The following is a 72,089-nucleotide window of genomic DNA, read 5'->3' as shown; positions in this document are numbered from 1 at the left end:
AAAGTATCTACCGTTGCTTCATGATTTTGAGCAGATCCATACTTATAGTTGGGGTTTAGCATGTCTCGCACATCTTTACAGAGCACTATGTCGTGCATCAAGATATGATACAAAGGAGATGGATGGCCCTCTTAATCTATTGTTTGTTTGGACATGAGAGTGAATGCCGTGTATTGCGCCCGTACCGAGACATATCATTCCACCTGCTGAGATACCAGTTGCTATGAGGTAAATATTTATGGTTCTTGTCGGAGATTATATTCACTATGCATGTTTCAATTACAATTACTTATGTAAATTTTTTCACTGTGTCATGTTTTAGGTGGAGTCATTCAGAACGAAGCACAACATGGTTAGAGAAGACCGTTGTGACATTTAGGCATGATATAGACTACATGCAGGAGGTAAATATTTATGGTTCTAACTGATGAGAGGATAATTTATACGCTTTTTGGCATTGTTTTTAGGTAGTTTTTAGTAGGATCTAGCTACTTTTAGGGATGTTTTCATTAGTTTTTATGCTAAATTCACATTTCTGGACTTTACTATGAGTTTGTGTGTTTCTCTGTGATTTCAGGTAATTTCTGGCTGAAATTGAGGGACCTGAGCAAAACTCTGATAAAAGGCTGACAAAGGACTGCTGATGTTGTTGGATTATGACCTCCCTGCACTCAAAATAGATTTTCTGGAGCTAAAGAACTTCAAATGGCACGCTCTCAAAGGCGTTGGAAAGTAGACATCCAGAGCTTTCCAGAAATATATAATAGTCCATACTTTATTCGTGATTAGACGACGTAAACTGGCGCTCAACGCCAGTTCCATGCTGCATTCTGGAGTCAAACGCCAGAAACACGTCACGAACCAGAGTTGAACGCCAAAAACACGTTACAACTTGGCGTTCAACTCCAAAAGAAGCCTCTGTACGTGTAAAGCTCAAGCTCAGCCCAAGCACACACCAAGTGGGCCCCGGAAGTGGATTTCTGCATCAATTACTTACTTTTGTAAACCCTAGTAGCTAGTCTAGTATAAATAGGACTTTTTACTATTGTATTCAGTATCTTTTGATTGTATTTTTTTATCTTTTGATCACGTTTGGGGGCTGGCCATTCGGCCATGCCTGGACCTTCATCACTTATGTATTTTTAACGGTGGAGTTTCTACACACCATAGATTAAGGGTATGGAGCTCTGCTGTACCTCAAGTTTCAATGCAATTACTACTATTTTCTATTCAATTCCGCTTGTTCTTATTCTAAGATATTCGTTGCACTTCAACACAATGAATGTGATGATCCGTGAAACTCATCATCATTCTCACCTATGAATGCGTGACTGACAGCCACTTCCGTTCTACCTTAGATCGGGCGCATATCTCTTGGATTCCTTAATCAGAATCTTCGTGGTATAAGCTAGAATTGATGGCGGCATTCATGAGAATCCGGAAAGTCTAAACCTTGTCTGTGGTATTCTGAGTAGGATTCCGGGATTGAATGACTGTGACGAGCTTCAAACTCGCGATTGTTGGGCATGATTACAAACGCAAAAGAATCAAGGGATTCTATTCCAACATGATCGAGAACCGACAGATGATTAGTCGTGCCGTGATAGAGCATTTGTACCTTTTTCACTGAGAGGATGGATGTAGCCATTGACAACGGTGATGCCCTACATACAGCTTGCCATAGAAAGGAGTGACAAAGATTGGATAAAAGCAGTAGGAAAGCAGAGATTCAGAAGGAGCGCAGCATCTTCATACGCCTATCTGAAGTTCCCATCGATGATCTACATAAGTATTTCTATCTTTATTTTCTGTTTATTTATTATTATTATTCAAAAACTTATAACCATTTATTATCCGCCTGACTGAGATTTACAAGATGACCATAGCTTGCTTCATACCAACAATCTCTGTTGGATCGACCCTTACTCACGTAAGGTTTATTACTTGGACGACCCAGTACACTTGCCGGTTAGTTGAGCAAAGTTGTGAAATTATGTTTAGACCATGGTATTGAGCACCAAGTTTTTGGGGCCATTACCTAGGAATCAATTTCGAACAACAATTTAAGTATGAATCACAATTTCGTCCACTAAGTTTTTGGCACCGTTGCCGGGGATTGTTCGAGTATGGACAACTGACGGTTCATCTTGTCGCTCAAATTAGGTAATTTTCTTTTTTTTATTTTCTTTTCAAAAATATTTTTCAAAATTCTTCCTCTATTTTCCAAAAATCCTTCAGAGTTTTTAAGAATGAATTCTAGAGTTTCAAAATGGCATGTTGAAGCTTGGCTGGCCATCAAGCTTTAGACTAACCTGGTATGATTCCTGGGATTTTGATTGAGGACTTTGAATTCATTACTTCCTTTTTCCTATATGTTTTTCGAAAAAATAAAATAAAATCCAAAAAAATAATAAAATTATAAAATTCAAAAATATTTTTGTGTTTCTTGTTTGAATCTTGTGTCATGTTTTAAGTTTGGTGTCAATTGCATATTCATCTTGTTCTTGCAATTTTCGAAAAAATTCATACATTCATAGTGTTCTTCATGATCATCAAGTTGTTCTTAGTAAGTCTACTTGTTTGATCTTGATAATTTCTTGTTTTGTGTTCTTTGTTGTTTTTCATATGCATCTTTGCATTCATAGTGTCTAAGCATTGCAAATTTCTAATTTTGGTGTCTTGCATGTTTTCTTTGCATCAAAAATTTTTCAAAAATATGTTCTTGATGTTTATCATGATCTTCAAAGTGTTCTTGGTGTTCATCTTGACATTCATAGTGTTCTTGCATGCATCATATGTTTTGATCCAAAATTTTCATGTTTTGGGTCATGTTTGTGTTTTTCTCTCTCTTCATTAAAAATTCAAAAAAAAATTATCTTTTCCTTATTTTACTCCTAATTTTCGAAAATTTGAGTTGACTTAGTCAAAAAAAATTTAAAACTTAGCTATTTCTTATAAGTCAAGTCAAATTTTCAATTTTAAAAATCCTATCTTTTCAAAACTTTTTCAAAAATAAAATCTTTTTCATTGTTATCTTATGATTTTCGAAAATTTAAAAATATTTTTCAAAAATATTTTTCTTAATTTTATCTTTATTTTCGAAAATTATGCTAAACAATTAATGTGATTGATTCAAAAATTTGAAGTTTGTTACTTTTTTGTTAAAAAAGGTTCAATCTTTAAATTCTAAAATCATATCTTTTAGTTTCTTGTTAGTCAAGTAATTAATTTTAATTTTAAAAATTAAATCTATCTTATCTTATCTTTTATATCATATCTTTTTTAAAATTTTATTTTTTTCAAATATTTGATTTTAAAATATCTTTTCTAACTTCTTATCTTCTTATCTTTTCAAATTTGATTTTCAAATCTTTTTCAACTAACTATTTGACTTTTTGTTTGTTTCTTATCTTTTTCAAAACCACCTAACAATTTTTCTCTCTCTAATTTTCAAAAATACTTCCCTCTTTTTTCAAAAAAAAATTCTTTTTTTATTTAATTAATTATTTTAAATTTTAATTTTAATTTCATTTCTTATCTTTATTTTCGAAAATCATTTATCCCTATCCTTACCTTTGTGTTTGGATTCTCTTTTCTTTATTCCCTTCTTCTTCTACCAATAATAAGGAACCTCTTTACTGTGACATAGAGGATTCCTCTTCTTTTTCTATTCTCTTCTCTTTCATATGAGCAGGAACAAGGAAAAAGGCATTCTTGTTGAACCTGATCCAGAACCTGAAAGGACTCTGAAGAGGAAACTAAGAGAAGCTAAATTACAACAATCCAGAGACAACCTTGATGAAATTTTCGAACAAGAAAAGGAGACGGCAGCCGAACCTAACAACAATAATGCAAGAAGGATGCTTGGTGATTATACCACACCTACGTCCAAGTTTGATGGAAGAAGCCTATCAATTCCTACCATAGGAGCAAACTTTTTGAGCTGAAACCTCAATTAGTTGCTCTAATGCAACAGAACTGCAAGTTTCATGGACTTCCATCAGAAGATCCCTACCAGTTCTTGACTGAGTTCTTGCAGATCTGTGAGACTGTTAAGACTAATGGAGTAGATCCTGAAGTCTACAGACTCATGCTTTTCCCTTTTACTGTAAGAGACAGAGCTATAGCATGGTTGAACTCTCAACCTAAAGATAGCCTGGACTCCTGGGATAAGCTGGTCACGGCCTTCTTGGCTAAATTCTTTCCTCCTCAAAAGTTGAGCAAGCTTAGAGTGGATGTTCAGACCTTCAAACAAAAAGATGGTGAATCCCTCTATGAAGCTTGGGAAAGATACAAATAGATGACCAAAAGATGTCCTTCTGACATGTTTTCAGAATGGACCACATTAGGTGTCCTTCTGACATGCTTTCAGAGTGGACCATTTTGGATATATTCTACTATGGTCTATCTGAGTTCTCTAAGATGCCATTGGACCATTCTGCAGGTGGATCCATTCACCTAAAGAAAATTCCTGTAGAGGCTCAAGAACTTATTGACATGGTTGCAAATAACCAGTTCATGTACACTTCTGAGAGGAATTTCGTGAATAATGGGATGCCTCAAAGGAAGGGAGTTCTTGAAATTGATGCTCTGAATTCCATATTGGCTCAGAACAAAATGTTGACTCAACAAGTCAATATGATTTCTCAAAGTCTGAATGGATGGCAAAATGCATCCAACAGTACTAAAGAGGCATCTTCTGAAGAAGAAGCTTATGATCCTGAGAACCCTGCAATAGCAGAGGTAAATTCTATGGGTGAACCTTATGGAAACACCTATAATTCATCATGGAGAAATCATCCAAATTTTTCATGGAAGGATCAACAAAAGCCTTAACAAGGCTTTAATAATGGTGGAAGAAATAGGCTCAGCAATATCAAGCCTTATCCATCATCTTCTCAGCAACAGACAGAGAATTATGAACAGAATACCTCTAACTTAGCAAATTTAGTCTCTGATCTGTCTAAGGCCACTTTAAGTTTCATGAATGAAACAAGGTCCTCCATCAGAAATCTGGAGGCACAAGTGGGCTACCTGAGTAAGAAAATCACTGAAACCCCTCCTAGTACTCTCCCAAGCAATATTGAAGAAAATCCTAAAAAAAGTGCAAGGCCATTGATATAATCAATATGGCCGAACCTAGAGAGGAAGGAGAGGATGTGAATCCCAATGAGAAAGACCTCATGGGACGTCTCTCAAGCAAGAAGGAGTTCCCTATTGAGGACCCACGAGAATCTGAGGCCCATATAGAGACCATAGAGATTCCATTAAACATCCTTCTGCCATTCATGAGCTCTAAAGACTATTCTTCCTCTGAAGAGGATGAAGATGTAACTGGAGAGCAAGTTGCTCAATATCTAGGAGCTATCATGAAACTGAATGCCAAGTTATTTGGTAATGAGACTTGGGAAGCTGAACATCCCTTGCTCATTAGTGAACTAGATACCTGGGTTCAGCAAACTTTGCCTCAAAAGAGACAAGATCCTGGCAAATTCTTAATACCCTGTACCATAGGCACTATGACGTTCGAGAAAGCTATGTGTGACCTAGGGTCAGGCATAAATCTTATGCCACTCTCTGTAATGGAGAAGCTGGGGATCATTGAGGTACAGCCTGCCTTATTCTCATTACAAATGGCAGACAAGTCAGTAAGACAAGCTTATGGATTGGTAGAGGACGTATTGGTAAAAGTTGAAGGCCTTTACATCCCTGCTGATTTCATAATCTTAGACACTAGGAAGGAGGAGGATGAATGCATCATCCTTGGAAGACCTTTCCTAGCCACAGCAGCAACTGTGATAAATGTTAACAGAGGAGAATTAGTCCTTCAATTGAATGGGGACTACCTTGTGTTTAAGGCTCATGGATCTTCTCCTTTAACAATGGAGAGGAAGCATGAAAAGCTTCTCTCAGTACAGAGTCAAACAAAGCCCCCACAATCAAACTCTAAGTTTGGTGTTGAGAGGCCACAGCCAAACTCTAAGTTTGGTGTTGAATCCCCACATCCAAACTCTAAGTTTGGTGTTGGGAGTCTACAACATTGATCTGATCACCTGATCTCCTTCGTACAAATGTTTTGGTTGTCACAAGTAACAAACCCCTTTGGAATTGATAACCGAAGTATTTAAACCTCGGGTCGTCTTCTCAAGGAATTGCAGGGAGGTGTGTTCTTATTATTGGTTATGAGTTTTGTAAATTGGGGGTTTTGAGAATGAGGAACAAGTATGATAAATGACAAATAAAATAAATAAATGACTGTAAAATAAACTCTTGGCAAAGTATGAGAAATTGGAAGTCCTATCCTAGTTATCCTTATCAATGATGATGAAAATTGAATCTTAATTCCACTTAGTTAACCTCTGCTGGTGCGAAGGAAGGTCAAGTGGCTAATTAGTTTGATCTTCAAATCCTAGTTAATTCCTAGAAAAAGATTGGGATTATAGATGTTCAAGCTAATTAGCAAAGATAGCGATTATTGATCACATTGAGTTTGATAACTCAAGAGTTACTGATTTCTTAACCAAAGCCAGGAATGTAGAAAGCTAAATTAAAATAATAAATATCTGGAATACCTCAAATAACATTCATTCAAAGCAGTCAAATCTAACATGAAAAATATTCATAAGCCAATTGGGCAACATAAATCAAACATAAATAAAAGCATTAAAGTATCTCAAAATAGAAGAGAAATATAAAGTAAAAAGAATATTGAACCTGTGGCTGAAGAAGAAATAAACCCTAATTTCTAAAAATCCTAATCCTAATACCTAAGAGAGAGGAGAGAACCTCTCTCTCTAAAAACTACATCTAAAACCTAAAATTGTGAGTAATGATTGAATGATTCATTCTGCTCCACTTCCAGCCTCTAATTTGTGTTTTCTGGGCCAATAACTGGGTTAAAAACAGCCCAGAAGTCACTCCCAGTGCTTTCTGGTCCATACAGGTCGCGGCAAAGTGACGCGGAGGCGTCATCCACGCGTTTGCGTGGAATGAGATTCGCAGATGCGATGTGTCCGCGTGGAGTGCGCGTTTGCGTCGCCTATCTATACGGCCACTATGACAAATTATATATCAAATCGAAACCCCATACGTTAGCTTTTCAACGCAAGTAAAACCGCATCATTTGGACCTCTGTAGCTTAAGTTATGACCGTTTGAGTGCGAAGAGGTCAGGCTGGACAGCTTAGCAATTTCTTCAACTTCTTGTATTCCTTCCACTTTTGCATGCTTCCTTTCCATCCTCTAAGCCATTCTTGCCCTGTAATTCCTGAAATCACTTAACACACATATCAAGGCATCGAATGATAATAAGAGAGGATTTAAATAAAAGAAAATAAAAGCCAAAAAAGAATGTTTTCAGTCATAGCACAAAATCAGGAAGGAGAATGTAAAACCATGCAAATCATATGAATAAGTGGGTAAAGAGTTGATAAAAACCACTCAATTGAGCACAAGATAAATCATGAAATAGTGGTTTATCAACCTCCCCACACTTAAATATTAGCATGTCCTCATGCTAAGCTCAAGAGAAGCTATAAAGGAGTGAAGAGGAATGATAGAGAGTATACAATGCAACCTATCTATGCGGATGCAACTACATGTAAAATGTTTCTACCTACTTGGTTAAAAGTAAATAAGTTCTTCAAGACAAATATGAACCAAATTCCACTAATTCAAATTATACAAAAAAAAAAGTAAGTAAACTTGTAAGAAGATAGCTCATGAAAGCAGGGAACATAGAATTAAGCATTGAATCCTCAGTTGTAGTGTATATCGCTCTAATCTCTCAAGTGTCTAGGGTCAATCACTCTATTCTTCCCTAATCATGCTTTCAAGGTTGTAATGGGGCCAAGGCAAGGGTGAGGATATATGTATGGCTAAGTAAGCTATAAATTGAATCTTTGAGTAACCTGAGCTATCACCTAACATACATACATGCTATATAATTTCTAAAATCATGCCTAGCTACCCATAATTCCCACTTTTGTATCACATACTCATGTGTCAACTTTTCTTTTGATTTGTATCACATATGCATTGATCTTTTATTAACTTAACATTTGGGTAATTTTGTCCCCTTTTTTATTTATTTATATTATATATTTTTTTTCTTTTCTTTTTTTCTTTTCTTTTTTTTCTTTTTTTATAGAGACATAAAAACTAAAATAACATATCAATGCATATGGAATTTTTTTAATTTTCTGTTTTACATGAGTAGATACCCAAATTTCCCAATATTCAGAATTAGAAACATGATACATTCTCTTATTAACCCATGTTCCTACAGTTTTCCCACACTTAGTTGATGCACAACCTCTATCTTAAGCTAACCAAAGATTCAATTAGGATATTTAATTTGTTTTTCTGCTTAAGGATAGTGATGTGGTTATAGAACAGAAGGGGATTAAAAAGCTCAAAGTGGCTAGCAAGGGTGACATAAAAGGGTAGGCTTATTTGGGATAAGTGAGCAAAAACAAGTAATGGCCTCAATCATATGCAAGCATGTAAATACACTAAATATTGGACATATAGAATGGAACAAAAGCATGTAAATACACTAAATATTGGACATATAGATTGGAACAAAATAAAGATTACAATCATAGAGAAGAAAACACACAAGAATAAAAATTTATGGTTAAATAATGTAACCATATAAATAAGCTCAAACCTCACAGGTTGTGTGTTCTTTGGCTCAAAAACAATGTTCCAAATACAACTTCAAACAAGTTTAACACATAGAAAATTTTAATTTTTCTTAATTTAAATTAGTGAAAATTTTCAAAAATAGGGTCTTTAAAAGAAACTTATTATTTTTCAACCAAGTAGTACTTAAATGCAAACAATCAACTACACATGCAATCTATTATGCAATGCAACAATGAACAAACAAAGAAAATAGAATATTGGTGTTGAGAAGAGAATAACTAACCCATGAGATCGGTATCGACCTCCCCACACCTAAAGATTGTACCGTCCTCGGTGCATGCTAAGATGTGCAGGTGGACGGGCTATTCCAACTGATGCTTTTCTTCAAAGATTGAGCAGATGAACTTGTTTGTCTCCCCAGTAAGAAGCTTTTCCTCTTCCTTCGTCGTGGCCATCCTGAAAGAAGAGGGAAAAGAAGAAAAGTAACCAAAAAATAAAGATAGAAAACAAATAAAATATGGGTGTTAATGCCAGATAAAAAGGGTCTCAATTACATGGTAGCTACAACATACAAGCGAGAAAATAGTAGAAGCACATGGCAAATCAAGAGTGCAAAAATTTGCAACAATAGGGAAGAGGGTGTGGGTAAGGAGAGATAATATAAATTCATGTCAATGCAAAAGTAGTACAGGTATAAAAGATTGGCATTGATTTAACGAATATTGCCTAACCAGAATAAAATAAGTCACTAAGCACCCAAAATGATTCAAGAGAAGATGCAACAGTTAAATAAGAAAATCAACACCAAAGGAAAAATAATGAATTTAGAAAAGAAAAGAAAAATATGCACTAAATTAAAATGTAATGAATGAAATATGCAAATAAATTAGGTAAAATAAAATGAAAGATAAGAAGAATGAGAAGGGAAAGAAGGGAAGAAAGAAGTAAGGAAGAAAGGAGGGGGGAAAATTAGGATTGGGGAAGAAAAGATAAGATATTTTGGCAATTTAGGGTCAGCTGTGCGGCGCAAGCGACGCGGACGCGTCGAGGACGCGGTCGCGTGACTTGCGCTGAAATTAAATGACGCGGTCGTGTCGGTCACGTGGACGTGTGGCGCATTTTGTGCTACCGGCACAAGGGCAGCCTCGCACTCGCACAACTCTCTGTTCAAAAATTCATTATCGCCAAATTCCAGGATGACGCAGTCGCGTGGTCAACGCGATCGCGTGAGTGGCCATTATAGGGATGTGATGCGGACGCGTCAGTCATGCGTCCGCGTGGTAAGGCTTGCGCGTTCAGCACCAAACCAGCACCACTCCAGCACAACTTTCGGTCGTGCACCCTTTCTTACATCGAATTTCAGGTGACGCGGACGCGTGGGAGGCATGTTTCCCATGGGACGCGGACGCGTTAGCGACGCGGTCGCGTGGAATGATTTGTGCCAAAGGCACACCTCCAGCCACACTCTCGCGTGACTCTCTGTGCAATTTCTTTTCTTCCGAATGCACAGGCAACGCGGACATGTCGACGACGCTTACGCGTCGCGTGCGTGTTTTTTTTATGAAAAAATGTAGAATGCAATGCTAATGCAGATGTTATGAATAATTCCAGGATCAATGAAATAAAATAAAATAAAATTCAAAAACAAACAAAACTAGATAAAATTATAATTGAAAAAGAAAAGATCATACCATGGTGGGTTGTCTCCCACCTAGCACTTTTATTTAAAGTCCTTAAGTTGGACTTTTGATGAGTTTCCTGCTATGGTGGCTTGTGCTTGTATTCATCCAAAAATTTCCACCAATGTTTGGAATGCCAACAGCCTCCGGGGTCCCAAACTAGGCATGTGAAGCTTCTGAGCAGCTTCAAACAAATTCTCAGGCTCCCGGGGTGATGAATATCAGAATATTTTCCAGGATCCCAAACTTTGCTTTTAAATCTGCCTTTGTCTTGATCTATATTTTTCCATCCGGGCGGTTTAGAAAGTAGATTCTCACCATGGTGACCAAACATTTTCCGAGATCCGTTCGATTGATCATGATGCCAATTCGTGCACTTTGAATTGAAGTGTGAAACCTCAGTGAATCTTGCATACCAGCTCTGAGTGCGAGTCATTTCCCTTTTGCTCTTAAAGCCGCAAAGAGCTCTAAGCTGGCCATCTGTTTCAAGTAAACCATATTCAAGTGGAAAAGTAAAGATAAAAGCTAAGGATTTTACCTACTTGAAGTTTGTATAGGCGATAATGGCCTTGGGATAGGTGTTTCTAGTGGTTCTGCAAGCTCTACTCCCTTATGGTCTTCTGTGAATTCCTCTACTTCTTTGCAAATTTCTTCAACTTCACCCATGTCTTGATCAAAGTCATTGATATCTTCCTCATCGCTTGAGTCATAAATAGGAGGTTGAGAAAAGTCGACCTCTGCATCATCTTCATATTCACTTGGGGAAGATTCTTCTGACTCAAAGAATTCACTTGCAGATGCAAGTTCATTACTGAGAGAACTTGACTTGTGATCATCATCATCAAGAAAACTTACATCTTAGGTTATTTCGTCCAGTTCTTCATAGTATACCTACCTTGGAGGCTGTGCACCATCATCTTTGGCGTCAATTGTATCATCCTTGATGGAGCCTTCCATGTCTCTGTATTCCTGTGGAGGTTCAGCATCTCCTAAATCTTCAACCAACTCTTCTTCTTCTACAATGACAGCTTCCTCTACGTATTCCAGTATGAGTTATGCTCTATGCTGCCCACTGGAGTTTCTAGTGTCTCCTTCCTACCGCATTCTTCATTAGATTTCCCACATGAAGCCATGGGAGTCTGTTGAGTGTTTGAACGTCTGGAAGATAATTGATTTATTGCTTGCTCCAGTTGATGAAGGGTTGCATTAAATTGGTCTACTGATTTTTTGAAGCAAACCTGTGATTCTTGGCTTGATGGATATGGACATGGTGCATAGGGGAGTAGTGGTTCTTGGGAGTAATTGGATTGGCGTTAGGGCAGATAAGGATCATGTGGTAGTGAATGGTGAAAAGAAGCTTGTGAGTGTGGTGGTTCGAAGTTATGTCGAGAGGATAGTCTCTGAGCATAGGGTAGGGCTTGTTGGTAGTTACAAGAAAGTCCACAAAATCTATCAGTTGGGCATGCATTGTAAAATGGTCTTTGTCCATGATATCTAGGAGGATGTTGTTGCCTAAAGGGTTGATCAGATCCTTGTGGCTCCATCCATCTTTGATTGCTTAGACCTTGATGCATAGTCCTGTTATAGCTTCCATTCCTTGCAACAAAATTAGAACCAAACTCAAAGCGAGAGGGGTGAGAATTCATAATAGCTATCAGAAATAAGAGGGAAGAGAGAAAACAAATAAACGAGTAAAAGAAATTTTTTTTGAAAAATATTTACAATAACCAATAATAAGGCACACGTTTGCAATTCCCCGGCAACGGCACCATTTTGACATCGGGATTTTTGCTAGTAAAGAATTTTATAAAGTCGCGTTGTAAGTATAGATTCTGAACCAACAGAAATCCCTTCGTACAAATGTTTTGGTTGTCACAAGTAACAAACCCCTTTGGAATTGATAACCGAAGTATTTAAACCTCGGGTCGTCTTCTCAAGGAATTGCAGGGAGGTATGTTCCTACTATTTGCTATGAAAAAAAATCTTAATTCCACTTAGTTAACCTCTGCTGGTGCGAAGGAAAGTCAAGTGGCTAATTAGTTTGATCTTCAAATCCTAGTTAATTCCTTGAAAAAGATTGGGATTATAGAAGTTCAAGCTAATTAGCAAAGATAGCGATTATCGATCATATTGAGTTTGATAACTCAAGAGTTAGTGATTTCTTAACCAAAGCCAGGAATGTAGAAAGCTAAATTAAAATCATAAATATCTGGAATACCTCAAATAACATTCATTCAAAGCAGTCAAATCTAACATGGAAAATATTCATAAGCCAATTGGGCAACATAAATCAAACATAAATAAAAGCATTAAAGTATCTCAAAATAGAAGAGAAATATAAAGTAAAAAGAATATTGAACCTATGGCTGAAGAAGAAATAAACCCTAATTTCTAAAAATCCTAATCCTAATACATAAGAGAGAGGAGAGAACCTCTCTCTAAAGACTACATCTAAAACCTAAAATTGTGAGTAATGATTGAATGATTCATTCTGCTCCACTTCCAGCCTCTAATCTGTGTTTTTTGGGCCAAGAACTGGGTCAAAAACAGCCCATAAATCACTCCCAGCACTTTTCGGTCCGTACAGGTCGCGGCAAAGTGACGCGGAGGCGTCATCCACGCGTTTGCGTGGAATGAGATTCGCAGATGCGATGCATCCACGTGGAGCGCGCGTTTGCATCATCTATCTATATGGCCACTATGGCAAATTATATATCAAATTGAAGCCTAAGACATTAGCTTTCCAACGCAAGTGGAACCGCATCATTTGGACCTCTGTAGCTCAAGTTATGGCCATTTGAGTGCGAAGAGGTCAGGCTGGACAGCTTAGCAATTTCTTCAACTTCTTGTATTCCTTCCACTTTTGCATGCTTCCTTTCCATCCTCTAAGCCATTCTTGCCCTGTAATCCCTTAAATCACTTAACACACATATCAAGGCATCGAATGATAATAAGAGAGGATTTAAATAAAAGAAAATAAAAGCCAAAAAAGCATGTTTTCAGTCATAGCACAAAATCAGGAAGGAGAATGTAAAACCATGCAAATCATATGAATAAGTGGGTAAAGAGTTGATAAAAACCACTCAATTGAGCACAAGATAAACCATAAAATAGTGGTTTATCAATCACAGAGACGGCATATCAGAGGAACACGCATGTTGCGTGAGTCCATTTCGTTCAAGTATCTGGTCAATTTTGGGCGACCTTTCGACGTTCGCCTCAAGGCAGGATTAGCGACCGATGTGGGTCCCTCATATGCAAGCCATGTCTCGGCCTCACTTAATGGTGTGAACTCGAATCTATATACCTTACGAACCTCTGTCATCTTGTACATGTCATGCACATACAGCTGCCAATCGATTCGCTGGTTAACACAGCAAGCAATAACATGGCGGCATGGTATTCGTTCCACCTGAAAGTGCCCAGAGTCACACGTACGTCGCGCAAGATCAAGGACTAACACCTTTCCGCTAGTCATTTTACACACCTCAAATACTTCATTCCGTCTGTCAAAACGGTGCACAACTATATTTCCAGCCTGTTGCATACTTGCCTCTATCCGCTGTTGTGTGAATATAGAATAAGTAAATCTAGCACGTTTGCGTTCGTGAGTCTCAGCACTCTTTTGCGTAAAAAGTTCATTTAACCGATAATATGTTGCTCGGACTAGTGTTAACATAGGTAGATTACGGGCACCCTTCAACACTGAGTTAATGCACTCGACAAGGTTCGTCGTCATATGGCCCAATCGATGTCCCTCGTCGAATGCCAATACCCAATGTCTAAGTCCAATGGCATCGCACCACCTGGCATATGCCTCGCCTCGCTCTTCCAACCTCTTATAGTTGATGTTATACTCCTCCACCGTTCTTGAATACCCAATGTTGACCACAAGCTTTTGCAAGTGAGGAACTTTGAATGCTTGTAGGAAGTTGCTGCTGATGTGCCTTATACAAAACATCCACCATGCTCTTGGAGGTTGCCAGTCACCTCCAGAACGATTTATTGTTGCCCGAATTGACTAATGCCGGTCCGAGATCATACCCACACCATCTTTTCTGACAACATGCATTCGTAGATTCCTGAAAAAGAAGTGCCACGCATCAGCTGTCTCCCCTTCTACCAAGGCAAAAGTGATAGGCACATGTTCTGGTTCCCATCCTGTGCAACAGCGACCAGAAGTGTACCTTTGTACTTTCCATATAGGTGTGTTCCGTCAACCTGAACTAGGGGCTTGCAATGCCTAAATGCCCTAACTTATGGATTGAAACTCCAAAATACGCGATGAAGTATTTTTACCCCTTGCGCCTCTTCATTCCCATTGTACAGTGGGCGTATTTCTATCTGGACAACTGACCCAGACATCTTCTGAACCATAACCGAGAGCCACCACAGAAAGGCTTGGAAACTCTCCTCCCAATCATTGAAAACTTTCGCTATGGACTTCTGCTTTGCTAACCAAGCCTTTTGGTAACTGATGGTATAGTTGAACCTTGACTGGACTTTGGCTATTATAAATTTCACCTTGATGGACGGGTCAGTCTTGACCAATGGCCTTATAGCCTCAGCAACTGTATCCGAGTCCAACATAGAATGATCCTGTGAAATCACTCCCATTGTGCACGTGTGCCTACCGTTGTATCTGCGTATCTCCTAACAACCTTTTTTTTTCATATCAAGCTGGCTCGGATAAGCCAGTCGCACCCACGCCCATACATCTTGCATTTTGCATAGAACGTCTGTGGCTCAGACTCATACACGTCGTAGGCAACTCCTCTAGTGATAGTGTAACTTCTAATTGCTTCCACGACCGACTTTCTAGAACTGTATTCCATTCCAATTCAGAACTCTCTGTCCTCGGGATCAGCAACGCCTACAGAAAGTGCCCATCCTCGTTTATTAATCAATCCAAAGTATAGATTAAAGAAAACATATTATTCGGTCATCACGTACCTATGTTTGAATATTCCAAAAACTCCGATGCATGCATGGCGTCGAGATCTAACTCACGCATAAAAGGTGGCACGTTCATCAGTTGACTGATCGAGGGTGAACCACTACTGTCTCAACTCCCACATCACCATCCTCGTCTTCGTCGCCGGCTTCATAAGTGGCTTCGAAGTCCTCTTCGTTGTCACTATTTATTCCCTCGTACACTGCAGCTCTATCATCCTCCACCTCTAAATCATTTTGAATCCATTATGCCTCTACGGTTTCAAACTCAACATACAGCTCAATCTGTGGCTGTCGCATCTGAGTCTGCCGGTGAATTTGAAAAATATTATGCATAGTCACTTCGTCAGCGATTGGTATGGTATCAAACTGTATTAGACCACCAAAAACTACAACTGAATTTCGGTACAGAATTCTGCTCACTTTCATTAACGTACCGTTCTCCATGCTTTGACAGAGACCGTTCTGAAGTTCTATAAACGTCATGGTCCATGGAACCACAAACAAAAATGGATTCTGGCACACAAACCTCACTCCCTCATGAGTATTACGTATTATCTCACCGTCACAATACACTACCAAGTTTGCAGTACCCTCCATTACACAGAAATACACTCAAAGAATACTCACACACTTCCTCAGAATGAAAATGGACCCGAGCACTACCTTATATAGAGAGTAGCATTCACCACACCCCCACGTTTTGATTGCCTCAGGCCAATCACGTATTGCCACGTGTTAGGACGCCCCTGCGTGCTGACTCAGCACGCCCTCACATGCTGCTGCCACAACATCACGCCCCACGTGATACCCCCGTGTACCAATCAAGCTCTGCCACATCATCATCACGCCCCCACGTGCTACATCAGCACGCCCCCACGTGATGCCTCTGTGTACCACTCAAGCTTCGCCACGTCATCATCACGCCTCCACGTGCTAGGTCAGCACACCCCCACGTGATGTTCCCGTGTAACACTCAAGCTGTGCCATGTCATCTCGCCCCCTACTTGTAGCACTCAACACGCCCCCTGCGTGTTGACCATGCACCCCAGACGTCCACCATTGGGCAAAACACAATGTTCCCCCATTTCTGGCCAAATCACCACTTTCTTTCCCATATTGAAATTTTTGAACCGTTTGATTTCTAGAAATATTTTCTCTTTACACATTTATGCGACAAAGATTTTCACTTTCTCTCTCTTTATTCAATTTATAAAATTATATATAATTTTTAATAATTTTATTTAATATTTAATTAAACCGGTTGAATTTCGGTTAAATTTCAATCAAACCAATAAACTATTAAACCAGTAATCTTACCAGTTTATTGACCAGTTCGGTTCTCGCAACCTTGCTGATTAATCTGCGAGTCAAGTACCAACCTGGTCCCTGTCCATTTCCCAAAATGACAAGACGACCCTTAACCAAAAATATGTTCCATTACGGTCCCTGTACTCCGTCTGCCAATCCGGTCCTTCTGTCAGTTTCACGGCGAAAATTCGACAGAAATTGCTGACATGTCAGGTTAAAAAATGGACAGAGACCTAGTTGTATCTAAATTTAAATTGGTTAGGGGTTTATTTGTTCGTATTATTCTTTAAACAATATTTTTTAATTATTTTTTTATTCATTATATTAATATTCTTTTTTTAATAAATAAGTACAAACTAATTAATAAATTATTCAAATTTAAAAATATTATTTATTATGAAACCAAATAAATAATTTTTAAATATATAAATTCTAGCTAATTTTCACAATAAAGTGAAAACTAATGAACACATTATTTGATATATAGTAAACTTTTTTTACTAATAACAAATTTAATTTTTTATCTCTTTAAACTAAATTAATAATTCTATTTGATATCTTTGCACTAAAATACACTATGAGTAGGCTACTAATACTAAATGCAATAAAACATAATAGAATTATTAATTTAGTTTAAAGAGATAAAAAATTAAATTTGTTACTAGTAAAAAAAGTTTACAATATATCAAATAATGTGTTCATTAGTTATAATACTAATAGTATATCATAGGATTATTATTATTAATGTATTAACTGAATTTTAATATTTATTATTTATATATTTAAAAATTATATTTGAAAATTATTTATTTAGTTTCATAATAAATGATATTTTTAAATTTGAATAATATAATGAATAAAAATATAATTAAAAATATTGTTTAAAGAATAATAAGGACAAATAAACCCTTAACCAATTTAAATTTAGAGACAATTAGGTCCCTGTCCATTTTCACCGTGAAACTGACAGAAAAATCGGATTGGCAGACGAAATACAGGATCAGGGACCGCAATGGAACGCGTTTTTGGTTAAGGGTCGTCTTGTTATTTTGGGAAATAGACAAGGACAGGTTGGTACTTTACTCTTACACTTTGTTTGGATGAGATGATTTTGGAAAGAAAGAAAATGGGGGAGAAAAAAAGGGATGAAAATTTTGATTTCCTTCGTTTGGATCAATAAGAAAAATGAAGGGAAAATGAAAAAGTACATATGGGACCCATTTAAAAGTTTTCACCTCAAAGTTGGGCAGAAAACTGAGATAGAAGGAAAAATATTAGTAAAAAGACACAATTACCCTTTCAACTACATAAATTAGAATCCCTAATTTCAATCTTTCCCGAAGAAGAGAACACCTATCGTTGTCTTAACCTGTTTGGCCTTCTTCCTCAGCACTGCCACCGTAGTTTCCCATCTGCGTCCACATTGCTACAGTAGTTTCGTTATCCTTGTGACAGGTGAAGCACATCTTCAACCAGGCATCCTCAACAGAAAAGTAAGTTCTTTTTCAGTTCTAGTTTTTTTCAAAACAAAACAAAAAAAAATCATTATAGCTATTATCCAATAAAGTAGGCCTCGCCTTTACAGTGAATTAGATGTATGGGATATGTTGACTGAATTGGGTCTAGTAGGTTCATTTCGGATGCAATGTTATCAGTTTTTATGTGAAAATGAGCAAAAAAAGTGCCAAGTTTTTGGAATCCCACCTGAAATGCGATTGGATTCACTTTTTCATTTCATGACTGTTGCTGGTGTTCCCTTAGGAGATATGGTACTTCCAGAAAATATTCACCATTACAGGTATAATTTTTATATGTGTTTAATCTCTGGTTACTTTGAGGTTATTGGTTTTAACAATTGATTATGTGTTTCTTATTGTCGTAAAGTATGACTATATCTTGATATATTTGAACAAGAGATTATTTTCTGTTTTATTTATATTAACACATGGTTGGAAATCACTTTTTGCTGACGCGTTGAGATTGATTGGTTAATTGAATAGAAAGATATTGATAAAATAGATTATCATAATCAACTCTGATTTTTGTGTTAATTAGTCTTTGTTGTATATGCTCATGTAGAAATCCTAATAGTTGAAAATGTTTGGGACCAATAAGTACACAGGACAACTAGAAATTCATCATGTGTTAATATCTTTAACTCGAAAAAACTATTTTTTTGAGGTAGATGGGTACAGATGACTCAAGTTATGTACAATTGATTTTTTGGACGTAAGCCTATGCTGATTACTCTGACCATGAAGAATTACCCTTTTGGAAAGTGTTGTGTGGTGATAAAATGGTACTATTTTGGAGTCCTGGTCATTGTTACGTTTTTTGCGTTTTGTTATATGTTTATAAAAATTGTATATGATTTTTTTGTCACACGTAGTAAGAAAGAAATGCTAGTCACTTTTGATAATATTTTATTTTGTGAATACAATTTAGTGGAACTTTTTTTTAAATATGATTAAGGAGATTAATGATGTAGAGTATGAGTAGCTTTTATGATTCTTTTAGGAAATTATTTATTTATATGTATTTAAAAAGAATGATATATATTTTTATTTATGACATTAAAAGACAACAGAAAAGGATAAATTCAAAAAAATATTATTGTTCATAAAGATAACACTTTAAAATTCTTAAATGTAATTGGGATCACTTTTTTAGGGCAATTTACTTATTTAAATTGTTTCACTCTCAATATTACGTAAATACATTGTTTCAGAAACTGATATGTAAATACATTGTTTCACATATCTATATAAACCGCTAGAACCAGCCGCGGTTTACAAGCAAAATGGGTTGTTCATAAACCACTGCTGCCAGCAGCGGTTTATGTTGGTTGGTGTGCGTGCGTAAACCGCTGGTGCCTATAGCAGTTTACGTTTAGTGTGTGTTATTGGGCTCTCTATATAAACCATGGAGGGGGCAAATGTGGAGAAGTAGAGTGTTAGTCTCAAATAGATGGGGAGGATAGTTTTGTGGCTCTGGTCCACTGCTTTGGAAAAATTCAAAAGAGCAAAAGGCATGGTGTGAAATTCACAGATAGAGAACCGGTTAGTATTTTTATCCGATCTTCAAGTACATTGGCAGAGATTAAGTTCAGCATACTACAAAAGCTCAGTACTTGTGCGACGAAGTTGATAAAAAAGTTGTTTTACAAGATTCTCATTACTGTTGTGTCAACTGGTGTGAGATATGAGACATTTGTGATAGGGTCGGATGAAGACCTGCAGGTCTTGTTTCACTGCAGGCGTAGTTTTCCGGAGGTGAGGATACCTGAGCTGTTTGTGAAGTTGGAAGATCATGTGGATAGCTCCGGGGCATCGACACTGGATCCTCAGTCGACCACAGTCGGTGGTGCCTCGACATCAATGCCTGTGGTAGCAGCGGTAGTTCTACCTCCCGGGCCCGAACGTGCTGGGGCTGTTCATGCAAGTGTGGTTCATTGTGTGCCTGAGGTTGAGTTTGAGGTCAGACTGGATCGAGTTGAGAATGCGCTGCGTGATAATGATTCTGATAAGGAGCCGGTCGATATTGGTGGGGACAGTGATGATGATATACCAAGAGGTACACGTACAGCCCATGGAGGTTCCGGTTCTGGAACACAAGAGTACCCTCCCCACCTGTCGTCTTTGAACTTGGAAGCCATCGGCCAACACCAGAATGTAGAGGCAACATTCGATTGGCAGGGTATGCATGATTGGACAGGTTTGACTGAATTTCAAATTGGCCAATCGTTCCAGAGTAAGGAGGAAGCTGTGCTGAGCGTAAAAGATTATAGCATTCGGCGTGGAGTTGAGTACAGGGTTATGGAGTCAGACAATCTAAAATACCAAGGGAGATGCAAGGAGTTCGGTAACGGGTGCACGTGGTTGATTCGGATAGTCATGCGGAAAAGGAAGAGCACATGGGAAGTTAGGAGGTACAACGGACCACACACGTGTATGGCCACATCGATATCGAGTGACCACAAGAAGCTTGATTATCATGTGATCTATGTAATAATCTTTCCATTGGTTAGAGCTGATGCATCGGTGTCGATTAAGGTGTTGCAAGAGGCAACAGAGGCAACATATGGTTTCAAGCCTAGTTATCGGAAGGTGTGGTTGGCAAAGCAGAAGGCAGTAGCACAGATCTACGGCGATTGGGAGGAGTCATATGCGGATCTGTCCCGCTGGATCCTTGGGGTCACATTCACCATGAACGGTTCCGTTGCTCTGCTAAAGACCTCCCCGGTTAGAGTGGGTGACCAGGTTGATGAGGATAGAGTCTACTTTCATCGGATGTTTTGGACATTCCCTCCATGCATTGAGGCATTCCGTCACTGTAAGCCACTCATCAGTATCGATGGGACACATCTGTATGGCAAGTATGGAGGAACCTTGTTGTTGGTGATTGCTCAAGATGGAAATTCGAATATTTTTCCTGTTGCGTTTGCACTAGTGGAGGGGGAAAATGCAGAGTCTTGGTCATACTTTCTGTCCAATCTTAGAAGACATGTGACTCCACAGGAAGGTATTCTCGTGATCTCTGATAGACACAACGGCATCAAGACTGCGCTGGAGTCACCAGATAGTGGTTGGTGACCTCCGCATGCTTATAGGGCATTTTGTATTCGGCATGTTGCTGCAAATTTTGCCCTCACCTTCAAGGGGCAGGATGCGAGGAGGTGGCTGGTAAACGCCGCATATGCGAAGACGGAAGCAGAATTTGACTATTGGTTTGATATAATGAGGTCAGAGAACCCGACAATGTGTGATTGGGCAAACAAAATGGAGTATGAGATGTGGACACAGCACAAGGATGGGGGCAGACGATATGGTCACATGATGACCAACATTTCTGAGTGTGTGAACTCTGTTTTGAAGGGCACAAGAAATCTACCAGTGGCGTCCTTGGTTAAGTCCACCTATCTTCGCCTTGCTGAGTTGTTCGTTATCCGGGGGCAGACGGCAGAGGCACAGTTAGGGTCCGGTCACCGGTATTCGCAGGAACTTGTTAGGGCCATTGAGCGGAACCTGAAGGATGCGAGGTGCTTCACAGTGACTGTGTTCGATAGGCATCAACTTGATTATACAGTGGCTGAGACTACTCCAACAGGCAGATTCTCGTTGGGTAGCTACCGGGTTTCCCTAAGGGATCGTAGTTGCGATTGTGGTTACTTCCAGGCTTTGCACTATCCATGTTGCCATGCCATCGCATGCTGTGCACAGTCACGGCTAGATTGGGCAACATATGTTGATGAAGTGTACAGCATGTCTGAGGTGTTTAAGGTGTATTAGATGTCTTTTGCACCTTGTATTCCAGAGGGGCTTTGGCCCCCCTATGACGGTCTGACTGTGATCCCCGACCCGAATATGAGACGGGCAAGAGAAGGACGACCACGATCCACCCGCATCCGCAACAACATGGACGAAGCTGACACCAGTCGACTGAAGCGGTGTGGACTGTGCAGGCAGCCCGGCCACACTCGAAGGGGTTGCCCTCAGCGAGGTTCTACCAGCGGCATCTAGAATTATCATGGTTTATATCTTTCGTAATTGTTTACGTGTCATGTTGTCATTTATCTGTTTAGTGTTTGTTTTTACAAATGAAACCCATTGTATCAGCAATGAATTTTAGTTATGATCAGTTTGTTAGTTAATCTTAACTCAATTAGTTGTTTATCACTTTTGTATATTTATCATGGATTAGTTCGGTTATATAAGCGATCAGTAACGATATAGTAGTAAATGATATGCCAAAATAACAATCAACCATAATAATTAAGCAGAAAATCCATAATGAGTTCATAAATCACATAACCAAAAAACACAAAATACAACACAACAGACTAATCATCTCGATCATCCCGGGCTACATCATGAAAAGGATCAAGCAGATGAGATCCCGTCCCACATCGCGTGGGACGCCTGACTCTAGTCGGTCGGCCAGCCTCCTGAACAGCATCATCAATCGGAGGGCCTAACCCATACGCAGATTGAGGGGTGCCTCCCATGGTAAACCAAGTATCCAAAGGGCTACCTGCAGGCTGGTTAAGATCCACCGCATATTGTCCCTAATAGTCAGGTGTCTGGGACTGCATCTCTGTCATATGTGGCTGGTAAGCTGCGGTATCGAACAGCACATCTGGTACATGCGACTGGTAAGGCGGGGCATCAACCTGCACATGGGACGGGCCAGCATCATCCTTAAACACCGCAGTAAAGTCTGAATAAAATTGTGCACTACCCATCTGATCATCTACATCCATAGTCATCATAGGCGTAACAGACTGAGTGAATGTATCGCTTGCAGTCTCAGTCCCTGTGGTCCCACTAACTCCACCACCGAACTGGGTAGCACCCTCAAGTCCCCGGCGTCTGGCACTAGACCGACGAACATGGTGACCGCCCACATCGGCAGCCTCCCCGCCTGCATCATCCTCGTACAGCATGTCATATATCCATCGCCACTCTCGACCGCTCTGACGAGTACCAACACGACGGTGTCTCTCAACACGGCGGTTATCCGGCATATCAGGTAGCTGTGATCTGCGTGGGACCTGTGACGAACCTCTCTGTAATGCCTCTTGAGGTATCTCGGTGCCTCTGGGATCGGCGAATGCAGCCCCTGGGCTAAGGAACCTATGAGCCTCGCGGTACCACCAATCTAAGTAATCAGCGGATGGACCCGGATCCGCCACTCGCTCAATGGAAATGACTGCATCAAGTCTGTTCCCCCAGTGTAAATGCCAGGCCTGATAGTAATGGGGGAACCACCTATCTCCTCCCCTCCCGTCCTTAGCATGCAGCCAGTCTATGTTCAAAGCATCCTCGGGGATATGCTGCACTCCACCCAGCTGTGGGACAACCCTATCAACCTGATGCCATTCGATAACCGCAAAGTATATCAAAGTAGTGACCGCTCGCCAGATGCGACAATGCTCCTCTGTAAGTATCTCCGGATGGACCACAGCAAGTACATCAACCGCGGAGTAGGGCTCCCATACAATCTGAAAATTCAAAATACATAAGAAATTACCATAACAAGTATATATGTAGTCACGACTCGAGAGCAAACCTCAAAATTAACCATAACAAATATAATACTTACATCACGAGCGGTCAAGCGATCCAATGCAAGCCGATAACTTAGGACCCTCTGTTCCTTGCCATCGTTCGGAGGTAAGTAAGCAGACCACCTAATTGTAAAGCAAATGAGACACAAACTTAAAAAACACAAAAGAAATTTAAACTGGTTTAAAAAAAGCATAACTCATACCTAGATGCCAGTGGAAAAGAGAAAACATCAAACCCGGACGGCCTCAACGAGGGGAAACGCCAGAATATCCAACTCTGTAGCAACTGCAGGGGACCTGCAAGGTTTGTCACATTTCTGTTACCTACCCGACACATACATCGGTACAACCAAGCCAACGCAGCCGAACCCCAGCTATACTGCCCCATGTCATCAAGGTTCGCCAGAAATGGCAAGCACCGTATATGTACCCAGTTCGCACTCTTGTCCCCAAATAACTGAGTAGATAAAAGCATCATGATGTAGGCACGTGCGTAGATGCAGACTGTCTCCTCATTCGCATCTGGTGGTAGCACACTAAACCTCTCATGGAACCATGTAAAATGGACCGTCATCTGCTTGACCTTATTCGGTGGTGGCAGCTCACCGAATAGGTCCTGAAACCACTCCCAGGCTGGTCGCCCACCCTCCATGTATGTCTCAAACTCGCCAAGGCAACCACTCACAGCCTCCCCATCGACAGGCAACCCAAGCTGAAAAGCCACGTCCTGCAATGTCATTGTGCACTCTCCAAAAGGCATGTGGAACGTGTGCGTCTCAGGACGCCACCTCTCAACGAACGCACTAACCAATGGCTCATCCAACCAGAACCATTGACTGTTTAGCCTGGCCAAATGGTACAATCCAGCCCTCTCTAAATACGGGATGATCCTATCATGCATGGGCATATTCTGTTGCCGTTTCACACTGTATATACACCTAGTGGGCTGCACATAACATGAAAGAAATGCAGGATACAATTAAATTCTCCAATCCATACGAAAATTCCCTATATAATAATAACAAATATCTTAAACCGTCAACAAATTTTGAACCGGTAAACAAATTAATCCCTAAATCCTATAACTAAGTCGTCAATAAACCAGCGAGGTTCAAATTATACATACTTATTACAATAACAGAAATGACAACACACTAAACTGATTAAATAACAGCCACAATTATAAAGGTATTACAAATCTTTAACAATAAAATTCAAAACCACAACCCATGCGAAGCCTAATTTAAAACTAGAGGTACTAATCTATAAACTCTGTATATTCTACCTTACATACCATTTTTCTAACTAAAAAAATCCTAAGCCTAAAAAAATATCTAAATTATTAACTAACCTCGTCACCAATGGTACCGGCAACATGCGCAACACAGTTCAGTCGGTACATGCTCTTTCTGTCTGCCATGATATCCCGCCGGAAGTCGCAGCTCAAATACCTCGGACCCGCTCTCAGCTTGCTCTGACCTCTCTCTAGAATTTCCTCTCTCTAGAATTTTCTCTCTCTAACCAACCTTACAAAACCTCAAAATGAATAATCCGCGGCTGGCTCCGCGGTTTATATAGGCAGCCATCATCCACGTAAACCACTATAGGCTACAGCGGTTTACGCACACACACCAATCCACATAAACCGCTGCTGGCAGCAACGGTTTATGACTAATCATTTTCAAACGTAAATCGCGGCAGGTCATCGCGGTTTCTGTTGTGAAATTTTTGCTTGTAAACCGCGGCTGGTTCTAACGGTTTCTGTTCTCCTGTAAATCGCTACTGCCAATAGCGGTTTATATAGATATGTGAAATAATGTATTTCCGTATCAGTTTCTGAAACAATGTATTTGCGTAATATTGAGAGTGAAACAATTTAAATAAGTAAATTGTCCCTTTTTATTTTAGAAATAATTTTAATACGTCAGTATATTGTAATTCATATATAATATAAAGAAGGGTATTAATGTAATTTCACTTGTTTATGATTTTCTCTCTTCTTATTTTTCCTTTCATCCAAACAAAGGAAAAATTTTCTACTACATTCTTTCCATCTATTTTCTCTTCATCCAAATAACATAAAAAAAATAAAACCCAAAATAGTCCCTAACAATTACTTCGAAAGACAACGAGACCCTTAACAAAAAAAACCCAATCCGGTCCTGACAATTACCTCGAAAGGACAACGAGACCCCTGTGTCAAAAAAAATTTAGGTTGTTTTTTTGGCACAGAGATTAATCAATTCCCAAAAAAAAATATTAGAAATCGAATTGGATGTTTTTTTTAAAAGCCTCATTGTCCTTTCTGAGATAATTGTCAAGGACCGGATAAAGTATTCACTAAAAAAAATAACTTTTCTTTTCATTCTCTTTCCTTCTATTTTCTTTCCTCCCATTTTCCATCTTACATCCAAACAAAGTGTTAATCTGCTTATAGGTACCAAAGTATTACTCAGTCCTCCAACCTCCAGCCTGCCTCCCACTTTCAGTCTTGTCCGCTGCCTGCTAGACTGCCGCTCATCCCCTTTGCCATCTCCTCACTACCTCCGGGGGCCTCGCCAGTCACGATTCGCCGGCTTCACCACCTCCCTCATCGGCGACTCCTCACTCAGCCTCGCCTCCTTCGTGGCCAGAACTTTAGCCTCCTCTTCGTCGGCTCCACGCCTCCACGACGTCGTTCAGACCCCAGATCCCCAGCCTCCATCGGCACCGTTTCCGTGGAAGCTGCATCTGCCAGTCTCCGCCGTCTCCTCTGTCTCGGTGAGCTTCTGTTATTTTTAATATTTATTGTTGGATAAAATTCAAAAATATAAATCTGTAAATCTGATGATATGTATATGTACATATTCATTTATATGAAATATGTATGAACTCTGGGGTGTGTTTGGAAATTTTTGAATATTTATTGTTGCATATACATTACGGCTAAAATATGTGTGTTTTGGAAACTTTAGACTTTAGATTTTTTGATAGATTAATTGTTGTTTGGAGTTGATTTTTTTAACATCTTCTATAACATTTTTTTTGTGACACTTTAGATGCTTTAAGATTATTTCAAATGGCAAATAGGTCAAGTGAAGAGACACAAACGAATAGCGTTGCCCATAATGATAATGAGATTCAGATTATTTTTGTGTGACTCTTGTTTTATTCCAATTTATGTTTGTATGGTATTCATGTTTTTATGAATTTTAAGTGTAGCATGCTGTTGAGACACTAGTATAAACTAAATTCATGGAATAATTGGAATCATAGAACTATAGCTACGAGGAGGTAAAACATTTAACTACTTTTTACGATGGGATACGCTAACTAAATCCATAAGCAGTTTATCCGAGTCTGAGAAATTCCAGTGTTTCTGTTACCAAGCATTACATATCAATGACATATACAATACTTCTGGACAAACAATGGTTCAATGCAAAACCAAGTGAACCAAAGATGTGCAAGAAAATAATGGGAGGTTAATTAACAGGGTTGAGAATCGTTTTCTGCATGCTTTGCTTTGAAGCAGTGACATTTTCTCTCTCTTGATGAAGCAAGTGCACACTGCACATGTCAGGAAAATGGTGTTTAACTTTTCTCTTTATTTCATGATTGTTGGGTTGAAAATTGTCTACGCCTTCCTCAATGCCACCCTGAACACCAAACTAGGTTTCCAACTTTCAATTGTTTCATTACCGCACAGTTCTAGTTTCTATTCATCAATTTCAAATAAATTTTAAATTGTCATTTTGTTTATTTATTTCTGTGAATTATGTGATGTAAATTTGAAGTTGACATGCTAAGTTTGATATTTTAGGATTGATTTTATTTTAGTTATGGCAACTGCAACATACCCACCGCCCCCACCATATTATAGGCTCTACAAAGATTACTTGGAGGACCCTAAGTCTGCTCCAGAGCCTCCTCCTCCCATAGAAGGGACCTACGTTTGTTTTGGGGGCACCTACACTGTAAGTGCTTTTGGCCTCTTTTCCCTGTGATTTGATAGCTTAATATGGCCTTTTTGGAATAAGCTATGTAATGATTGGAGCGTAAAATAGGCGTAAGTGGCTTTGACTAGGTTCTTAATAGGGAGGTGATTATACTAGATTATTTAAATTTTAACTATCCGTTAAGGTTAGTTATTCTATCTGTAAAATGTTTTATGAGAAGAACCCTCAAAAAAGTTGCTAGGTTTCATCTTTTGTGAAGGCACATATTTCTTCTTGTTTTGTTTATGAAAAGAAGTCCCAAAGAGCTTTTGTAGGCTTTGAAAGCTGTTACAGTGATCTTATACAGGTCTGAGTTTGAGATATATTATATATCTAGCCACTTAGCCAGTTTGTTACTGAAAATTTTTGTTTTTCTGTTTGGCAGTCTTTTCTTATTACATGGGTATACTGAATTTCATTTTATTTTATTTTTGAAATATTTTCTTAGGGTAATGTCAATGTGTTTTTTGGGGGTGGGGGTGGTGGTGGGGAGGTAGTGATCCATAGGTAACTGGGTATCCACAAATATCTACCATTAGTCAGGTATCCATAAATATCTTTGAAATTTAAATAAATAAATTTTAATACTATAGTCTATACATAAAGTAAACTAACAAATAATATAATATTATGTTTTATAGATAATAAGTATAAATAGAAATCAACATTATTATATATACATATATATGCTATCTACTATTTATAATATATATAATTGATAATATATATAATGAGGGTTGGGAGGAGTTTGGTGCACAAAATTTTTATGCTTTGATCTCCTTGGCATATGAACAACTTATCCTACATTTATTGACCTTATACTTTTTTCTTTTTTTTTTTCTCCCTCGTAGACTAGTGATGTTTTGCCAAGCTTGGAAGAACAAGGGGTGCGCCAACTCTATCCAAAGGGGGCTAATGTTGGTAGGCTACTTTTTACTCTGCTATGTTCATTTTGCTCTGTTTTAGCTTAGGAGCTGATCTTTCGACTGTTATTAGTCTGATTACATTGACTGTGTTTGCATGGGAAAGTACTTGATTGGTCACAAAAGGAACTACGTGGCACATACCAGGAATGATAATAAATTTTTTATTGAACCGGACGATGTTGGTTAACTTTACTAAGAAGCCAACTTATAGGGGTAGTAGGGCAATGCATAATACTATTTAGGCACTGGGAAACTATAACATACTCCCTCACAATCAAGACTATACATTTGTAAAGTTTTTAACTAGTCATCTGCAGACGACCCAATAATTAAGCAGGCCCAACTCCACTGCAAAATTTAGCTCATTGGAGGAGAGTTTCCAAAACACTTGTTAAGGCGATCTAAAGACCAATGTGAGAGTGAGACTTCAACAATGATGTAATTTTGTGATTGCTTCATGAATCATGAAGGCTTGTATTGTTTTGGACTGTGCATTATTGCTTTTGCTGTTTCATGCTTAGTAATTTAGATGTTAAGCTTGTTGATCAATTTCTTTGGGAGCCTGATGTTGGATATATGTTTGTTGTTATCTTACTAAATAGAAATCAGATTTACATCAATTGCTTGGAAATTTACTGTAAGAAAGAGTAATTAATCACCGAGCCACTAACATTAGAGACAGATCAATTACAATTTTGCAGTTTATACATGCACCTGGTTAAACGAGGGTAATGAGTCCTCTAGTTAGCGGTATGCATGTGACCAGGTCTACTGCTTTGATCTTATTTATTAAGTTGATTGAATTTTCATCATACATAACATAATCATCATGCAAATTTTTAAAGCTACTACATGCATCCACATTGTACAATGAGTAATTTTAAAACGAGAAACAGTTCATGCTGCATTTTCTCTTCCATTATAAGTTGCCCCAGCATAATCAATGATAAGATTCCTTAAATCATCTTGTATTCCATCTCATATTAAAAGCTTATGATCTTGTATAGATTACAAGAAGGAGCTGAGATCACTGAATGGGGAATTGCAGCTACACATTTTGGAGCTTGCAGATATTCTTATTGAGAGACCATCACAGTATGCAAGGAGAGTTGAAGAGATTTCGACTGTATTCAAAAACTTACATCACCTTTTAAATTCCTTGCGACCTCATCAGGTATATAATCTTCTAAGTATAAATATATGCGTGTAACTGTCTCGCTGCTGTTCCTTTTCTTTTGTCATTATTTATGTTTGTTTACTCTGTAGGCAAGAGCAACATTAATTCACATTTTGGAACTTCAGATTGAGCGTCGTAAAGAAGCAGTGGAGGACATAAAGAAGTATGTATTACATTTTCTTGATATTCTTTTTAAATCGAATTGAAACCCTGGAACATATTCCTCTGTTCACCATGTTGAAATGACATTCTTCTTTCATGTGAGCTCTCGTTCTTATGCGACATCACATGCCCTTGCATTTAGGCTTTAAAAACTTTGTTGATTTTACCTCATGTGAGCTATCTGTGTTCTCAATAATTTTGACCAGTTTACCCAAGTTAGTTCCTTCATTGCTTGTACTTAATTGTTGCATTAGATGCTTCCTTCTAGTTAGTATCCACTGGTTGATAATCACATCCTCTTTTACCTCTCCTTTAGAATATCTTTGTAAACTATAAATTCAATAATGATACTTAAAACCCTCCTTTTTTTGTGTCAAAATTTAGACACCATCATCCCAGCCATTAAATCATATATTGTGGGGCCATAAATTTAATCTCCATACAAGATTGATGGTTGAGATGTTGTCTAAACTTTGACCCCAAAAAATAGGGTCAATTATCATTACTCCTAGAAATTTCTGGAATCGAATAATATTTCGCAATAAAGTCTAATTACCTGCTTCATTTTTCATTCATGGAAAGCAGCTTTTTGTTAAAAGTATTTTGGATTCCTTTGATGACATAAGTAGCCACCTTGCTAATATCCCATAATTTGTGATAGATCCCTCTAGAGTTTGTGATCAGTTTTACTTGAAGCGTTAAAACTGCTGCATGGATAATAACTTATGTAATAGAAACAATGAGAGATATTAACTGTCATTGCTGTGATGATTTCTGCTAAGGCCCCCTTTATTGTTTTTAGATTCAGAATTCTTGACACGGTTTCCTATGGTATGACACTGCTACTATTAAATTGTAGAAGACAATTCTTGACGTAACCTTGCGTTAAAAAAATGAAATTGCAGTGCCGTTGAAACTTGATCTAAAGTTAAACTGTGAATATTCTAAGATAGTTGCATTAAATTGATTGGGGAAACACAATTCACCAATTCACCTAATGTTTATTGTCTGAATTCTAAAGAAGTCCTTGGTACTTTAGTGTAACATTTAGGTTCTAGAATGTAATACCCTTTTCTTAAAAATGTTTTTTAAGATGGATTATGTAGTATAATTGCTAACACATGCTTCTGCATGCTGTAAATGTTTCTCATTGGTATTATTTTCTTTCTAACCATATGTTTCTTTTCAGGAGAAGAGAAGAGGCACGAAGACTACTTAACGAGTCCCTAGCAACACTTGATGACCAATAGGACCTTTTTCTGCATTGAATCAAGTTAGCAAAGCTGATCCCTATATGAGAAATTAATGTATTTATAACTTTATAGATTTTCTGCTTTATACATGTGGTCTAGAATTGAACGCTATGCTTGTGATGTTAAATCTATTTCTGGTGTTGCCTCGAAAATTTTCGGTTACGTTTGTTTAATGTTTTTATTTTCTATTTTTATTTTCATTATTTTCTGTTTTTAATATTTTGCAAAAATAAAAAATGGGTGAAATAAAACATGATTTTATTGTTTTTACTGCTATTTTTTTCTTCACATCGGTGCTAATTCTACACGCTTCATTTTTCTTAATTGTATATTGACCGGTGACAATTCATTACTAAACTTGTTACTAAAACTACACATCTAATTAGTTGTATATTGACAGTAGTCTAGTATGTTCAAGGTGATTAATAAATCAATATGCTTTCCAAATTCCAACTTCGAAGTCAAGGCTAGAGAATTTTGAAAATTTCTTAAATGGGCACTTTTTATTATGGAATGTAGTTAATTTATACTATGTTTAATTACAGTAATAATGATGCATATTAGTTTGTATTTTTAAGATCAGTGACAGTAAACCATCAATCGGAGTCTTAGAATAATTTAATCACAAAATTCATTGCCAGAATTATTACTAACCTCACTGCTTAGTGATCAAAACTACACTTGTTTGTGTGTATCCAACAATAATCACACGAACCAATCGACAGCTTTCAATAGCTACACGAGAAACACGATTTTTTTTTTTTAATCGTTATTCAGTGAACCTAGCTTTATGCTAATAGCCAACTTATAGAGAGAAGGCTGTCTGAGCACTTAAAAAGACTATTTTTTCTTTTTTCTTTTAAAAAAACATAAAGAACTCAACATAATAAGATGAACATAAGAAAGAAAAAAAAAAGAAGTATGAAAACAACTCATATAAAGGGAGAAAAAGAATTTCAATTGCTTAGTCAATTCTGCATTGCCATCAACAATTATAAGAATCATTACTATTCAATTCCTTGAAGTTTTTTATTGATACAACAACGATCTTCGCAACGTTATGAAAAATTCGTTGATTCCCTTCTAACCAAATACTGCAAACAACAGAAAAGAAACCTCAGCCACTTCTTGCCTTCTTTCTTTTTCGTTGCCACAGCTATCCATATTTCAAAATGTTCTTTTATATGCCTAAAAAGGTTTATTGATGACCAGCATCATAAGGCCATATACACCAGTCCACAACTACTAAGAAAATTCACAAGCAACAAATAAATGGTATACACTTTCAATATCTTACTACACAAACAGACAAATCTTATCATTAGGTTCAATAATACTCACTCTACAGAATCTATCTATTAACTTTACTAAGACAAACCAAATAAATGGTTCAAAAGAGTTAGTAGTAAACATACTTTTTTTTTATCAAACTTTCACACAATAATATTTTCTCTTTCCTTTGTCAATTTAGCCAATTGTAAGACACCGTGGAGCTGATTTAACATTCCAATTTTCATTGGTAAAGATCTCTCCTCCCTAAAAATTTCAAACCCACTCTATTCTATCCTAAAAATCCACATTTTTTAATGATGGATCCTTTATGGTTCGAAATTGAAAAAAGCCTTGAAAAAGATGCTTTCATGCTACCACATTTCGACTAATTATCGTCCCAGTTAGTTCTCCTCCCATCGCCTAGCTCCAAAGATAAACCATGGAGACTCATTAATGAGCATACCGTGAGTGACCCATCTAAAATTTTGATAATATTTATAATTAAGTAAATTTAATTTGATCATAAAAGTTAGCTCAATATCGAAGAAGATTCCTCAAGAATCTAATGAGACTACATTTTTAATCAATGTAAGATTTTAATAGCAAATAGAAGAGAACCTGGACCGTTTCCTTTTTCCCTTCGACCTAGGACTGCTGCTGAGGTCAAGACCCTAGCTGAAGAATGCCTGTTTTACTGGTTACACAGGCTCCTCCTTGTTACCCAAATTACAGCAAAACCTCAACATTTTCACCCAAAAACACCTTATCATATCATACCCATCATCAAAGGTGAAATTCCTGAAGAAATGCTGTGGTTCATGTGGGCGTTCACTGTTCAGTATGACTGCGCCATCATAGTTCCTGGAATTGCTATGTACAGGTTCCTCTGTGACAAAAGCTTCTCAGGAACAAATCTTGAGAAACTTCTCAAGATGTTTGCACCGATTCCTTTTTGGAGAGGAAAACTTTTCAATGCACTAACAGACCATGACGTTTGGAACCTCCCTGATAAGCTGAATCAACTTTCCAAAACTACTGCATAAGGAGAAATTGTAAGGAAGCTTTTTGAAACACTACTATGCATTCACCTCATCCAAGGGGGAAGAAAAAAAGGAAGGAAATATTAAAACATGATTGATGAACCCAAAACTTCAACAAACAGAATATATATAAAAAAATTTAAATATAGAATTTGGTTAAAGACAACCGAAAACAATGCCCAAGTCTTCCTAAGAAGCTCCAAGCAGATGCTGAAATATAACAACACTGATACATGGATATGGTAATTTAAAAATTACAAGACATGATATGGATAACAACACATGAAATTAACAGAAGTAACAAATATTAAGAAATCTTAAACTATAAATTAAGAGACTTTAATGTTTCATAAATCTATTGCCTCAATGTAGAATTGTGGACAATAACATAATGATTATTTAGCTACTTAGTGTGAAGCTTCACCTATACTGATACAAATATTCAAAAATGAATTGAAAAATACAAACAATAGGGATTCAAGAAATATCTAATACAACATGTATTGGCTCCCTGCCAGTACTTTCAATTATTTCTAAGTATATAGTGCTTTCTAGTTTCTATTGCTGATATCAAGGCAACCATTTTTTCAGAACTTCAAGATCGCTTCCTTGCCCCTTTGAAATCGAAGGACGACGAGAAGGTCCAGATAGATCAGATCCCTATCTAACTGAATTGGAAGTTAATACATAACTGAATGTCATTGAACAACTTGTACAAGTCAGCAACAAAAGCTAGACATCATGTTTTTGTAACAAAGAAGATTTACACGTATAATTTTTCATCACATCATTGTAAGGTTTGTTTACAAGAGGATACATATAATCCATGTTTATTCTCTTTACAAGAAATTGAAAATATATAAATTAGTAACATTCTTTAAGAGTCAATTCAAAACCTTTTGGATGGTAGAAGAAGTTGGTAACAAAGAATCAGCCCCTCACAGCACCACCATGCCTTCGATCTCTAAAATGATTCAGAAGAGACAGGGCCTAAACAGAACCAAATCTCAGTCACCACATTTTGTAACAAAACAAAGAAGATAAAGAGGAAACTTAGATATGAAACCATAAACAAAAAACTATACCTTCTCTTTAGCCCTTGCGGTGCCTGATCTTGATAAAGCTACTAATGGTGGAACAGCTCCTTCTTGGAGTACCATGTTTAAATATCTCGGATGGTTTACGCATAAATGTAGAAGAGCTGCTGCTGCATTCTCCTTTCCTCTAGTAGAACCCAACTCAACAACCTCAACCAGAAGAGGAATGCCACCTTGCTGCCCAATGGCAGTTCTTCCTTCCGGTATTGTGGCCAGATTTGCTAGAACAGCCACAGCCTTATCGACCATTCCGGCTGCAGGGTCCATCAAATCTACAAGGTGCTTCACAGCACCAGCTTCTACAATTCGATCCTTGTTTTCGTGAAATATTGACAAGTTAAATAAAGCAGTGGAAGCATCTTTCTTACCCCTTGGAGTTCCATTACTTAATAACTCAACCAGAGGTTTAATAGCCCCGGCCCTCCCTATCCTGATCTTGTTCTCCTCAACCACTGATAAGCTGTAAAGAGTAGCCGCCGAGTTCTCCTTTGCTTCTTCACTACCTGTCTCAAGGACATGAATCAGAGGTTCAATTGCACCAGCATTTGCAATTGCATTTTTGTTGTTGTCATTGATTGATAAGTTAAGAAGTGCTGTAACAGAGTTTTCTTGGATTGTTGTATCGGTTGATAGAAGCAAATTGACCAACAAGGGAATGGCTCCACAGTTTGCAATCACAATTCTGTTATCCATGTTGTGCTTGGCAAGAAGGCGGAGTTCTCCTGTGGCTTCCCTTTGAGTATCAAGAGAAGAGCTCTTCAAGAGCTCAATCAACTCCTTAACCCTGGATTCAATAACGGATCCATCGCCTCTTGGTTCAACAGGAGGAGAAGAAACTATCCTAGGGACAAACCTCTCTGACGGCCGTTGTAATACAGTTTTTCTTGGAAACCTTGGCTGCACCAGTTGTGGTGAAAACTCGGGCTCACCTTGTGGAATTGGCCTGGCAGCAGCATCCAGCTCGGGAGCTAATTCCTCAGAAGCATCTCGACTGTGGATTGGACTGGTTGATGATGGAAGAGGACCATTGTTGCTATCACCCTGTATGCCTTGATGAAAATTTTCACTAGAGTGTTCACTGGACTCAGAATAAGTTCTTACATGGTTTTGAGATTGCTCTGATCTCAAGGCATTTGAAGCTTCCCTTCTAGATGGTGAAGTTGATGATTGCGAAACTAAATCCACACTTTCTTCGTCCGAGCTAGCAGACCTATCATCTGAAACTGCAGATGATATTCTTACAGGATCCACATGCTGTGCATTATCCACGCCACTAAAGGAATCTTCTGGAGTTGAACTAGGATGCAATAGTGATGTTTCCGCTTGGTGGTTTGCACTGAAAGAAGTTCTAACAGTTGATTCCTCGGTTGAATCAGACTCAATAGATCCATGAAGGAGAGATAGTTGATTTATGTTTGTGGATTTTACTGGATCAACTAGTATCACATTGTTTGTTTCGCACCAATTAACAATTAATGCTTTTACAGTGTAGTTAGGTATTAGGTTGGAATGAACCAGAGTCTGACGAGTCTTTGGACAAACCATGAGCCCAAGATCAATCCAGTCCTTGATGAAAGTTCGCTCATAGGTTTGCCCGGATGACACAATGACTGGATCTGTCATCAATTCCAAAGAGAGAGGACAGCAAAAATCAGCAGGTACCGAATCCGGGATAGAGCTCTGAGCTTGCTTGAGAATGATGATTCGCTCATGCATTCGAGTCACAACAGAGATCATTCGATCAATATACTCAGCTTCTGCAATGTTTTCAGTTTGTTCAGCATTCTCCTTCAACCTTTCAAGGGCCACAGCTTCAATCAAAACATCTTGATTAGACCTTAAGTCGAGGATCTCAGCAATATTTGCTAGAATCTCAGAACTTGGTCCTTTGCCTTCCAGTTGTTCATTTATAGCTTCCTTAATGATTGATGTCATATCATGCCCCAAATCATCAGGTAGACATTGCTGTGAAGCCTTCAGCTTCTGCAAAATATTGAACCCTATAGACTGAACTCTAGCTATCAACGGTTCAGCTTGCATCACCTAGTGATCAAGAAAGAGGAAATAATGATAATCAACACATGCTTAACAGGAAAACTCTACAAGAAAGCAGTTAGTACTCATCAATCACTGCAAATATAAGCTCAGCTTATTTTACGAGTTCTAAAATTTAATTTTCGAGGGATAGGAAAGGCTTAGAGAGTAAAATAGATTACTTCAAGCCCTTGCTTTTTCCTCCCTTACCTTCCAAAATCAAAACTGAAGATCACACCTTAAAATAAAATCTCTTCTCTATCTGTGAATTAAGGGATTTAATGAGGACTTACAAAGTAAATTTTACTGGATAGCGGATGCCAATTCTCGAAAAGCTCCCTCATCTCATCAACAGACTGACCAAGTTCCTCAAATAACTTTCTAAGCTCTTCATCAGCAGATATATCAGAATGAACACTTGTATCGATAATTGGCTTCAACAACTTAAGTGTCTGCTCTGCACTTTGGCAATACATTGATACAGGTTTTGAGTTCATGTTTCCAGAAAATGATGGATGCAAAAATGAGGATATGCCATTGGAGAGCACATTTAACAAAGATATGTCCATAATACCTGTATTAAGAAACAAAAAATAAAACACTCAGCATCAGTTTTGAAATATGTGTAACAAAGAAATTAACATTTTGTGGAGGGAAATCGATCATTTTGTTTCTACTCCAAGAAAATACATAAAACCATCTGAACAACATATTTTTCTTCAACGTTTGCTATTGCTACTTTCTCCTCCTTGATTATCCAGACTTGAAACCAGCCACGTAATCATTGGCAACCAAGCATAACATAATTAAGCTGAACTCAACTCAACACAACTCAACAAAGAGTAAAAACAGATTCAACTATGTTTATCATATCAAACTAGACCTTAACAGCTAATTGAAAAAGGAAAATTGTCAAGCTTTCATTTTTCATAATCAAGAAACAGAAAACACTACAATACACCAAGCAAGATCATCAAAGTGACACACAACCAATACATTCAACTGAATAAAGTAGCAAAATTAGAAAAACTTCAAACAACTTTCAAATGATTTAAACAACATTGGTAAGTATAACAGAAATAACATGCGGATTACCGGAAATATTGGATGAAGCAAAGAAAGAAGCGTTGAAAACACCGTAGAACACCGGCTTTTGTTTCAGCTGGAAATGAAAGGGACGCGGTAGGGAACAAGGAGAAGAAGATGATGAGAATCAGTGAATTATGTTGGGACCTTTCAATCCTTTGACGTTGACTTCAAAAATGGCTTCTACATTTCTATGTAAGCGAAATATCAATATGAAAATTGTTCATATATAGCGTTGAACTTTTCTAAAACTTTGATTTTCTTTTATTTTCTGACATTTGTGTCTATGACTATTGAGTATTGGGTTTGACTTTCATTGTAGTAAGCTTTGAACAAGCAGCGCATAGATATTACTACTCCGCGTTACTTGTGTACGAAATTTTGTCGCAACTGATTCGAACCCAATTTTTTTTTTCTTAGAAGAAATTGCAACTCCGCTTAAAGACAAAACTAACTCAAAAAATTGTATCTGAATTATTTTATTAATTAAAAATATGATAAAAATATAATTTTATAAATTGAGATGTTTTACGTAATTACGTTAATAAAAATTTAGGCGTTTTTAAATTTTGATATTGGGTTTAGAGTAGTATTTTTTAATAATATGTGAAATTTGATATTTTTTTTATACGAAGATCACAAATCTGACTCTTTGATTTGAAAAGTTTAACTTTTTAAAACACAAAATTGCTTTTTCAATTTGTAATTTTAATATTTTAAAATTTTTAAAATAAAAAATCAACCTTTCAATTTGTGAACTTATACAAATCTAACCATTTAATTTGTAAATTTTCGAATTTAAATTTTCCTTCCCTCAAATCCGATCATCAATTTTTCTCCCCCTTTTGGAATTTAAAAGAAAAAAATCGGTTCTATATTGATTAAACACATATAAGCTCTTTATAACCACAAACAACACATCTTAAAATCTACCTAAAAAAAAAAAGTCAAATTTAGGAGATAATTTTATTATATTTTTAAATAATTTGAAAATATTTTAATTAATAATAAAAATTGAAAGTGTTTTTATTAGTACCAAGATAATTTGAGTGAATTTTGAATCGTTTATCTTAAAAACAATTATGTTTTTACACAGAGATTAAGTTTCAGATGTGACTGCCTTTAGGATTGTTGCATGAATGAAGGTGCTTTCACATAGAAACAACCACCGTTGTTCTACTTTTTTACTTGGTCAAATGTCCTCTGTTCTCTTTTTCTAAATTTGACCAGTTCCTGTTGACCATTTATGCAACTCATCTTTAGCCTTGTAAATGCTGAGTTTGGGCCCTTTTTTTTTATTTTAAAAAATAATGATGAGTTTAATCTTAAAACGATCTCTAAATTTACAATTGAGTCTTAAACTTATTTTTGAACTTAAAATTACTCTAAATTTATCCTTGAACTTAACAATTGTCGTTTTTGAGATATTTTTTTACAATAGATTGATGATATAGTTGGACGGAGACCACATTAAACTTGTAAACGTCGTCGTTTTGTTTCTGGCAACAAATACAACTGAAACGACGTAGTTTTCACTCTACCCGTTGCCACCTCATCACTCCCAAAATCGACCCCTCTCTCTTCAATAAGAGCACCGGATCTCACTACCAGACATACTACCGTCCCCGTCACTGTTAAGCTAGCTTCTCTCCCTTTTGATGACTTTGAAAATGTCGAGAACCGTGTGATCATCAATTATCTGAAACAATTTATTAAAAAAGATCCAAAATTTGACAGTTTGTTCTGCTTTCTTCCGCTTCCATGCTAGTCGCCTACCACGGAGGTGGTGCTATCGAGAGGAGAGGAGAGCTCATTATGGTAAAATTCAAGGAGAAGAAGAGGAAGAGAGGGCAAAAACTGAAGAATTTTTCCAAGTTCACTTTCATCTTCAACTTTAGAAAGAAAATGATGACGTTTATAAGTCCGGCATGGTCTTTGTCCAATCATGTCAATACGTCATCAATCTGTCGTCGAAAAATACTTTAAGGAAGACAATTGTTAAGTTCAGGAATAAATTTGGGGTAATTTTAAGTTTAGAAACGAGTTCGAAACTCGATTGCAAGTTCCGGAACCACTTGAAAATTTAACTCATGAATGTCTTAGTAACATTGCAACCATAATTCTAAAAATCTTGATTGCTTTGACCAGTCGAATTGAGAATCGAAAGCCAAGTCGGTCAGGTTCTCAAGTAAAAACATTTTGTTCCAAAATTGGTGACGAATCTAAAAATCGAATGAAAATTAGATTTTTAATTAAGTCTTTTGAAAAAAATAAGGGAAAAATCCAACAAAGTTTCAGCCGTCGCAGTCGTCGTGTCCTATGCCACACTTCCAGGCGTCATGGTCGTTTCCTCACATCACGCTTCCAAGTGGTGTTATCGTCTCCTCTTGCATCTCGTCTTCCAGCTATCGTTCCTCATGCATCTCGTCTTCTAGTCTTCATCTTCGTCATTGTTGTTTTATTGTCTTAGTTAGTTATGGTTCGATCCCTCGTCCATCTCTGGTCCCGTCCTCTCTCTTTTTTTCGACGAATATCTTTTATCTCCCTCTTGTCTCTTTTCTGTTGTTGAGATTTTTGAATTTATTGTTGGGTTGGTTTAGATATTTAGTCGTTAATTACTTATTGTTGTTACCCGTTGTTAGATTTAGCTTATTGTTACAGTTGTAAATTCGATAAATTGAAACAATTCTGCTACGTTACCAATAGCATTTCTGCCAACATCTGCCAACTCTTATTTATAACTGTGTTTAATGAAAGTGTCTTTGTAGATGTGTCTAATAAAACCATCTTTTTTATAGTTGTGTTTAATAGAAGTGTCTTTATAGATATATTTTTTGGATGTGTCTCTTTGTACCAACAGCATTTCTGCCAACTTCTGCCAACTCTTATTTATAACTGTATTTAATGGAAGTGTCTTTGTGGATGTGTCTAATAAAAATGTCTTTTCCATGGCTATATTTAATAGAAGTGTCTTTATAGATATATTTTTTAGATGTGTCTCTTTATATGTGTTTAAAATATACTAATTAATCATTGTTGGCAAGAAGTTGACAGATAATATGTTGGTACCCTATACTTTTTCAAATTGAAATGGTTCGCATTGTGATTGTTAATTGAATTGTTAATTTATTTAATTTTACTGTTTTACCATTTATTTGTGTATTTACATGGGATTATAATACTTTAGTTAATGTTATACTTTAAATTTTTATATTTTTAAAATTTATTTTAGAATATTTATACTTTTGTGTATTATTTATAATTTTATATATTATTTTATTAAAATTCAATTATTTCAGTTCTACCACCATTTAAATTGGTGAACAAGTAATTATAGTGATTTGATAAATTAATTTAATTTTCAAAACGTGGAATGCAAGTATGCAGCAATAAAATATATCAAAATATAAACAATTTCGTTGATAAGGCCACTTTACCTTGAGACTTAAATTAAAACAAAAGTGATGAATGAGTAAAACAACAATGGAAGAAGAAAATAGAACAGAATCAAAGGACATTTGAGACATAATTACATGAGGCAGCGTTTCATTAATGTATTTTGGATACAAATACACAAATATGAATATACAAAGAGATATAGACACAAAAATATATAAATAATATATTTGTAATAATTACGATTTTTCTACAACTAGCACCATTGTTATTATTTTTATCATCACCACTATTACCATTAATTCTTTAACTTCGACCTAAATTTATTGCCATCAACAACCTAATTCAATAATGAATTCAACAATTATTTTTATTTTTTAAAAAAGAAAAGACAAACTAAATTCAACAATCAATTAAACAATTGTATTTTAAAAAAAAAAAAAACCTAAAATAGAGATTGAAAGAGAAGGTGAGGGAGAAGTTGGTGGAGATGGATGTGGCAAAGTGGAGGCGGTACAGATATGTGAGACAATGATGATAGAGTGCAGGCGACTTAGATCTGAAGCAAGGTGGATATCGAGGAGAAAAAAAGACAGATAAATCATAGACAGACATAAAAAAGAAAGCGAGGCAGATGAAGCAGAGGTGGAGGCGAGCAAATCAACGGAGACGGCGATGGTGAGAGAGAGGTGTTTCCAACGAAGACGAAAAGTGAAAGAGAGGTGAAAGAGATGATGGCAAGGTGGACAAAAAGGGAGTCACCCGCAGCAATGACGATGACAGTGAGAGAAGGCAAAGGCGAAGGGGAGAAACAATTGCGGAGGGAGAAAGCAGCGACAGATATGAGGGTGAAAAGGGAGTGGGCAGAGAAAAGGAGGAGAAAGGGGTAAGGGGTTTAGGTTAAGGGTAAAGCTAGAATTTTAAAAAATAATAAGGGATAAAAGTGAAAAAATTCGTGTCTCATCATTTATGTCTTCGTGTCGCAACCTTAAAAAAAATACACTGAAGACATTTTATGTGTCTTTTTGGACTCCTGTGTCTATTAAAATTTAGTATCTCAACAACTAAACGATAGACATATACCACCATATTTATTGTAACACCTTTACTACCAGAACGTCATGCTTTCAGTTACGCCACCCTGATAGCGGGGACATTACAACAACATCTATATATTTAATAATAAAATAGAAGCTTTAAACTCGAAACTGTATTGACTTTTCTTTGAAAAACTGAAAGTACTTTTTCTTTCTTTTTACAAACATAATAATAATGGCGAGGGAAAAAGATACGGCTATAGGGAGTGAGAACCTAACCACGCGGTCTCATCAGAGAAGTTTTAGAATTGTCATAAGAATATATATATAAAAGAAAGTTGTTTTCAATCGCATTGATCATTAATCATCTTATGAACCTTTTCAAAAATCAACAATTAATTATCCAAGATCCAGATTTACATTTTAATTATAAAATTCTTAAAAGTTATTTAAATTGTATGAATAACCAACATATTCTAAGTATAGGTTCATTAAGTCTATACTGAATCAGTTTGATTTTTCATACTTTTCTAAACCTCAAACATAAATCAATCACGGCTTTCGCCCATCACATAATCAATCACATCCTTCGGCCAAGCATAATCAATCAACACTCAAACAACCATAATCCGAACCAACCAGTCACAATTACAAGTAATGAAGTTCAAACACAATCAAGAGCAATTACAGTAAGTATGGCAATTAGCAGTTAAACAAAAATATTCACATAAGCAAACCAAATACAATATGCACACCCAAACAATGTCACATAGCTACATATGATGCATGTTAGTCCTATTGGCCATGAGCTCACGTGTCGGTTATCTTGTCAGAACCTGACACGAGTAAGCAGGGTTAACCACCGTTCTTACCCAAAAGTTCCACAAACAAGCGGGATTCACCATCGTCCTTGCCGAAACACGCAAGCGGGATTAACCACCATCCTTGCCAATAATAGTAAACCATGAGTAAGTCGAATCAACCACAGTCCTTACCGGGAACAAATCTCAAATCAGTACGCAAGCAGAATTTGCCATCGTCTTTGCCAATCTCAGTAAATCACGAGTATGCGGGATTAACCACCGTCTTTATCGAAAACAAATCTCAAATCAGTACGCAAGTAGGATTCACCACCGTCTTTGCTTAGTGATCACATCTCAGTAATATTCACAATCAATCATGGTCAAAATCATAACTCAATTCATAATCATAATCGAAACCATAAGTCTTTATACTCATATTTATCACGATTCAAAGTCATACTTGGCCCATTTACTTTCAATAACAATATATATTTAGTTCACATCATGCCAAGAATCACTTTCATTTCTCATTGAATCTAAAATTCACAGTCGGGATTACATACCAGTTAGAAACTCAATCCATTGGATTTACTCACACTCACTTCAGAGCATAAAAATCAGTTATCAAATATCATATGGAGTTTACAGTGGATTACAAACTTGTCGAGAAGGCTAAACAGTAAAAAATAAAGTTCTTTTCCAAGAAAACAGGGCATGTGCGCACGCACAGATCAAAGCCAATTCCCGTCGGGTGCGTATGCACCACCGTATGCATATGCACAGCTTGCAACTTTTTTCTTGGCATGCGTACGCACCACTCCTGCGTATGCACAGGATTCATCAATGCCCTTGTATAGTGCGCATGCACGCCTCCGCACGTATGCACACCAACAAAAATTCTAGTGTGCTGCAAAATTCCAAAGTTTCAGTTTTAAAACCTAGTTTCCAAACCTTCATAACTTTTGCTATAAAATCATTTTCCGTCCATCCTTCGAACGACATAAACTAGTTAAACCCTAGTTTTATTTAAAAAGAAGTTTTACAAATTTTTGAGGTCCGAAGACCAAGTTATGGCCCATCAAATTTAGTCAGAAAGTACTTTTCACCCAAAATCTTAGCACATTCAAAATAGACCCTTTTCCAAATCATTCTTATGAAAACAAGTTAAATACTCATTTCATCCTTTACAAAAACCCCCACTTTCCTTACATCACACCATTTAACACTTTTTTTCAAATTATTTTCCTTTAAAACCATTATTACTTTTTGTAATATTTTCAGGAACCTCTAAAGCAACTTCGCTTAAAATCATTTCTCTTCTATAAAACTCATTTTCACTTTAACCAAAATCTTTGAACAAACTTCAAAACCATTTCAAGTTTAAATCTCTTTCCAAAGACTCAAGAATCATCTTGTTTGCCAATTACAGTCCTAATTGAAACAACATAATCATTTATTCTTAAATCAATCACTTAATTACTTTAAATTAGGATTTATTAATTAAACTCCACGGCAAAGTCTCTAAACTTTAGGGGGACGACAACCAATCTCATTTACCTTATGATTCAATTTAGTCCAAACTTATAAAAATTTCAGCAACACCTCCCTTAAAACTCGGACTTTATCACTCTCTCTAAACATCGCACTTTCTCTCTCTCTTCCTCCTCGGGTTTGACGTTGACGGTGACGGCGACACCCATCCCCACCGACGCCGTCCTTTTCCTCTCCTCCATCACTTCTTCTCTCTTCATTCTCCCTCTTCTCTCTTTTCCTTTCTTTTTTATTTTCCCTTTCCGTTGTTGGGGGGTGGCTGCTAGAGTTTAGCTAGAGTGAGTGAAGTGTGAGTATGTGTTAGAGTTTTAGGGTTTGTTGTGGGTAAAGAGAGTAATGGTAGGGTAGGTATTTTTTAATAAAATTAGGGTATACAGTAGTAATTGAAAATCAGATTTAACCCAACAATAATTATCTATAAAAATATTATTTAATCATCATCTTACAAATTATTTTTGAATAAATATTCTAATTCAAAAATTAGAGATAATCAAATTAATTTTTTTATTTATAAAATAAAGTTCAAAATCAATATATTCAAATTGAAATATATAAAATTTTCATTATTTTTTAATTATTAAAATTTTAAATTATAAATAAAAAATACCTGATTATTATAAAAATTATATGAGTGATAATTAATTTAAAACTCAAAATCTCGTAACTTAACTTTAATTATCTCTTTATAAGATAATTGTTTAAAAATATAAATCATAAATAAATATCAATAATTTTAATTAATTCATAATTTAATTTGTAAAACACTAAAACTTCGAGGTCCTACATTTATACCTTAATTGACATATATAACAAACAAACACAGCCTGAATTTTTTTGGTCGTGATTGCCCACATCAGGAAGCCAACATATATCATTGATCATTCTTGTTTTTAGTAACGGTTATTGAGGTGTAAAAGTATACCACTATTTCCTATCAAAATCTTAAACCCTAACTCGTGTATATAGGACTTATCTTTCTCCTCTTTATTGGTTATTAAACTGTATGTATATAAGCACTAAATTTATGGTATCAATACGAAAATAATGTCAGAAATAGTGTGTAAATTTTAACGGACTAAATTAATTTAGAAAAAAATATTATAAAAGACCATTAAAAATTTAATTATTAAAAAAAATTATTAATACAAAAATTATTAGAAAAGATTAATTTTTATAATATTTAGAGAGAGACCATTTTTTTTATAAACATAGTTTCTTTGATTTTCTATTATATTTAAATTTTTATTTACACACCTTCATCTATCATAATAATTTGTTGTTAGTGAATTTTCTAATCTCTAATTCACCATTAGTAAATTTTTTTATTTGTGTTCTTTTTTATTTGTTTATCTTCTGCAAAAAATTGCTTCTCTTGACCCTTGTGTGTAATAACAATTATTGGTTTATCATATACGCTTGTTCAATATCTTTTTAATTTTGAATTAAAATTGTATAATTCAAAACTAAAATTATTAAAACAAAACAAGAATCTTAAAAAAAAAACACCTTCTATAAAATTTTTAATTGATATAATTTTATTATAAATCAAAGATATAATAAATAATTGTGCATTAGCTAAAGTTAAACGACTCTAATATTTCTATACTACTATTCTTTATGCTTCTATACGTACAAGTAGATGATGTTAGTACACCAAGTTCATTTGGATGAAGTTGATGCTGAAGTTGAGCAAGACTTAGTTCAGATTTTTTATGTTCAATATCATTCTTTTTGGCCTGGCATCACCTCACTCAGGCTTAACTACCTGAAAAGCTTCAGAGTTCACTACAAATGGTATGGCATTGGCATATCTTGACAATGTATACAAATATGTATAATTTGAAAAGAAAATTAAATATAACATTATTAATAAAATATTTGCAGCAATCAAAGTTTAGAGTTCCACTAGAATTTTCACAAACAACCAAACATTCTAACTTTTTGAAAATAACCAAATATCCTAAATCACACAATTGGCTAATGTTTAGAAGGTTGTGTTTCAAACCCTCAACTAAGAATATATCTTTAATGAAAGTGGAGAAACTCGATCTTACCAACCTTACCTATGGCCACAATCTTTTCTTTTCTATTGTCACTGAAAGTCACAAAATCTCCATCGTATTTGTTAAGCTTGATAAAGAATGTGAACTTTTCAGTCATGTGCTTAGAGCATCCATTATCCAAGTACCACATGTCATTCTTCTTCTTGGATACTAGGCAAAATTGCACAATACTTTAAGTGATCTTAGGTATCCAAATCATTTTAGATCCTTTAATGTTAAACCTTTTTGGTTGTCCAAGTGCATTGTACTTGCCAATCACTTTGTAAACTTTTTCACCAATTTTTCTTTCAAAAATAATACATTGAATAGGTAAATGACCAATCCAATTGCATTTTTGACAAAAGTTTTTTCTTGCTGATTTTTCAATGTGATTAGAATTTTAAAAGCCTAAGTTTTTGGATGTTGAGGCTTCATCTTCAAAGCATGATTTTTCAAAAATAAATTCATATTTTTTTTGATATCCCAACCCAGTCTTCACAAATAAAGGTCTTTGACTAGCTAATAATTTGTTCAAATTTTCAGAACTTTGGACAAATTTAGCTATGTCTTGACTTAATCCCTTAATCACATTTTGTAATCTTTCATTTTCTTCAATGCAATTTAAATAGGTAACAACAAAATGATTTCCATCAAGACTTTGAATTTCAGATCTAAGCCGTTTGTTTTCCTCAACAAGATCAATAGAATTTTCAGCTTCTTTCGGCTTCTTTTAATTTTTCTCTAAGGTAAGCATTTTCAGCCTTTAAGATGTCATTTTTAGATTCAAGTTCATGATATTGATTCAAAAAAAATTCTAATGTTCTCAATGAGGTCATCAATCATAAGATGAAGTTCTTCATTAGAGGGTTCAAGAAAGATTACCTCATTTTGGTGACTGTGGTTGGCCATTAAGCATGCTTGAGAATTGTTGTCAGACTCTTCATTCTTTTCACTGTCATTCTTCAGATCTTTCCAAGTCATAAGTCCCTTCTTCTTGTCCTTTTGAAACTTGTCTTCTCTCTTCAGTTTGGGGCAGTCATATTTGTAATGTCCAGCTTCTTTGCAGTTGTGGTAAATGACTTTGCTGATGTCCTTCTTTGGATCCTTTGAACTGCCTCCTTTGCTTCTTCCTTTTAGTCTCATCATCTTTCTAATTTTTCTAGCAAAAAACACAATCTTGTCATCTGATAACAGTCACTAGATTCATCATCCAATGATTCAATACAAGATTTAAGAATCACTCCTTTTTTTGTATCATTTTTTATGTGAGTGATTTTATATGCTAGTAACTTTCCTCTCAACTCATCATAGGTCATTTGATTCAGGTTACTACCTTCAAAGATGACAGTAGTCTTAGTTTTTCACTCTTTAGTTAAGCTTCTCAAGATTTTCCTCACCAGCACTTGTTTGGAATGAATAATTCACATAGCATCCAAGCAATTAATGATGATAGAGAACCTCTCAAACATATCATCAATCAATTCTCCTTTCTTCATAGAAAATATCTTATATTCTTTGCTCAGCAAATCAATCCTTATTTCTTTTACTTGTGTGGTGTCTTCATGTGTAACTTGGAGTTTATCCTAGATTTTTTTACTGTTTTGCATCTTGAAACTTTTTGGTATTCCTCGAAGCTGATTGCACAATTTAGTATGTTGACTGTCTTGGCATTGAGTTCCACCTTGTTCTTGTCATCTTCATTCCACTATGCTTCGGCTTTGGGAGTAACAACACCATCAGAGCCAGTTTTGGTAGGAATTTAAAGACCATTCATGATTATCTTCCAGAGGTTGTAATCCACCGATTGAACAAAGATCTTCATTCTTTCTTTCTAATAGTTGTAGTTTTTTCCGTTGAAGAATTGAGGTCAGTTGTTTGATTATACTTCAGTCAGTGTATATGCCATTGAGTTAGATCCCATGTTGCTTGCCATCCAGATCTTTTCTCCAAGCTATGAAGCTTGATCTCTTTGAGACCAGTCTCTAATACCAATTGATAGATATCAGTGGCTAAGAGAAGGAAGGGTCGAATTTTGGCCTCTTTTGATTTTTATTTTCGAACCAGGATTCTGTTAAGATATTTTGAGTAAGAAACAGGAGACCTTTTGTTTTTGTCTCTTGACACGGTAGGAGCCAAAACAGTGTTATGAGCAAGTTGTATCACAGTGAAGTATAGCTAGTAGTAGAATCAGAAGATAATTTTATTTTGTCTCCTAAAGTTCAAAACCAGAAACAGAAAAGAGAATAAGAAGAACACGGCCATATATCCTGGTTCGACTACTCAGTATAATACATCCTACATCCAGTCTCCATCACAACAATGATGGAATTTTACTATCTTTCAACAAGATTACATTCACCAATTCTCCCTAGGATTCTAACTAATCCTATCTGGGACAAATCCAGTTTCTAATCCAAACCAGACTTGACTAAGAACTTACCCTAGCTTTCAACAGCAAAATGCTAACCCAACTTGTAAGGAAATCTCCTCAAGATCATGACAACAAAACAAAAAAACTTCCAAAGAATTTCTAAAGTAAACATAGGCTTTTCTCCAAGTCTAACTCTCTTGCCTTTTTTCACTCAATAGCTTTTTCAACAATCCTCACAGTATTACCTTTTTTATTGATAATAAAGAAAGACTAGACTGAGAAAACAAGATATTCAATGAGAACCATTAAGGAGAAGAATGACTAGCTTAGTAAGCTATGAAATCCAAATATTGTGCTCTCACTCCTTGCTCCAATCCTTGGCCGTTTATCCCTTTAATAGAGGAATGAAGCTTCCTAGACTTGAAACTTGCTTCAGTACTTATTTGACTTCTTATCCCAAAATCAGAAGCAGCAGCAGCGTGACAAAGAAGAGATAGGGTATAAGTAGTGACTTAACCATACTTGCAACCATACCTTCTATCTTCTCTTTCAACCTTTTTCATCTTATTTGTTGAATCTGAACCCTTCATTCTTGCTTTCTCTTCAAGTCAGATGCTTGAACGTTGATTCACAACAGAGCTCCATGATCTTTACTTTCTTCATTTTTTCAGATCGGTGCTTGCAATGTAGAGGATTTCTTCAGCAACCTTCAACGAAACACAAATGTGAAAACTTCTTTTTGTGATTTGTCCTTCTGATTTAATTTTGCATTTTTTCTCTAGCCTCTTTGACTTCCTTTTCTTTGCTTGAATTTGGAAACTTGTTTTTTGTTATTCAATTTTGTCCTAACTCAGAGCTTCCTTTTTCTTTGTTTTACTTCAGAGAGTTCACGTGGGTGATGTGAAAGAAAAGAGAAGAGAGAGAAGAGAGAGTTTGGTTCGGTAGTGTGGTGTGGTTTAAATGAAATGAAAACTAAATCACTTAGTTAGAAACTAAGTTGAAAGATTGGATTTGGATATGGACCACTAATTTTGGGCTTAGGTTTGATCTTGGGCCAATTTGTTTCCTTTCCTTCTTTCTTATAGTTCAGCCATTCAATCTTTGGATCAAGAGTAATGGTATGAATACTTTATTTAAGTTGAACCTCTCTTGGACTTGTGTTCATACTTCTTGGGTCTAGTGTGATTAAATTATTTTCTGCACACTAATAAAAACAAATCACACATACAGTTTGACTTTTATTCCAATACAGGTTAGTCATCATCTTAAAATATTTTGCTTCTTCAAACTCAACATAAAGTTACAATCCACTATACATATTAAACAAAGTACAAAATTATACAAACTTCATGAGTAAGATATTGTTTTTCAATTTGGGTAAGAGATAATCGATACAAAGAAAAGTAAAATACAGAATATGAGATTGAAAATTTTAAATTCTTCTAACATAACACATGATATAAGGGATCTTTTGGAACACTAGCTAAATTCTGTTTTGGTTTTGAGTCAAGTACCAGTTTCAATTTGTAACCAAAGCAAACGGATAATATACTCAACGAAACAAATTATTTATTTTTTACGATAACAAAATAAATTAATATAGAACATATATAGATTTTTGGTGATACTTCTTTCTGTTCATCATAGACAAATAAGTAAACTGAAGTATCTTCACTCAATTCAAACAAATGATAAAACACATAATCCATCAAATTCTATAACATAAAAAAAAGTTAGTAATTTTAGCAAATTTTGCATGGTGCACCTAAAAAAAGTAGATTTATGAAGAATTTAGAGACAGAGAGGAATTCATTGGAAGAGCTCCAATAGTAAGGGTGAGCATGGGTAGCGAGTACCTAATTACCTGTCTGAACCCGAACCAAACCAATTAAATTGGTTCTAGAACCGACGGGTAATCGGGTCCAACCCGAACCAAACTAATGATCTTTGTTAGTGATTGGTTTGGGTATCAGTTCTGGGGTGTGGAATCCGAACCAACCCGTGAACCTGATCATATATTAATTAAATAAAAGAATATATATATATGACTTTTTAGTGGCTTTTAGTGAAATTATTCACTATTAATATGTTTGGATTTTAATGAGTTTATTTTTTAATGTATTTGGTATTTAACATGTTTAGATTATTTATATTAATGTTACATGTTTATTGTACTTGATGAATTTTTAAGATAAAAATTTGATTTTTTTATGAATTTCAAAGTCATTGGATACCCAATTATCCGAACCGAACCAATCCGTTCTTAATCGGTTTGGTTTAGTTCGGATACATACACAAAAATGCAAATCCGAACCAAACCGAATCAATTATATTTTGATCGATTTGGTTATAATTTCACCTTAAATCCGAACCAAACCGACCCGTGCTCACCTCTATCCAATAGTGACAAAAGCATTTGTACACAAGAAAATGAAACAAACAAAAACAAAAAATATACAAAAAAAGATAAAAAAAGACAAAAAAAAGAATAATATGATAATTTTATCATTTTAAATCTTATTTATTAATTTTTTAATATAATATCCAACTTTTTAATTTAAATAATATTATTTAATGAATTTAAATATCTTCTTTTATGAAAAGTTATTTATTTTTTAATTTCTTTCTCTTTTAAATGCTGAATTAAGGATGTTGCACTGATTTGTGAATTAGAGTCTTTTATGAATTATGATCCTTGGCACTAATTTTTTTCATTAATTTATTATCAATTTTACGGAACCAATCAACAAATTGACACCTATGTCATATCTAAAGTTTTAAGGACCAAATAATCTACTTAATATACTAAAACTGGGTTTTCCTCCAACTACTAAAGATGATGTGTCGATCTCTCATGCCTCTGTTTTCCCTCCAAAATGAACAAATTTTTTTTCTATTCTAAATTATTTTATTGTAATTATATTATAATTAATACTAAATGAATAATATATAATTATACTGATTTAGCAACATATCTTCATTATAATTATATCAAATCAATATTTAATGCACTATTAAACTACTTATCAATTATCAATTCAAAATACTTTTAATAATTTTAATGATAATAATAATATCAATAATAGTCATAATAATAATAAAAAATCTTTGTTACCCGATTCATGTATATCAAATATTTTTTCTAAATTATTTTATAAAAAATATCTTTAATATAATTATATTGTAATTAATATTTAATAAATAATATATAATTATACTAATTTAGAAACATATCTTCATTATAACCGTATCAAATCAAAATTTAATGCATTATTAAAAAATTACCTTAATATTAGGTAATTTACATATTTATTTTTATTTTACTAAAGTCTATATATAGTGTTTTCCTGTGGTACATGAATCTAAATTTGAGAGTCAATTCATAATTTTATATTTAGTATTTTTTTTACTACTTCATAGAATAAGAATGTATTCTTCATTTTTTATTGAAGTTGATCTTTTAAGGTACAATTTATAATTTTTTATAATATTTTTCATATACTTATTCTATTATATTATTCTTTTGATAATTTTTTATTTGTTGTTACTCTAAGTTATTCTTATCGTCTAATGTTCCAATTCGATTGTCTTTTACCACAATCATTTACAATGCATCACATTCATGAAATACCTCATCGAGTTGTCTTCACTGATTCGGGCTCCAACTACATGGATGTAAGCATTCAAAGAAGATGCAATAGTCTCTACTTTAGCGAAGGATGGTTGGATCTACTCACCTATTATGACCAACCCAATGGAATGAGGTTAAAGTTAGATTTCTTAGGAGGAGCTCGATTTTTTATTGAGGAATTGCATCCACGGAACTTTATAGGGCAAGTTCAAGTTCCATCCCCTCCATGCTTTTTACGTCTGCCCGAAAATCTTCGAAGTGGAGCACATAATGAAATTGAATTCCCTCAGTTTCAGTTCAGTTTTACTAAATTCGTGACAAATTCAGATATGCAATTTCAACGATTGGTAATATATTTAAATTTTATTAGTTTAAGTTGTTCATTATTAGAATAATTTTTTAACATATTTTGATTTTTTTCAGAAATTACCAGCTTTCTTTTGCATGCATGCAATGCCATTGAGGGGAATAAGAGTTAGTTTGGTTTCTCGGTGTGACAATTCTATATCTTGCCGCATTGCATGGATAGCGGATGATGAAGCTTATCTAACAAGAGGATGGTCTAATTTTGCACAAATTCTAAATATTGAAACTTACGATGTTATTTCAGTTGGTTGTCGTTACAATAATGATTCTATACTATATGTAACTAACGACTAGAATAGGTTCAATATTGTTTAGGTAATTTGGTTTTACTATTAGTATTTGATTAAATTATAATTATAGAATTTTAAATTATTGCCTCAATTTATATATTACAATTATTTTTTGTGGATTTGCTATTTTTAAATAATTTAATAAAATAAAGTAGTGTCAGATATTATTAAGTTTGTTTTTATCCTTTATTTCTTTATTTGTATTTTCATTATATTTGACAAAAAATGAACCTACACATATATTAAATCGTTGACCTAAAGACAATTTATTTACTAATAAAAACAGATTTTATTTATAATTGGAATAAAATTTATTTGCCAATAATCGGTGGATAAAATTAAAATTACACCCGTGTCATATAATTATAATTGATTAATTGGTATAAAATGAAATTATACCCGTACTATGAGTAATAATTTAAATAATTATATCTTAACAAAATATAATTTGAAATAATTTATAAACAATTATCTTAACAAAAATAATTATTTAATAATTGATTTAAAAATCAATGCAAAAAATAATTATTAATAATAGTATTATTAACTAGGTAAATAATATAATTTCAAATTATTACTTGAAATATAAATAATATATGAAAATCTATTGAGTAAATTAATGATTTTGTACCTTAATAATTTGACAATTATTACTCAATTAACCAGTTAATTGAATTAGTAATAACAATTTCTAATTTCAAATTTTGTATATTAAGCAGTTATTAAAAACTGGGTAATAACGATTTACACGGGAAAATTATTGATAAATTCAATTAACCATATAGAAGATAATATACTAACAGTTTTAGTATATTATTTATGGCAAGCGAAATTATTTCCTCAGATTTTCTATTAAAATTGAAATTAGTAGTAGTTTAAAAAAAGGTTTATTAATAAAATTACTAATAGTCACATTTTTATACACAGGATATATATTTTTTATATATTATTTAAAAAAATATAATAAAACATGAATAATGAATGAGTATGTTATTTCTTCGACTAACTAATTAATGTAAAATCGAGTACCTTTTTTATTCGATTGAGGTCATATTCTATTTGGTGAAAGTTTCAATCACCTTAATTAAATCCTGTGTTTGTGCCTTAACTTATACAGATAGTAATATGTTATATATTATTTGGTATATCTAAGTAGTTATTTCCCATAGCGGAGATGTAAAAAATCATATTAAAGTTTATTGCCAAATAATTAGTGGATGAATAATAGTAGATTTATTATTTTAGAAAAGTATTTTCATTATAATTATATCAAATTAATATTTAATTATGATAAAATATGTTAATTATAATTATATCATAGAATTATAATAATTACGATATTTATGTTATATATTTTAATCATTTATGTACGTAAATAATTAGAAATCAAAATATAACTTATAATTATCCGTGTCATGCAAGATTAAATAAGATATATAATAACATAGATGATTTGTTACTTATACTGATTAAATACAATAAATACATATTAATTTAGTTAAAAAAATCACTGTCTCCTATGTTTTTCTATTTATTTTTTTAATTCATTAAATTCAATCAATTATAATAAATTAATTATATCAACTAATTAATTCAATCAATTATTTTTTAATTTATTTTTTAAATTCAATAAATCAAATAAATTAATTATACTAATTATTTGTATTGACTAATTGATTTGATTAATTCTTAAAAATATTTTTATTTAATTTATTTTATTTATTTAAATATAACTAATTAATTATTTAATTTTATTAGGATAAATATCAAATTCTATTTCTAATATAAAAATACAAAATTTTATTCATTCCATTTTTATTTTACCACTATAAAAGACCATATATGCTAGAAGAAAATATCATTCTAATTACTCTTTCATTGGGTAGCTTTTACAACAATTCTTTTTCTTCCTATGAGGCGCCATCACAAGAAGGCAACTATCATGAACACAAATCGGCACACACTCTTCAACTCCCGTGCTCATCATTTAGAGCAATATATGATATGTTATCCATTAAGCATTTATAGACCATAATGTTATCATGTTTGCATAAATAAATAAAAAATTCATAATTAAGCTTAAGTTATTTATCTATTTGTGTGATATATTGTAGTGTGAAATTACTTTTAATTTGTGTTGTGTAATGATATTATGGTTTAATTTAACCTTTTATTTTAGAATTGTGTTATGATTTTATCTCATCCTTTTTCTTAGATATTAAGTTGATGTATTTTTATTTATTATTATTGAAGCAGATGTGATATAAAATTTGTAAAAAGAAAAAAAAAACTTACATTCAATTTATTTTATTGTAATCTTCTATTTTTCTATTTTTTTATTCTTTTATTCATTTTATTTTCTTTTTAAATATCATATAATTTATTATAATTTATACCAATTAATTAATTATAATTCATTATATCAGTTAGTTTAATTCATTAATTTATAATATACATGATAAAATAGATCATTTGTTACTTATACGCTTATTTTCCTAGAATCTAAATCTGAATAATTATATTTTCAGTTTTTGTTATGAACAAAATATTATTAATGATGAATAATAATTAACCACTCATACTTTTAATCAAAGTGTTTGGATGATTTTTATATTTATTAATATTAATTATTGATTATATTTTCATTTTTAATAATATCATAATTTTATATTTTTTAATTATTCTAAATGAAGATTTTATCAAATACTAATTAAAGCTATTCTTCCATTGCTTTTACTAATATATTTTCTAACTATTATATAAAATTAAAATCGTGTTAATGAATTTAATATTAAAGTTAATTTGGCTTTTTATTATTTAGAGTGTTTTTCAATCAATAATTTTATACTCTTTATTTTTTTTAGTTTCATTTTGAATTTTAATTTAGTACTCAAAGGTAGTGAAATTCTATTGATACTGAAATAAAGTTACAAAAGGGTCCATATGGTAGAATAAGTAAAATAATGTGATACCCACATTGCATCATTCAAATGAAACAACTTAGGATCTAAAATGTTTATCTTTCTCTTTCTCGCCGTCTATTATATTATCTATCCTATCATATAAAAATCGAATTTTTACCTCTAATGATAGAATCAACGTAGCTGTATTATTTTGTTTAACTCATTAAAGTCAATTCATTATGATGAATTAATTATATCAACTAATTGATTTGAATAGATATTTAAGTATCACACAATTTAAAATTATGTATATTAATTATTTGATTTAATTTTTATGATATATAAATTTAAGGAATAAATTAAAATAAGATAATTTATTACTTATTTAAATTGAATACAACAAATATAAATTAATTTAGTTAAAAATTTACTATTTTCTAATCTTCTATACATAAAAATGACAAAATAAAATTATAAAAATAATCTTTTTATCACTTTTGCTATTTTAATTTTATTTTCTTTGTTTTTTATGTATAATTTTATTTTATATTAACTTTGTTTATTTAATAATAAAATATACTCATATTAATTCTATCATATAATAATATATTTTTCTCCTATATTAATAAAAAAATTTCAATAGTTATCAACTACATCTAATAGAATGACTGAGAAGTGAGAACTACGAGAAGTTAAACTCAGGTTCAAAATGCTGAAACAAAAAAAAAAGAAAACAGTGGATATATGATTAGAGAAAAATGTATAATAATGACAAAATATACTAAAACTAGGTTTTTTCTCCAACTAAAAACTAATCTATTTCCTTAATACACTAAAAGTCTAAACCTAATTTTTTCTCTAACTAATGAAAATGAGGAGTTAATTTTTATAAATTCATTTTTTTCTAAAATAAAAGTACTATTTTTTCTTTTAAAGTTATTTTAGAAAAATATTTTTATTATAATTATATTACAATTAACATTTAATGAATAATGTTAATTTAGGAAACTATTTTTATTATAATTATATAAAATCAATATTTAATATATTATCAACTAATAAAAGTGAGGTGTCAATTCCTCATGAATTCATTTTCCTTCCAAAATGAAAGTACTATTCTCTCTTCTAAATTTATTTTAGAAAAATATCTTTATTATAATTATATTATAATATTACAATTAGCATTTAACGAATAATGCATAATTATAATAATTTAGAAAAATAAAATAAAGTCCAGTAATTTATCTTCCGACTGCACACGTGTATAGAATAACTTTTAAGAAGGAGTCATGTATAGTAAATACGGTCGATGATTGTAAAACTGTATATTAACATTGATATAATATTATTTTAGGTATATGTTTTGCAGGCATCAAAGAAAAGTGTTGAGTTGTTTTTTAATAGATTTAAATTATTCATTGTTTATTAGAGAATTTTGTGCATTAGAAATCTCTAATAATTTATTATTTATTTTAAGCTAATTTTGATATATTCTTATTTGACAGTAAAATAACATATAAAAATTTGTTGGTGGGTCTAAATATTATTAAGTTATTTATGGTCATATTAAGTATATATGTTTGATTTATTGAAGAAAGTATATTACTAAAACCAATTAATAACTATTTAGAGTTAATATATTTAACACTAGCTTAAGAAAAAACAAATAATACATAACATGTTATATTTTTATTAATTAAATTATTATAATTTAAATTAATCTTAATAAAATAATTTAAAATTATAATTTTAATCTTATCACGTGTATTGTTTATTACAAAACTTTCTGCATTAAGATTTTCTATTAATTTGTTCTTCATTTTGAGCTGATTTTGATATTTTCTTACTTCACAGTAAATCAACATATAAAACTTTGTTGGTAGATTTAAGTATTACTAGATTATTTATGGTCATATTGAGTATATATGCCTGATTTATTGAAAAAAATAGATTAAATAACTATTTTATAGTTAATACAATTAACACTATATTAAGAAAAGAAAAACAACGCATACAAGTTATTTTTTTATTAATTAAATTATTATAATTAAAATGAAATTTAACATAACTTAAAATTATAATTTCAATCTTATCACGTGCATGGCACGGGTGATTAAACTTGTATATATATATAATGAAAAAGTAAGAAAAAGTAAGAATGATTAGACTATGATTTATTAGCTGATCAAAGGGATTAACTCAGATTAATTACAGAAAAAGTAATAATGATTAGACTATGATTTATTTAGGTGCATTGCACTACTTAACTGGAAACAATCAGATCAGATTGGAAGACATGATTCTTAAAAGCAAAAAATAAATAGACACAGAAACACCGTGTACCTTGAGCTGTTGGTGTCTTTTCAAATTTCAATTGGACTACAAACCATAAAGCAGCAGAGGCAGAACAATTATTTGGGCCTCCCGTTAATCATACATATAATAATTTAGAGTCAACATTCATTTGGTCTCTATCCATTTACTAGTGGAACGATCTTTCACGAAAGGAAAAAAAATGGTACATCCTATTTCTAATATTTCATCACAGATAACGAGATGAGTGAAGAAAATAGACTTGGTAAATGGCAAAGAAGGTGATATTCCGGTTGTATTAGTTTTATCTTTTTTTTTTTGGGGTTGGGGTTGGTTTGGGTTTGGTGTTTTCTTTTAGTGGTGGTACAAGGGATTCATTTACATATAATATACAATTTAGAGGTGGAAAGCACAATTATGTGAATTATCCCATTAATGTTATTTAGAAAAACATCCGAAATGGAAGGAAGATAGAGATAGAGGAAGCAAGGAAAGGCAGAGAGCAGCAGCAATGGCTTACATCTCTGCTTCAACAAGAACCATCCTCTTCTTATCTCACTCAACCACCAAACTCTCCCTTTTCCCTTTCAAATTACCCTTCCCTCACTCTCCATTTCACCAGAACCAAATACACTCTCCAACACCAACCTCAAACTCTGCTTCGCCCTGAGCGCCGCTAATTCCCCGCCTTTGAAGGTCTACTGCGGCTTCAACCCCACTGCAGAGAGCCTCCACCTCGGCATCATCGTCCTCTCCTGGTTCCGCCGCTGCAGCCACCAACCCGTTGCCCTCATCGGCGGCGCCACTGGAGCGGCCGGAGCTCGACGTTGCCACACTCGAGAGGAACACGGTAGGTATATCCCAAACTATCAAACAAATTCTAGGTCGCTCTCTGAATTCGAACTTGGAAGGTTTTAATGTTGTGATCTTGAATGATTATGACTGGTGGAAAGAGTTTAGTTTGTTAGAATTTTTGAAGAATGTTGGTAAGTATGCCAGGGTTGGGTCTGTGATAGCTAAGGAGAGTGTTAGGAAGAGATTGGAATCTGAACAAGGAATGAGTTATACTGAACTCACCTACCAGTTGTTGCAGGGATATGATTTCTTGTACTTGTTTCAGCATGAGGGTGTGAATGTTCAGATTTGGGGGGAGTGATCAGTGGGGGAATATAACTGCCGGGACTGAGTTGATTCGAAAGATCTTGCAGGTCGAGGGCGCTTACGGACTTACATTCCCTCTTTTGTTGAAGAGTGATGGTACTAAGTTTGGAAAATCGGAGGATGGCGCCATTTGGCTTTCACCTGCGATGTTGTCACCTTACAAATTGTATCAGTATTTTTTCACGGTTCCAGATGCAGATGTTATTAGGTTTTTGAAGATTCTCACGTTTTTGGATATTGAGGAGATAGCCGCATTGGAAGGGGAGATGAAGAAACCGGGTTATGTGCCTAATACTACTCAGCGCAGACTTGCTGAGGAAGTTACAAGGTTTGTTCACGGAGAGGAGGGTTTGACTGAGGCACTTAAGGCTACAGAAGCATTGCGGCCGGGATCTGAGACAAAGTTGGACTGGAAAACTATCGAGGGAATAGCTGAGGGTGTACCATCTTGTTCTTTGGCTTATGACAGTGTTTTGAACTTGTCATTGGTAGATCTTTCGGTCTCTTCTAGTTTGTTTGAGAGCAAATCTGCCGCGCGCCGTTTGTTGAAGCAAGGGGGTCTTTACTTGAACAATAACAGAGTGGATAGTGAAAATAAGAGGATCAGGAAGCAGATATAGTGGATGGGAAAGTTCTCCTTTTATCTGCTGGCAAAAAGAATAAGGTGCTCGTCAGAATAGCATGACAGGGAATTCTTTGATAGCTGAATATTCTTTGATGACTAATTTATAATTGCAGTTTTGTTGTCTTCTTATGATACCTTAGATTTTTGCTGCTAAAGAGTAAGTATCTTTATCGGTTTTGGCATGTGATGGATTTTCTAATATGGTTTTCTAGCATGCTGTTTTAATTTTTCTTCTATTAGTGGTAAAATGTAAAAGCAAATAAGCAATGCAGATGTGCATTCATTTTTTGGGGTTTCTAACATTGCAGTTGTAAACTTTTGAGTATAGTGCCTCTTGATTTTAGAATGCAACAACAGCTGCGGCGGTTAAGCACTTCAGCCTTTTCTTGGCTAGAGAATATTGAAGTAAATACATTGAGTAGTTATTTTTTAGTATTTTCCTATAGTATTCAGCATAAGTTAATGAACTCAGAAGATACTTGCAGTTTTGAACGTTACTCCTCTGTTGGCATATTTCAAGTCTTGCCACATAATTGGCAGTGTTTATCGTAGTTAAATAGTGGTTGAACAAATTGGAGCTTTGTTCGCCTTCCATTTGCTCGACCTATTGATGTGAATTTATATGCCTATGGAGAATCATTATACTGATGCCTGATCCTTTTAGAGAGAGAAGAAGAAAATGTTCTCACCTAGCCCTGCCTAAAACCAACAACTTCTGGTTTCTAGGCTTGTTTGGTTCTACCGATATAGAACCCGTTGTGGTTTGATTGGGGATCTGAACGTCATTGAAGAAAAAACTGGACGAGGATACTCTAATGGTATTGTATCTGTTAAGGTATGCTTTCTTTACCTATCCTTGAATAGCAATACTAGTTCTATCACTATCATCCATCCTCATGTTGAATGGTTGGTTTGTCATTTGTTCTAAGGGCATACAACTAGGCATTCTGACTTCTGCGAGTAACAATTTTCGTTGAATCTTGAAAAGGAAAACTCAACAAAAATGCTTTGCTTTCATTGGTTTAGATGTCTCTGATTTTCCGCCATTGAGTATAAGAACTCAGCTGACCCCTAAGGCTTTGTTGTTGTTACTGTTGAGTATAAGAACTCACTTTAAGATAAAAATAAAAAAAAATAAAAACTCCCTAGTATCATATCAGAGTGGCCGCTTTCTAGGATATCCCCTTTACCTTTTCTTTGTTGTCCATTAATTACATTCATCCAATTGAATCTGGAAATAACCACTAAACATATGCATTCTGAAATATAGAGCTTATTTTCTATTTCGATCTGCACTTAGGAAATGGTGTTGAGGAGTAATAAAAGTGAACAAGGCATGAACCATAAAATTTTGCCTGGATACTTTGTATGCTAATATTTTAGTAGCAAATCCCTTCCTTTAGTTTTGTACCTTGTTCAATAATTTTACATGTCCTTTTCATGATTTTCTCTATTTGGAGTCTAGTGAGAAGAAAAATTATTATTTTGATAAGGATAGTCCTGGACTCCTGATCACTCTCTAGGTGAATTCCCTGTTCACGCTAATTCTTCTCATAAGAAATTCTCAAAGCGCATACTGGTTTTGGTGCCTGGTCCAATAAGGAAACAGATTTTTGAGCAATGTTGTCACTAGCAGACCATATCAATCCTATTTTAGTACTTCTTTTATTATAATTACATTTAATTAATAGTAAATGAATTGATTTGGAATGACCAAAATACTAAAGATTTGATTTCCTTGTTTTGTATTTTTGCGTCAATTTTTTATAAGAAAAAACAAAAAAGGGCATTTGCAAATTACTGTTGCTAATATGAACATTTATGTTGAATGCCTGCCTCTTGGAGGGGAAAAAAAGTGAAAAGTAGTTGAGACTGAAGGATAAGCTATGCTGAAATGAACATTCATTAGGAAGTTGGTTGTGAAATATCTCCTTTGTAAGTCTTGATTGCCAATGTGGGAATGAAATAAGAAAATATGTTTTCATATGTATTTATTTCCTGTATGTGTGTATTAATTTCATCCTATCAATATAAACTAGTCTCTGTTGATACAGCTTTTGCCTTTTACACACGAAATTCATGCATTCTTTATCTACTTTCTTTCCACTCAACAGGCATTTGGCTCTGAAATATTATTGGTGCTTAGTAAAATATTTCTTTATCTACTTTCTATCCACTCAACATGGCATTTGGCCCTGAAATATTTAGTGCTTAATAAAATATCTCATTCTGTTTTGGAATTTGACCTTGAAAATAACTAAGATCAAGGATTATAAATTATAAACAAACAACAACAAAGCCTTGTCCCACTAGGAAGGCTCGGCAGTAGTGGCTGGAAATTGTAGCGTATATTTCGGAACTTTACTGAATAATTCCTAATCGTGGAGCTAATTATATTTTGAAACTTCTGGGCTTATATTCCCCGGTACTGATTATTCATCATTTCCAACCCCATTTTCTGTCATTGTCCAGTTTCCTTTCATGCTCTCAAAGAAAACCATATAATACCAATTCTTGCTGTCATTTTGTATTCCTGAAATATCCAAATTCCAGGATTATGAGTGAATCTTAAAACAAATATTTTACCGTGTTTGTGTATTTTATTTGTCTTTGGCTGCATAGATACAAATCTATACTTCAGCATCAAGCAAATCTGCACTAGAAAGTTGGCTAAACGGAGTCTATATCGCTATGCTGAGTAATTTGATAATCAGTTTATAACTTTCTAAACATGAACTTTCAGTTTCAGGTCAATGACACTTGGCCAGAACCTGATGATTGTTCGTGCCGCCTGACAAGAACCAGAATGTTCCTCGAAAAGACAGGACTCTACATGCTGCATTTCCCACGGAAATTCTGAAGCAAACTCAATTTTCAAGTTCGACAAATGAGTTTTGGCCAATTTGTCACTCCTAATTTTTAAGGAGGCCTGCTACATATACAAGCTTTTTTGGCTTACAAGTTATACAAGTTACTCCAAGTTCAAGAAAAAAACATGCGCTCTTTTAACAACACGTTCACTCTTCGTCTTTTTCCTCAATCAAAACGCAAACCATCAAGAAAAAAACACGTGCTCCTTTCACAACACATTCACTCTTCCTCTTCTTCCTCAATCAAAATGCAAATTATCAAGATTCAAGGAACATTCAAAACAAACTATTACGATTCTGTAGAAACGTTCTAACTCCTCGCGAAGAGTAGAAGAAATCAAGAAGAAAAGATACAAATCTCCATCAAAAATCACCAGAAAAGGAAAAAACATTATTCAAGATACTGTTTTACTGTTCTTCTAGGTTTTTCTTCTAGATTGTCTCTACCATGTGCCGCATCTTTAACCAGCAAAACATTAAAAGATTTCAAGAAGAAATATACTGTTTTCCCCTTTTTGGGTGTATTTCTTAAATTCTTTGAGTGTATTTCTGTAATTCTTTGGGTGTATTTCTGTAACCGTTTGGGTATATTTCTGTAATCGTTTGAGTGTATTTACGTAATCGTTTTGGTGTATTTTTGAAATTTCATTATCTTCAAAATGATTTCAAAGCTTGATTTCAGAAACTATGAAAATCGAAAAAAACGAAGCAAAGAGAGAACACATGAAGGAGATCCAACAAATTTGGCAAGAAACTTGAAAAAAGAAATGAAATCTTTTGAAAAATAAAAGTTATATATTTGTGCGTTAATTGATTTGAATTGATTTAAAATTCTGTTAAAAAGACACATAACAAGTAACGCATTTAATGGGTGGGTTTCCTTCAAATTTGTAAAACTTGTAAATACAAAATACTTGTACGTAGAGATTAATCCATTTTTAAGTAGGGCCTTGGTCCACCTCCACCCTTGTCGTGGCTAACGTTGGTTATTGAATTTTTTTTTCTCGGTTAGGGATAGCAATGGAGTGTCACTGGAGTAGGTATCCCTCCTCCCATTTCCATTAAAAAAAAAATGCACCACAGTCCCTGCTGTCTCCATTTATTTGTCCATGGCAAGGCTGATATCCATGCTTCCTATAAATAGTATAACGAATTTTAAAAAAGTCCAAAAAAAATTACAAACCAAACATTCATAATAAATTTTACAAACTAAACATTTCTAGTTCATTCATGTAAGATACTTCGGTCCTAATAAATTTTTGGAGGCAAACTACTAAAATGATTTTGTGAATTCATATTATTGATAAAAATAATTTTAAAAGATACGAATAATAAATAAACTATCTAAATACTTAAAAATGTGATAAAATAAATTTAATTTTGATACACTAACAGTGTAAAATATATTTTACACAGTCGTTTAATTATATCTGTTTTTTTTAGATGATCATTGACTGTGTCAATATGAAAAGTAATTATTTTTGTTGATGTGACATTACGTAATTAGATATACGTGTAAAAGTATTTTACACTGACAATGTATTAAAATTAAATTTTAAAAACAAAGTATAAATAAATGATGAATTCTACCCAACTCTCTCTAAATTAGAGGATAAGTTATCCCTTGTGATATTTTTTATTAAATGAATTGACTTCTCATGGTTAATTTTAACTTTTAATCTAACTTAAATTTTGTTAATCTAATTAATTCATCATGATGTAACTTTTTCTTTTTGCAAATTATAAAAATTATTTAAAAAAAAGTTTAATTTCTTAATTTTTTATTTTTTTCAAAGAATAAAAAAATTCAAGAGACATACAAAATTTAAAATTTTTAAAATTTTCTCTTTTTTGCTTTCTTAAACTTTTTTAAAAAAATAATAAAATATAAAATAAAACTTCTCTAATAATTTTTAACGATGATATAACTTTTTTTAATATCTAATCTAAATTTTGTTAACCTAATCAATTAACTATGGTATAATATTTTTACAAATTATAAAAATAATTAGAGAAGTTTTATTTTATATTTTATTATTTTTTCAAAAAATTTAAAAAAGTAAGATAGAAAATTTTGAAAATTTTAATTTTTTTATGCTTCTTGAATTTTTTATTTATTCTATCTTTTGAGATTTTTTTTATTTTGCGATTGAAATCGATTAATAAATATATAATTTGACAAAAAATTGCAAAATTGCAAAATTAAAATTTTTAAATAATTTTTATAATTTACAAAAAATAGTTACATCATGATTAATTAATTAAATTAACAAAATTTAGGTTAGATTAAAGTTAAAGTTAATTATGATAAGTCAATTAATTTTACTTCACATAAAACTTTGAAAATGTTACAAAGATGAATTTACCCTCTAATTTAGAGAAAATTGGATAGTATTCACTTAAACATATATTTTTAAAGTTGGCCGAGCGCATGCCGACATTTGTCTAATTGATCCCTAGCTGACCGCCGTTAATCTACTAACCGGTCTAGTGCCAGCCAATCCCAAATGATAGATGATAAAAAGAGATAAAAATAAAATTTTTTTATCTATTTTGATCCTAAAAAAATTCTGAACCAAACACTTTAGTTCTCAACTAAAAGAAATTAGCTTGTTAATCCTAACATTTAATCTCGTAAGTCGTCTTGGTCCTTGGTCCACTTTACTTCACCAACTCCTAACGGAACTATTCTATGTGTCATGTTAAGTTGCCACGTCTAACGTTAAGTGTCACGTGCACAAAGGAGGCAAATTGATCCTAGATAAATTATAAATAATTTGGTCTTTTAAAATATTTGTTGTTAGATAAGGCAAATCAGTCTCCAAACATATTCATTATCAAAATAGCTAAGCTATCATTGCTATATTGAACCTTCTCACTGTCAATATATCTCTGTCGTGCTAGTTTAAAAATTCTATAAATTATTTTGTCACTGCAAATTAATCAAATGTTTCTCAATAGGGGTCAAGTGAGGCTAAGGAAGGAGCCTCTTCTCCCATATAGTTGTCACTCAACGTTGATTAGTTAATTAGTCAGGCTAGATCCAAATTCCGTTACACAATAAATTTTGATTTGGAAGTAGTTTCTTGTACTATTCCTAGTACAATAAATAAGCCATGGACATTCATTTTGTGAATTTTTTGCATTGTTGGTTGTTATAATAATTTGTAGTTGAGGTCCTCCACTTTTAGCCCCAACATCCTTTATATTACTTGTAGCCAATTGCTGTGATCTCCTTTGTGTTTCAATCTTAATTATCATTCCATGTGCTCTAGTCTTAATGGTTGCTTCTTATCTAGCATTTTTAGTGGAGCTCCATTAACATTTCTTACCTAGCCTCTTTAGCATTAGTCTCACTCTCCCTCTTAACCTTGCACTTCGTCTTAATCACTTCTATGTGATTGTTTATATTGTGAAAAGTAGTTTCTAAAGCTATTCCAAGATGACTTGGGTGATTATGAGGTTGAAAAGTGAAATTTCATCTTTAATTAGTAAAAAATAGACATTCTAGTTTGAAATCTTTTTCATATTTGTGATAGTCTAATTTTCCTAATGAATATTGTTGCGGATTGATTTGCTTTATAATGAATAATTTTGGAGACCAAATTGACTGTAATTTGTCCAAGAATCAATTTGTCTCCTTCACACATGGCGCTTAACGTCTGACATGGAAATTTAACGTGATACATAGGATAGCTCCATTAGGATTTGACGGAACAAAGTGGGTCAAAAACCAGTACGAGTTACGGAGTTAAATATTAGGGACTAATGAGCTGATTAATTTTATTTGAAGACTAAAATGTCTGGTCCAAAATTTTTTAGAGACAAAAATGGATAAATACTCAAAATAAAATGACTTTAAAAGAATTTATTGAATGAAACTAAAATGATGGGTCAAAATAAAAATAAATAAAAAATAGCAAAAAAAGAACTTGTCATAGGATTGGTTCTAGACTCCCTAGGTCTTATATATAGGCTTTTGGCCCAGTTATTTTTTTAAAAAAGTGACCTTTATTCTTGAACTCTCTCATCTTAATTCGTATAATCAAGACCCAAATCTCATGGGGTTGGTATTGTTAACCGCTCTACCCAGATGTATTAAGCAAAGACACCTTATGTTTGTTAAGTTTCTTTCAATTGGAAAAATTTTTTCTCTCAACGAAGAGGTTCTTGAGAACTTTAGTTCTAGTAAGTGAGAGAGTTGTCTCCATTACAAATACATTTAAAGTGCAAAACACAATTTTAAATCAAGCAGTCTCTGATCATAACACCCTGTTCATTTAAACCACTTTTCGAAATAACTCAACAATTTTGTGGGGAAACCCAAAAGGAGTAGCCATTTTTGAAGTGGGTAGGAATAAAGTCCTAATAAGCTTTAGCGACAAAAAGAGATGAATGCAAATCCTAGACAATGGTCCTTGGTGCATAAAAGAAAATCTCATCAACTTACAAAGATGGTCACCGAGGGGACGTTTTAGAGGAGATAAACCACGAATTCATGGCTTTTTGAATTCAAGTACATGGAGTGCCAGAGGAATACACGAACCTGGAAGTAGCCTTAGAAATTGTAGATTTAATAGAAATTGTCAAGGAAGTGGATGATCCTCTCATAGACAACACTCTCATGAGGAACGTTTTGAGATTCAAAACCACAACAGACATTTCAAGGCCCCTCCAAACAGGATTCTGGCTCTCAAGAGACCCCTGTCTAGAAATGTGGGTAAGCCTCAAATATGAGAGATTACAAGATTGTTACTGTTTTAATGTAGCATTATAGGGCATGAGAGAAGGGCCTGTAGTTGGTCCACAGCCATGGCATGCTAGAACCCTAACATACCCAAATACTCAGTGAAGCTAGGAACCAACCCAGCCAGACCACTAATCACCATGGAGGTAAGAAGACAAGCAGAGATGCTCGAGCAAAGAGAGAAAGAAGGAGAGGCACATGCACCACAAATCAGAACTAGAGAAAGTGAACAAAGGAATGCTAAAAGTGCTATTAGCTAGCAGACAATAGAGAGAGAAGGTGCTAAAGTGACTTCTAAAGACAAGGACAATGCAGTACATGAGGACGGCAGGAAAAAGGCAGAAAAAAGGAGGAAAAAATCTTTAATCCCCTGATACAAGGAAATGAGCTCAAGAAGCAAGATCTGCTGTAAATCAATCAAATTAGTCTAGCATCCAAAATCAAAAGAGAAATAAATGAAAAGAATAAGGTAGAAAGAAGGGTGTTGGAGTGTCTGAGCAAAGGAAAAGGGATAGTAAGCAATCAAAATGGGCCTCCTGTTACCATTGGGCTCAACACAACAATTCCAATAATCCAAGACCAAGAAATGGTTGCAAACAAAAAGAGGCAGAAACCAATCAAGATGTTGCTATGGTGGGAGATAATTCAAGTGGATTCAGCCCTAACAAAGATATAACAGGAAGGAATTTTAGCCCAAGCCAACTTACAATCTCCAAAAAAGTTGAACATAACAAGCAATCCCTATTACCATCTAACTACCTAAGAGCAATCTCAATCAATCCAGAATATCCAAATGAAAAAATTTTATCTGCGAAGAGCCAGAATATGAGGTATGGGCTACTAGGGACGCAGCTAAAATGAACAAAGAAAAAGAAAAATCGAGACTAGAAGGCTCATTCAACTATGTGGAAGAGGGAGACTATTATGTGGAACTTCTACCAGAGGGGGAAGAATATTTTGCACAAGAGAATAAGGGCAAAGAAAATTCAACAGCATGGGAAAGGGAACTAGCAATAAGAATGAAGAAGGTTTTGAGTCTGAAGAAGAGCAGAGAAAAAGTAGCAAGCTACCTAATCACAAACGAGGAGTGGGAGAATGAACAAGAGCCAAAGCAAGCAAAAAAAGTTTAGAGGAAGTGATATTGATGAGAAGGAATTTCAGGAGCTTTACTAGAAACTAATGTACACAAGACAGAACAAAGGAGAGGAAGATTCAATGGCTGAGGAGGCGGGCCTAACCATACCCCCTACACAACCATGAGTGTCTTAAGTTGGAACTGTCGCAGAGTGATGGGCGCCGCAATAGTAGCTGAGCTTAGAAGTTTATGTAAACAATATAAGCATGCCTTAGAATTTCTAATGAAAACTAAAGCAAGAGATGTAAGAATCATTAAATTAAAAAGAAGGTTGTCACTAGACAATCACTTTTGTGTGGAACTTTGGGTTTCATCGGTGGGCTATACATTTTATGGAAGAATAGTATGAATGTTGTTGTTTATTCTTAGAACAAAATTTCATTAAAACATATAACAGAGGTAATTTTGTTTATGGTAATCCCACTTTCAAGCATAGAAGGAAGTTATGGAGAACTTTATCTGCAAATAGAGAAGACTCAAAAGATCTCAGGTGCTACATTGGAGATTTCAATGAGGTCTTATACCAAGAGAAAAAAAAGGCAAGCATACTAAACCCAAAATATAGAGGAAAAAGTTCAGAAAAATTTTCAACGACAATGCACTTATGGACCTGGACATGAAAGGAAATAAATTCACTTGGTTCAGTAATCCTAGAGACAGATTTGTTACTCGAAAAAAATTAGATAGAGCCTTGGTCAACTAGAGTTGGAGGAGCCTATATAATCATGCTACCTTCACTGCCCTCCCTGCTGTTTTTTCCGATCATTGCCCCCTTCTTTTTCAATTAAATATAGAGCATAGGAGCACCAAACTATTTAGATATGAGGCATTTTGACAAGACAACGAGGAATATGAGGAAACTATCAAGAAAGGCTGGGACAAAAGGGGTGCAACAGATGGAAGTTGGCTTGAACTTCTTACAAGAATGAAACATTGCAAGGAAGAGTTGGGAAAATGGAGTAAAAGAACGTTTAGAAGGGCTGATGAAAAGATAGAAAAATTTAAAACCAAGCTTCAAAGGCTACAGAATAGCTCCTACACCTACCAACAGTAATAACAAATCCAAGAGACTGAGGAAGCCAATTTCAGATTATGGAACCAAGAAGAAAAATTTTGTGGAGAAAGAGCAAGAATTAAATAGATAAAATGGGGAGATAAAAACACCACTTTATTCCATGCTACATCCATTTAAAGGAGAGACAGAAACAGAATAGAGAAACTAAAAAATGGTGACGGGCAATGGATTCAAGAGCAAGCGAAAATTATATAACTCATCAAAAATCACTTTTCAAATATTTTCAAATCAAGAGGGATGGTAGAGATGAATGAATACATCAACAAAATTTCTAAGAGATTCAATGAAGACATGAATGAATTTATTAACCGAGAAGTCAATGATGAGAAAATCAGAGATACAGTTTTCAGCATGGGTAGCCTTAAAGCACCAGAACCGAATGGATTAAATGGTTTGTTTTATCAGAAACACTAGGAGGTGGTAAACAAAGAACTTTGTGCGGTAAATAGAAATTTTTTCAGGGATAACCTCTTACTGAAGGAGGTCAATGAGACTCATGTGGTGTTGGTCCCAAAAGTCAAGCAAGTGGAGAGTATCAATCATCTAAGGCCTTTTAGCTGCTACAATTTTATATACAAAATCCTCTCAATGGTGATGGTTATAAGACTGAGAAGGATTATGGACCAAATTATTTCTCCCATCCAAAGTTCTTTTATAGGCATTAGACAAATCCAAGATAATATTGTAATCATCCAAGAAGCTTTTCAAGCTATAACCAAGAGAGGCAAGGATAGTTCAGACAATCTAGCCATCAAACTTGACATGAACAAAGCATATGACAGATTTGAGTGGGACTTTCGAGAGAAAACTCTAAGGGCTTTTGGCTTCAAGAATCGATGGACTAGGCGAATGACGGAGTATGTCAAACAAGTGAACTACAAATTCAAGATCAGTGGTAACCTATCCAAGAAAATTGTCTCTCAAAGAGGCTTGAGACAGGAGATCTTCTATCCCCTTATGTATTTATAATTGCCTCCGAAGTCTTTACAATATTAACAGAGCTAGCATAAAGAGATAATCTTATCTCTGGTGTTAAACTCGCCCCCACTGCTCCCCCAATTACACATCTTTTATTCACTGATGAATTATGTCATTTTTCAAGTGCAAATGAAGAAGAGATCTACCAGTTAATCCAAATTCTCAACCAATACACAGCGGTGTCGGGACAAAGAATCAGCCTAGATAAATCTAGAATAACCTTTGAAAATTAAATCCCGATTCAAACTCGGGTCAACATAGAAGAAATTCTTGGTATGTTAAGTTGGGATAACCCGGGTTTATCTAGGACTCCGGCTCAATGGGGGTAGTGATGCGTGCGCATCTTTAGTCTTTTTCTCTTACAATTCCAATCAATAAACAAAGAATTATTGCAAGTCAAACAATGATTTCATGATTAATTAAGTAATACTTTGAGTTGGTGTGCATTCATCAATTTCAGGAAATTTGGAAGAGAATTGGCAAAGATTAAAGAGCAAAAGAGGCAAGAAATCACTTTGAGCAAGGAGAGCAATGGAGGAGCAAATAGAAAGCTCTTTGGATACAAACAGAAAGCCTCCTAAATTGAACAGAAAGCTTCACATATAACATGAGGAGGGCAACGTGCCATGCCAATCAATTATGCACTCCTAGGGGAACTGAGCACTTCAACGTGCAACATGGGTGAATTGGCGTAAAACGCCAAAACGGAAGACGTGCGTATGCACAAATGGTGGAATTCGCTCATTCATGTGTACGCATGACCTATACATATGCATGACTGCCAAAGTTCACATAGGACATAGAAGAATAGGCGTGGAACGTGAAGGCTTTCACGTGGGACGTTGGCTATCATGCGTACGCTTAACCCATGCGTATGCACAATAAGAAGATTTTGAGCAGTCATGTACACACATGAGGCATGCTTACACACGATTGCACTTTCGCATGGTATGTGAGATTTTCCACGTACAATGCAATGAAGTAATAGGACTACAATTGAAGGAAAACTACGCCACGTACCACGGGGGATACTCCACGTACCACGTGATCTATCCAGTGAGTGAAACAAATTGAAATTGAGCTCTACGTGCGACGTGAACCTTTCACGTGCCAC

The 72,089-nt window shown here is 34.6% G+C and overlaps 4 protein-coding genes, 1 non-coding gene and 1 pseudogene across 7 annotated transcripts; 3 read left to right on the top strand and 3 right to left on the bottom strand.

Moving 5' to 3' along the window:
- Positions 1-4,222: 4,222 nt before the first annotated feature.
- On the bottom strand, positions 4,223-4,326 carry LOC127740866 (small nucleolar RNA R71). The gene has a single exon (XR_008001722.1). It is a non-coding gene; the product is annotated as a small nucleolar RNA R71 (small nucleolar RNA).
- A 9,122-nt stretch (positions 4,327-13,448) lies between these two features.
- LOC107458128 (uncharacterized) lies at positions 13,449-14,288 on the bottom strand. Its single transcript, XM_016076340.1, has one exon. The coding sequence runs from the start codon at positions 14,286-14,288 to the stop codon at positions 13,449-13,451; it is 840 nt and encodes a 279-aa protein (XP_015931826.1).
- A 3,907-nt stretch (positions 14,289-18,195) lies between these two features.
- On the top strand, positions 18,196-21,183 carry LOC107458127 (uncharacterized). Its single transcript, XM_016076339.1, has 2 exons — positions 18,196-18,360; positions 19,612-21,183. Exons 1-2 carry the CDS (start codon positions 18,196-18,198, stop codon positions 21,181-21,183), a joined length of 1,737 nt encoding a protein of 578 aa, XP_015931825.1.
- A 5,095-nt stretch (positions 21,184-26,278) lies between these two features.
- LOC107458159 (mediator of RNA polymerase II transcription subunit 7a) lies at positions 26,279-31,325 on the top strand. 2 transcript variants are annotated; one of them, XM_016076368.3, is made up of 6 exons: positions 26,279-26,417; positions 27,460-27,613; positions 28,486-28,555; positions 29,568-29,734; positions 29,827-29,900; positions 31,089-31,325. In XM_016076368.3, the coding sequence occupies exons 2-6, from the start codon at positions 27,479-27,481 to the stop codon at positions 31,147-31,149; spliced, it is 507 nt and encodes a 168-aa protein (XP_015931854.1). In that variant the 5' UTR covers positions 26,279-26,417; positions 27,460-27,478; the 3' UTR covers positions 31,150-31,325. The 2 variants fall into 2 exon arrangements, with proteins under 2 accessions (XP_015931854.1, XP_015931855.1); XM_016076369.3 differs by having other exon boundaries at positions 26,285-26,417; positions 27,477-27,613.
- A 1,703-nt stretch (positions 31,326-33,028) lies between these two features.
- On the bottom strand, positions 33,029-37,925 carry LOC107458158 (U-box domain-containing protein 4). Of its 2 annotated transcripts, XM_021127577.2 has the most exons (5): positions 37,691-37,925; positions 36,889-37,169; positions 34,550-36,604; positions 34,361-34,454; positions 33,029-33,459 (listed from the first exon to the last, which is right to left on the bottom strand). In XM_021127577.2, exons 2-4 carry the CDS (start codon positions 37,162-37,164, stop codon positions 34,395-34,397), a joined length of 2,391 nt encoding a protein of 796 aa, XP_020983236.1. In that variant the 5' UTR covers positions 37,165-37,169; positions 37,691-37,925; the 3' UTR covers positions 33,029-33,459; positions 34,361-34,394. The 2 variants fall into 2 exon arrangements, with proteins under 2 accessions (XP_020983236.1, XP_015931853.1); XM_016076367.3 differs by lacking the exon at positions 33,029-33,459 and having other exon boundaries at positions 34,227-34,454.
- Positions 37,926-41,847: 3,922 nt separating this feature from the next.
- Positions 41,848-60,352, top strand: LOC107458125 (tyrosine--tRNA ligase, chloroplastic/mitochondrial-like; annotated as a pseudogene).
- Positions 60,353-72,089: the final 11,737 nt, after the last annotated feature.

The sequence above is a fragment of the Arachis duranensis genome, chromosome 7, assembly GCF_000817695.3.
Source record: "Arachis duranensis cultivar V14167 chromosome 7, aradu.V14167.gnm2.J7QH, whole genome shotgun sequence".
Classification (NCBI taxonomy): Eukaryota; Viridiplantae; Streptophyta; class Magnoliopsida; order Fabales; family Fabaceae; genus Arachis; species Arachis duranensis.
Note: the sequence above shows the minus strand (reverse complement) of the source record. Positions and strands in the feature narration are given on the sequence as shown.

Coding starts and splice junctions, on each gene's coding strand:
- LOC107458128 (XM_016076340.1), bottom strand. CDS start 14,288: ATGTTTTGTATAAGGCACATCAGCAGCAACTTCCTACAAGCATTCAAA.
- LOC107458127 (XM_016076339.1), top strand. CDS start 18,196: ATGTTGACTGAATTGGGTCTAGTAGGTTCATTTCGGATGCAATGTTAT. Junction 18,361..19,611: donor GTGTTCCCTTAGGAGATATG/GTACTTCCAGAA, acceptor AAAATTCAAAAG/AGCAAAAGGCATGGTGTGAA.
- LOC107458159 (XM_016076368.3), top strand. CDS start 27,479: ATGGCAACTGCAACATACCCACCGCCCCCACCATATTATAGGCTCTAC. Junction 27,614..28,485: donor GTTTTGGGGGCACCTACACT/GTAAGTGCTTTT, acceptor TCTCCCTCGTAG/ACTAGTGATGTTTTGCCAAG. Junction 29,901..31,088: donor GCAGTGGAGGACATAAAGAA/GTATGTATTACA, acceptor GTTTCTTTTCAG/GAGAAGAGAAGAGGCACGAA.
- LOC107458158 (XM_021127577.2), bottom strand. CDS start 37,164: ATGGACATATCTTTGTTAAATGTGCTCTCCAATGGCATATCCTCATTT. Junction 36,605..36,888: donor TATCCAGTAAAATTTACTTT/GTAAGTCCTCAT, acceptor CTTGATCACTAG/GTGATGCAAGCTGAACCGTT. Junction 34,455..34,549: donor CCGCAAGGGCTAAAGAGAAG/GTATAGTTTTTT, acceptor GGTTCTGTTTAG/GCCCTGTCTCTTCTGAATCA.